Source organism: Phalacrocorax carbo, chromosome 4, assembly GCF_963921805.1.
Source record: "Phalacrocorax carbo chromosome 4, bPhaCar2.1, whole genome shotgun sequence".
Taxonomy (NCBI): Eukaryota; Metazoa; Chordata; class Aves; order Suliformes; family Phalacrocoracidae; genus Phalacrocorax; species Phalacrocorax carbo.
In genome coordinates, this window is record NC_087516.1 from 57,712,184 (window position 1) to 57,784,272 (window position 72,089).

Sequence of the window (72,089 nt, forward strand, 5' to 3'; positions counted from 1 at the left end):
TATGGGTGGCAAGTGTTGGTTTCCTTTAGATCTCATTATATTTCATATAACATAATGAGCTTCTGTATTACAAAGCTTATTTTGACTTATTTCCTTTTCCTGAGTTGGTAGATGAATGGCTTTTAATAACCACAAAAAATTGGCCTGGCGCGCAGGGCACCAAATGCATGTCCTGGCATTGGTCAACAGGGCTGAATGTGCCCAGCCTCCTGGGCTCATGCAGAATCACACCCATGTGGGTCTGTCAGTGTCAGAGTTGTCTCTGTCTGAGCAGGCAGACACACGTCCATAACCTCCTCTAAAGGTGGCAGGTGCTAGTTCTTCTGCCCCCAGGAGATATGACCTGCTCTGCTGGACTGCACCACTTAGCTTATCCATCATGTCTCCCTGAGGGCTGCCTTGTGTCGGCTATGAACGAAATCACTCTGCCTTTTCACCTGGGATGTACTGTGCTCCTGGGGGCCTGGTCAGGGTTTTTTATAAAACCACAGGTGTGTATAGCCTCTCTTCCTTTCCTGAGGAGACCCCTCCTCATGGGCCGTGCAGTGGCCAGGCTCTGTCACCTTGCTCAGCATGGTGCACCTCAAGTTGATGTCTATGACCCAACTCATGTGGCCACGCCAGTGTGCAAGCAGGTCCTCAGAGAGGCACCTGTCAGGAGGAAAGAAAGAATGTGCCTCTCCAGCTTATTTCCACCTTGGGCCTCATTGTAACAAAATAAGGATTGCCAGTTGGACCAAAGTTGATCTGAGCTGGGAACTACTTCTCCGGGAATAGGTCCAAGACCACCAACCATGTCTGCAGAGTATTTTACCATCACATCATCAGGACAAGCTGAAGTCCCCTTGGTCATGGCTGGACTTGGACCAGGGTGCTTCAGGTGAAAGGTCATGGGTTTTAAAACTGGCTTCACAAAGTGCCCTGTTCTTCCCCCCTTCCTAATTAATGGTCCTGTCTAGACCCTTCTCACAATCAACTCCTCCACCTCCTCAGCTGGCCAAAGCCTGCACCTGTCCTCACTCCCCCTAGCAGGCTGTTTTTAATTCACAGCCCCAAAGTCTCCCTTCCATCAGTCCGGGGTTAGGTTGCTGCATTTTCCAGGCAATAGATAAAAAAATAAGATTGACAAATGAGTTTAGCATATGACTGTCACGCATCATTTATTAAAAAAAAAAAACCAACCCTAACTGGAAGGTCCATCTACTGCTTGTTTGCCTTGCCCGTCTGGGAAATGGAATTTAAATTACCGCATTGCTTTAGGAGTTGTTTGTAATCCCAGTACAGCAAAGTCATACGTTTCTCATGGGATGGGAACAGCAGATAATAAGAGTTTCTGCAGTTAGAATATCAAATGTGATGGCAAGATACACTTTAAAGTATTGTTGCTGTAGATGGAAATGTACAGCCACAGAAACTCTTCTACCACAAAAGCAGTTCTACCTGCCATCAGCTTGCTTGCATTTGCAAGGTATCTTCCCAGAAACGCGCAGCTTGATTCACATTCTCGCTGAAAAGATGGAATAACTTCCCAGAGCCTGTAACAGGCTCATTTTTATGCAGAGTATGATGTTTTTCACTCTTGGTTTAGAACATTCTTTTTCTAGCCTCTTTTTGATACGCAAACTCCTAATTTTTTTTCCAACTTACTGACAACAGGCATGCTATCTAGCTTAAACTCCCTGAACATGGGGTTTTTGTGGACCATAAGCTGAAAACTGTTCTAGCGTGAGGCAGGACGGTGCTGTGTTTTCATTTTGCTTTAGGAATCATTAACAGAATAATCCCATCTGATGTTTGTGTTTCCAGTTACATACGTAGTAAAAATAATAAAGGTAACAGACGTTTAGCTGTGACCTAGGACGCTCTTGTGCTAAGTGCTGTACAAATACAGAACAAAATATCAGTCCCAGCACCAAAGAGTTTAGACTTCAAGTACAGAGAGATGGCTGCAGACCTAGTGGGGGGGAATGGGTAAAACAAAACAATAGCGCCATGCTGGTGTTTCAGCTGCTGTCAAAGATGCTTGTGGGTGTCCTGGTTGTTTACAGGGAGTCTCATCCAGAAACAAAGGGTTAACGAAAGTGAAAACTCTGGTTGAAAATTTAATGAGCAGTCAATGAGGGGGGCATCATCAGGCAAGGCACCAGAGCCAGAGGGAGGAAGGGTGCTCAGGAGGGCCTGAGAGGTGTCACTCGAGGGCCAAGGCAGCTCTGTACTCTGTTAGAGACATGAAGATCAGAGAACAGGAGTCAGATGCAATGAGAGGCAGTTTGTGAAGTGCTGATTTAGAGGGGTACAAAAACTGCACCATGCTAGGGTTAACTATGGGAAGCTTAAATTATAGGTAGTGACAGATCTTCAAATATTGATCTTAGGTAGTATTTGACCCACTCTTCTCTTCCTACTGTCCGTACGCTACTTAAACTCCTCCATTCTGTGTACCAAGGGTACAATTATCTTTTCTGTCCTTACCCATCTGAAAACCATAGGTCTAGTATGAACTCAGTGCCAAAGACCTACCTTTACTCAGTGGAGAAACAGAGACAAGCAGCAGACAGTCATCTACAGGAGCAGGCTCTAACATCAGGCAGGCGAATTATTTTGTCAGCATCTCGTCTCTGTATGACTAATCTTGTCATGACACCTATGCTTCAGACAGTTAAAACTACCTGAAAGGAATCCTGTGCCAGATCTCCTCTTTGACTAAATCCATTATTAAGTACCTATACGTTTTTGGAGTATTAAAAAATAGCAACTTTAAAAATGTAGTAAATTTCAGGTTCTCAGAGATACTCAAAACTACTGTTTCTAGAGATAAAGTATTTTCTGACCCTTGTACCGAACAGAAGAATGAAAGTTACAATCGATTTCCCATTGCCAATATTACCCTCTTAAGAACTGAAAACCATTCCTGTGATGGGAGCTTAGATAGGGAGGCTGCAGTGTACAGTTCTTGCTATGACCTGAGGAAATTTTCTAAATATTGATGTTGCAGTATTACTTTTGGCAAAAAAAAAAAAAAAAAGCAGCACCAATAATAAACACTTTGTTGTATAAAATGTATTTTTATCTAGAGATGACCAAACACAAAAATCCATGTTCAAAAATGTTTTCTACCCCCAAATGGCAGCAGTGAAAGAAAACAATAAAAATATCTTTTCCATAGGTTTTCCCACCAGCTCTAGTTCTGATGAGCTTTAAAATACAGCGTTTATTTGAGTGTCTCCACAGGTACTAATTTAAATGTCAACAAAGCTGATATGAGCATTTAACTGCTGATCACTTTAGCAGTTACCATGCGTGTCCTAAAATCCCAGACAGTCTCACCAACTTCCCTTGATGCAAAAGCCTCAGATATCCCCAGTACAGCTGTCAAAAACCTCCTGCTACCACTCTTTGGCTATTCTATAATGCTAACACGTGCTTTCAGCAAAAAGGACCGTGATATAAAGGCTGATAAGGAGAGTGAAATGTAAGTGGCTTTCAGTGTAGAAGTAGTTTGATGAGGAGAAATTAGTAAATACTAGATGTCTCTTTCATCTGGCAGAAAAAAAATCCAGATAAAAACACATGGGGATAAGCCAGATGTACTTAAATATGGAACAAGCCACCTCCTCTCTTGGTGACTTCACATTGTGATTACTTTGAGGGAAATCTTATTTGACACCATGTGTAAATTGTGCTTTAGGAAAGTGTTCACGACTTTTAAAAAGGGCTACGTGGGTAAACTACAGTAGCTTACTATGTACAGGAGTATTATGATGACCTACTGCCTTTTTCTGACATGAAGAATTTTAAATTCTTGCATCAGGTTACCTTCTCTCACAGAATGATAGGGGTTGGAAAGGACCTCTGGAGATCTTGTCCAACCCACCTCCTTGAGCAGGTACACCTACAGCAGGGAGCACAGGATCGCGTCCAGGCAGGTTTTGATTGTTTCCAAAGGGAAGATGACTCCACAACCACCCTGGGCAGCCTGTTCCACTGCTCTGTCACCCTCAAAGTAAAGAATTTTTTTCTCATTTTTAGGTGGAACTTCCTGTGTTCCAGCTTGTGCCCATTGTCCCTTGTCCTGTTGTTGGGCACCACTGAAAAGAGTCTGGCCCCATCCTGTTGACACACACACTTTAGATATTTATAAGCATTGATAAGATGCCCCCTCAGTCTTCTCTTCTCCAGAATGAACAAACCAAGGTGTCTCAGCCTTTTCTTGTAAGAGAGATGCTCCAGTCCCCTGAACATCTTTGTAGCTCTCCACTGGACTTGCTTGAGCAGTTCCCTGTCTTTCTTGAACTGGGGGCCCCAGAACTGGACACAGTACTCCATGTGTGGCCTCACTAGAGTGGAGCAGAGGGGGAGGATAACCTCCCTCAACCTGTTGGCCACACTCCTTTTAAAACAGCCCAGGGTACTGTTGGCATTCTTGGTCACAAGGCCACATTTCTGGCTCATGGTCAGCTTGCCCACCAGCACTCCCAGGTCCTTCTCAACAGAGCTGTTTTCCGGCAGGTCAGCCCCCAGCCTGTACTGGTGCATGGGCTTGTTCCTCCCCAGGTGCAGGACCTTGCACTTGCCCTTGTTGAATTTCATTAGGTTCCCCTTGGCCCCGCTCTCCAGCCCATCCTGGTCTCATTGGACGGCAGCACAGCCTTCTGGCATATCAGCCACTCCTCCCAGCTTGGTGTCATCAGTGAACTCGCTGAGGGTACACTCTGTCCCCTCACCCAGATCACGAATATATTGAACAGGACTGGACCCAGCACAGAGCACAGACCCCTGGGGAACACCGCTAGTTATGGGCCTCCAACCAGACTCTGTGCTGTCGATCATGACCCTCTGAGCTCTGCCGTTTAGCCAGTTCTCTATCTACCTCGCTGTCCACTCCTGTAACCCACGCCTCCTAAGCTTACCTACGAGGATGTTAGGAGAGACAGTGTCAAAAGCTTTGCTGAAGTCAAGGTAAACAACATGTACTGCTCTCCCTTCTTCTAGCCAGCCAGTCATGCCATCATAGAATGCTGTCAGGTTGGTCAAGCATGACCTCCCTTTGGTGGATGTTGAGCACTTCTGATAACCTTCTTTTCCTCTACGCGCCTGGAGATGACCTCTCAACCTATAATTACTTTACAGCCCTTCATCATCATCTTCACAGTAATTTTCTTTCTAAAATATTCAATAAACCCTCAACCCCTGAACCAATCCTCCTTATTCTTCTCCATTAATCTTTTTCTACAACTGTTTTCCATTCCTGTGATGTTGTTGCTGCTGATCTCTGAAGTCTCTTCAGTTCTGCGTTGAGTGTTTTCTAGTTTTGCTTTCATTCTCCAGGAAGGTGACCTGTGCCATGTGGTGACACAAGGATATTTGATAACATTACTGAAGTGCTGCACCTCAGCTGCTGCAGATGACTTTAATAGGACTTTCTGCCTATTGGATCATTGGTAAGTCAGCCTTTATATACTCAAAGTGTTTGTGTTTGAGACATGTTTAAGGAAATACTTAGACTATACCGAAAGAAACAGGAATTTTAACATTTATTTCAAGCTGTTGCAAAGTCCATCTCAAGTTTCCTTGACAGTTTGTCTACTCAATTTGTTAGTGCTCAGTAGATGTTAGAAACAACTATTCAGTTCTGCTTTCTTCTACGTTGCATGCAATTAATTTGATTTAAATTTTGCAATTGGGCAGTTAGAGGTGGAATATTCCTGAAAGAGTCTATAGCCGTCTATTTTTTTTAAAAGGCAGAAATCTGAATTAATAACCAAAATTAGAATTAAATTTGAACTCTTGGCTGAAAACTGATTTCCTGTGTTGTTTCTAGGACACATTAATTTACTCTGATAACAGAGCTGAGGAGCTCATTAAATACATGTTTGATCATGTACAAATTAACCTCTTTGTTCAGATGAGGAAGACAACACTAGCAAAGTTGATGCTTATTAAAGGTAAGATCCGTCTTTTGCTAAAATGCATGCAAAGCAAGATTTCTTCATATGAGTGCCTCCCTGTTTGCTTATTCAGAGAGGCTGTGAATTCAGGTGAGGTGTACTAGAGCACTAATGTATTTTTAGTTTGAATTATTAAGATAGTCCCTGTACCATACAAGATGAGTGCTAAATGATTGTACTCTGTTGTGGGTGACTTTTAGTTTTCAGCATTAAACTTCAGAGGGAAAATTTCTTCATCTGATTTCTTCTGCTTTTTGAAGATGTACTTATTCCGTGCATTGCACAATATGGCATGTAATTGCAATTGTATAACCATATATTTCTACAATAGCTTTTAATAAGCAAATCTCAAGATGTTTGAAAATTGGTGCTTGAATAAACATGAAGCATTCTGGATTCTTCTTCAAAGCCTCTGAACCTTTTGAATATATGTTTTGAGCTGAAAATCTTGCTAAAACAGGCTCTGCAATGGGAATTATTATTCTACTTGTTGTCAGGCTGGAGATACTTTGAGAATTGCATTTTGGCCTTTCCACATCTGATTATGCCAGAACTAAAAATCCAGAGATGCAGAGAAATGAAAATTAATCTGATAAATTCATAGTTTTTAATATATTTTGAGGTCTCACTGGATGCTGTGGTAGCAGAGGGAAGGCTTTTTCTTCACAATTATTTAGTCATCCTGATGAATTTCTAATGGAGATTGTTTATGACTTGTAGACTGTTCCTCCCATAAACATTGATCTCCATACAGGTTAGAAGGAAGTTCCAGGATAAAGAGCTCGATCTCTCAAGTAATTAAAAAGTTTTAATAACTTAAGCCAGTAGTTATCCAAACTTAACACAATATTGCCAGTTAATAGTGTGCTGCGTTGGGAAAGGCAGTATCGCCCTCTTCTGAACTTAATTCAATAGAAGAGTTAGATGTTATTTGAAACAGAAGAGTTAACTGTTCTTTGACAGCACATCCATGAGGATTTTCTTTTATTGTCCATTGTTCTAAAGAAGCATTGCTACGATACCCATAATTGTTCAGATAGTGACACAAGGACATTGCCCAAATAATTTTGAGGTGTTTTTTTCTAAATCTTTTGGCTGATCACTGGATTCATTAATGAGATGCATTCCAAAATTCCTGGCAGATTTCTTCCAGAACGATGTTATTCATTACTCTGTATATATCTATATACTTCAATAGTTCCATTAGAAATTATTGCCATTAAAGAAAGAACCCGTATCTGTGAGCCCTATGCTTACTTTTGTACTGAATTATTGAATGGTTGAGTAAGAGTTGATTTTAAAAGAAGCTTGCAAGCCTATTGAGTGAATATTTATGAATAACATACTTTCAGAAAAAAAGAATAGCTTATAAGGCATAGAAAACAGGACTATACATGCCATAGCAGCCATACAGGTATACATTTCTGATTTGTTACTACTCTTTGGCCAACTTTGATAATAGCAGTGGAGAATTTCAGTATGAGTTTTTCCAAGGACTCAAAAACTACAATTTGTGTCAGGAAATCTTTTTGTGTTAACTATGTATTTTTCCTCCTCTTTTTCTAAATAGTTTTCTCTTAAAAAGAAAAAGAAAATAAAGCCTGTGCTTCTTAAAATATTAGTTCCTCTAAAAGATTATTTCCTCTGCTTCAGGAAGTTGGCATGCTGCAAACCACTTCTAAATCAAGCTGCAAACCAGTACTGTAAAAAACAAAAAGTTTATTGGTACCAGACATTTGTAAATAAGTAATTGACACTCATGCTATAACAATAAGCAATTCCAAAATAAACAGGGAGCTGCCAGAATAAACAAGTTTGCAATGAGCTCAATCCAATGCTGTATATCCATCAGGGTCAGGCCCATCAGTGGTGGTCAAAATAATAGCTCTGGGACCAGCTGGAGTTCTGCAACGCAGCAGCCGTCTCCTGCTTTTGTCTCTTCCTTCCTTCTCTGCAGACTTCCAGTAGGATCTCTAGTCATGGGCAGGCTGAGAGCTATAGCAGTGTTGTCTTAACAATGGGTCTGAGGGTTAGTGACAAATCCAAAGCCTTTGGAATTACTGGGAGTTGGATACACAGTGGACCAAGGTGAGAGGCATGCTGCTGCCAGAGGGACATAGGCTCAACGATTCAGCTTTTGAGGGACTAGAATCACTCAATCATCAGGCCTCCCCCCACTATGGGTCAGTTCACCCTTCCTCCATTCTTGGTAATCAGGTGGGATACATTATTGGGATGCAATAGCATCTAATGAAATTCTGAGGTAGATTCCCTCTTCTCCCCACCATTTCAAGCGTTTGGCTGGCTTGCTCCAGTCCACCCTCCCCATTTTCTGTGCTTTCTCCTCCTGCATTGCTCCCTTAAGCAGGTTTGTAAAAAGCTGGCAAAGCAGTAAGGTTAGAGGGGGCAGTAGCAGATATATCTGCCACATTTCAGCAACTGACAAGTCATATAAAGTTGAAGGAAAAACATAAGGTAAGAATGGGTGTAGGGTCTCTGTTGAATGGTAAGCAGTCTTTGATAGTGGTAGGCATGTTAAAAACTGTTAGATAGTAAGGCACTTGAGCAGAAAGTTTCTGTTCATCTCAGTGAAATATTATGATTTAAATGAGGGCGCGCAGCCCTCTAGACAGGAGTGAAGAAACAGAGTTAGTCTAATGCATCATCAGAAAGATGCCAGACATCAGACTGGTGAGCTAGGCAAGAAAGCATATTAGTGTGATTTAAAAGCAAGATTAATGATGGCTTTGGGTGGAGTGGAACTGCCTAGTGGGAAAAAAACAAACAACCAAAACAAAAAAACCAACCACCAACCAACCAAACACAAAACAAACCTGCGTTCCCTCGGTCAGAGACCACTGCCGGGGGGGGGGGGTGGGGTGGGGTGTGTGTGTGCGACTTTGGGTCTTTTTTTTAACCGTCACTGGGGACAGTGATTTTTCAGAACACTTGACTGACAATCCAAAGAGCTAGTGTTCTTTTTTTTTTTTTTGTAAGTAAGTGTAGTCTTATTGTCTACATAATTCTCTTAGCAGGTAAGTAAGTTTCTTGAACGGTAGAGAAGAGATTGCAAGACTCGTAAAAGCCTTGCCTTGGAGTATCTGCTATATGAGTTACTGCTGGCTTTGGCCTTCAGGATAGGAAAGTAAATGGGAGGAAAACCACAGACTTTCTTTGCTAGCATTTACGTTTCTTTTGGGGGTGAAGATGCTGGGCTCTGAAGTGAAAGCAGAGAGGGCTGGTGGGTTGGTGACTAGTATAGAAATGTTTCTTCTCAGCCACTGCCCAAGAGAGTTCATGGTGTCTGGTGATGTGGGGTTTTTTTTTGGTTTGTTTGTTTGGTTTTTTTTTTTTGGCTGCTGTTGAGACAAGTATGAAAGTCAGAATATGCCGATGATGGCTCGACTTTTTGGTGAATCGTGTTTTAGGTGTCAGGTGCTGGATGTATGCTGGTTAAAGTGTTGTTGTACAAGTAAGTGCATAAATCTACGTCAGTTATTTTCATTAAAAACGTTTAAAAGCATAAATACTATAGGTCAGAAACAACATAAAGCAACTAATATGGTAACAGATACACACCCACATTTTTTTGTACTTTAAGTCAAAGACCTGCTGTTATAGAGTAGCAATCCATTACTTATAGAAACGTTGTTAATAAGTGTTTCCAAAGAGATGCTGCGTTGCTGATGCTATTCTTGGCTAGTACAAAGAGTATTTGAATTGTTCAGCAATAATCTTTTTAGTACTTGTGTCATGGCAGCATATTTCTGAAATGTTACTGAGCCAAAGTCACTCTTGATTCCCTTGATGAGTGTCACAGTGAGTGAGAGCAATTATCCCCAAATTTAGCTGCTCTTTTAGTCTCAAACTGATGTATATTCCCCAATCTATTAACTTAATGGCTTCTAAACAATCAAAGTCAGTCTTGCGAAACTGCTTGCGTTCTATTCAGTTCAGCTATGTTGCTCGGTATTTGTGCCTATTGTTTCCGTTCCCAGATTTAAATCTCTGAAGACTTTGGCAGTCTCAGGCTCTGTTGACGTCATTGGGCTCTGAAGATGCTCATAACTTTATTAAGTTGTTGTTAAAAGTGTGAGAATTTTCAAAGGCCTACCCACCAAATAACAGTAGCAAAACCTTTTCATTTTGTACCGACACTAGTGTGACTTGGAGAGGAGTCCATCCGCTAAATATACATCTGTTTGAGCAAAGGATTACCAGAAACAAGTAACAAGGATATTGAGACCATTGCTTAATAACCACAGCCATTATTTTGCAATATTTATTGAGCTCGGCAGGGGTTTTCTGGGATCAGAACTTGGTTGGGTTTAGTAGCAATGTTTTCAGTTATGTCATATGGCTTGTGTCATGTTATTAGAGCTGAATGTTGTTATTTGCCATTTCAGAATTGCTACTATAGGTCTTGCAGCAATGCATTTGTATGTTGCAGCCTATAGCAAAATATTGTGTAATTTAAATACCAGCTTTACCCACTGTGAGGCTCTCAGGTATGTATCACTATCCAGGGACTGTGTCTGGGCACCTTTCCTATTCAACCTGGCTGACTGACCATTGTGCATCCAGGTGCATTATTTTCAAAATTTATTCTTGAATGTTTAGGTGTAAACTGTCCCAAAAGAAGCACAGATTGTTCCCACTTAAACCAGTTTTGTAGGAATGACACGTGGGGATTTTAAGATGACCTTCATGTGTTCTACTAAAACTCAGGCTACATAGTGCTTTGAGACACAAGTACAATCAGATACTTTGTCTTGTACAGCTAAAATATATGTATTTTTTAATAGATTTGTATATTTTTCCAGAAAGAACTACTCTTCTTAAGCAGCAGGTAAGGAAAGGAATATGGGTAAAATATTTGGGGAGGAAAGGACATTTAATATATTTAATCTTATTATACATTTTTCTACATTAGAGTCAACAGGCTGCAAATATATTCTGCTACAAAGCTTTGTGTAAGAAATATCTCTCTATGAAAATACATCTCATTAAACATTTCCTGTAAATAAATTATCCCAAATAACTATGTCTTGCAAGAGGAAAAGGGAGGGGTAGGCCAATGTTAAGAAGAGCTAAAAATTGCTGAAAGCCGATTTCTGCAACCCCCCTGCTCATGCTGGCTATCATCTTTTTTTCATATGTAGTCACAAGAGCAATAGAGTTCTTCTGCTGTGTATGTGCTGTGTCAGTGTAAATAACAAACACTTGCAATACTGGTTCCTGTACTTTTTTAATATCTTGAAATTATGCTATTTCTGAGCCTTATTCCTGTTTCAGCTATTCTGGAAAAACTCTGAAATAAGCAGAGTTGCAATGGTAGGCCTGCAAGATAAAAATCTGACTGAGACTATTAAAAAAACAGAAGACCCTGTCTCCAAGCAGTCCTTCTAGGTCAATAAAAACTAACTCCAGTGGGGAAAGAGGGGTGTGAAATACTCTTCGTATTTAGACTCTTATGAAAGACAACGGCAATGCAGCTGAAGTCTGTGTTCTAAATAGGAAGTCTGAGTCAGGTGGTGTAGCTAAGCTCAAGCTTTAAAACAACTGCTGGTGGAGACGTGTCAGTGGAAAAAGGTGTCAGGTACGGGTGACAGGGTCTTCGAAGCTAAACTACATACTGGTGTACCCGCATTGTTCAGAACTGATTAAACAGAAAAGTCCCTTCTATTACAAAACATGAAAATGGGTAATTATAAATGGGTAATTACAACTTAGCAGTAGGTCAATTATAGAATCAGACGTCTTTAAAGAAGTATCAGTCTCTTTACCAATGTCTATACAAAGGAATACTTGCAAATAAGTAAAATGAAAAAAATTTTAAAAGACCTGGGCGACAAGTCATGGGATAGAGACTGTCCTTTTTTTAAACTAGTACACAAACAAGGTAGAGCTGTCAGCTGTTTCCACAGTACATGTAATTCCATCATTCCTGGCAGAACAGTCCAGGCTGAGAGGACATGAAGTTCCGGCTGAATACACGCTGGAGGCTGGTATGCTGTGGCACCGCACGATGTTTAACAAGCCATTTGTGGACGTACACTCTTCTTACATCCTTTTCTGCAGGAATGGAGGTGCTCACAGGAGCCAACGTTTTCTTTGCTGCCTCTAAGAAACAAATCCATTATACTTCTGCAGAGTGCCATCAGTAGGCCATCACTACTAATAAAAGGTAAAAGTTTGAGTTTGCAGCAGCGTGCTCTAAACACCTCATCAAATATCCGCATCATCTGTTATAACAGCAACGGTGACACAGCTTCATAGTTCTTTGTGTTAGGCACTTCAACACTCTTTTGGAAATGTCTATAATGCAAGTGTGCTTAGGCAAAAAAAGAATATTTAGGACTAATGAGCAACTGCCTGTGTATAGATTCTGGCTTCAGCATGCGCATATTTGCTTCATCTGTTCAATCCAATGTATACTAGCAGTAAACCGAGGCAAATATAAGTGATTAAGAGCCATACTGTGACACTGAACTACATAAAGCATTTCAGTTTACTTATTTATAGGAAACAAAACCCTGTTTATATGCCTCCTCTTAGGGAAACTGCTGCTTTCTTGAAACTGCGAGATGATGGTAAGTTTTCACCTCTTTCGTGAGGACCTGCAAAACATAGCACTCTTGTCCTGCAGGAGTGCTTTCTTTGCTGAAGTGTCAGCCCTGAATGACAAGGGTGTGTGGACAGCCACAGTAACTATTTCCATTTCTCACACCTGCAATGTGACCAATAATGACAGATGAGTCTTCCTGGCACGTTCTGCTTCCTATAGGAGTACAATGTATACAATGTATTTAGCAGTCATTACCACACTAGAAACCCACTGTGGCCCTAACACTGAACCCCTAGAACATCATGGGACACCACAGCAAAGTAAGGGACATTAATTTCCACTGTACTTGTTTGCGTATTAGCATTTCCCACAAACTGTAGATTATATACAGAAGAGCTGCACAGTAGGAGAACTCCAGATGCACTTGGGTTTACTACCAGCTCAAAAAGAAATGTATTTGGTGTGACATCTACTCCTACCCTAACTTTAGCCATTCTGCTTCCATTTGCAGTCCTCATTTCCCGCCATGCCGTAATGCATTAAATACATAAAGCCACAGTCACTTAATACTATCTTCCCAATCTCATTCAGATTTTCTGGCACACGTGAAGTCTTGATTTAGAAGAGGAGGTCGCATCTTTCCATACTTTGCAAGACAGCCCCTTGGCACAGTCACATCGTTGGAAAATCTCCAGTCCATGGGAGCCTTTCTTGCGCTGTTTGGTGCACACCTCCCCCTGATGCAACACAGGCTTGCAAATTTTGGTCCAGAAATGGCGAGCACAGCAATGTCCCTCAATACAGTCTGATGACCGTAGGCAGGGATCACCTTCGTGTCCTAAAAAGAGCAACCAAACTATTTTACCTCATGGAAAAACACAGAAGTACAGATTCAGTGCAGACTGATGCAAATGAAGCTCAGAAAAAGGAGAGATGGTATTTCCATCTGTGGCTAGCTGAACGATGTAAACACAAGGGAAGATATGAATTAGGAGCATTCTAGGGGTTAATTACTGAGGCCTGCCGTAAGACTTAGTAAGGAGAAATTCAGCTACATGATTGTAAGTAGAATTACAAGTGCTTAATTACATGACTATTACAAGAGGAGGATCTTGCAGTCTTGCACAGTTGAAAAATGGACTGCCAGTCCACCTCTGATACAAAGTAGAAAGCGGATGCTATTCCAATCACAGAAACTGTTGGTTGATGTTACACCACTCTCTGAGACTTGCTGTGAATTCTCACAACAGACATTCACTCCCTGTGAAATTACTGCCTATTTCTGATTTATTGCTGTATCTTAACAGCAATATCATGATTCATGAAGAAACAAAGCAGCGTAATACAAAAGTGATCTTACCTTTTATGTGTGACAGCTTGGAGCGTGACCGCCCTAGGTTTTGCCATCCCAAATCCTTGCTAGCATAATGACCATTCTTCTTGTTGCGTGGCCCTTCTAGAGCAGGGATGTGAGGTGTAAGGATGCTTTCAGTTACTGGTATGCAAATACCTGTGAGGAAAAAAGACAGTCAGGCAGAGATTTGAACAAAAGGGAAAGCAGCCAAGAGACATACACATACCAGGATCAGGACCAGGACCATGAAAGTGCTGGGCTTGGCCTCAGTGCTGTTCAGCTCTAATCACACCACTGTCCCTGATCCCCAGCGCCTAACTTCACCACAGCTCTACTCCACTCACTGTCACACAGTCTTGCTGTCACTGTGGCTTTGTGGTCTGACTACCTGGAGACTGCCTCGAAGATGTTTGTCTCCAGTCTCCAGAGGAGAGTAGGGGAATGCAAGCAGTACAGTTATAACCCCCCCCAACCCCTCCCCCCACCCCGGCTCCCCACCTCTCCCCACCCCTGGGCGAATATAGCTCAATGGTTCATTAAGCCTCTTTTTCTTCCTTAAAAATATGGGTTCTGTGCAGTCTTCCAGTGAATTAAACCACATTGAATGTAGTGCTGTGATTTCAGTCAGCAGCAGCAACATTTTTGGGTTTCCCCACCCCAAAATGGGAAAAAGCCTTAAACATAGAAATACTATTAAAGAAAATGGAGTGCAACAAAGTAGAAAATGAAGTCATCTTGGTTTAGAAGAAAGCACTGTCACCCAGAAAAAAAATACTGATGCTGGGAAGACTCAGAGAACTAGATGTTATCAAAATGCTGATTTTATGGAGGAAAACCAAGAAATGACTAATGTACCATTGTTGCAGCGGTTCCCGGGGCAGCACATGCCATCTCTGTGGCAACGCTTCTTCTTCCTCCGGCACATCATGCATGCAGACGTTGCTTGATGAGGACTGTGGCAGTACCGCCCAACTTCGCATTCCTTATCATTGGTACAAGGATAGGCCTGGTGGATCAAAGAAAGGTTTACAGTGACACACTGCTTTGTACAAGGCACATATGCAGCCCATCATTAAAAAAAAACCAAAACCACAAAACCCCAGACAAACAAACCGACAGGTGAGGTACCATTCACTGGGGCCAGGAGACGCAGGCAGGGATGCTTCACTGCAGCCATATAGCAATCTTTAAGCTCACACTGCTGGTGAAGATGTATGTCTTAAAGAATCAGGGGGACACAACAAGCTCCCTAGTGGTTTCATCTTTTCTTGCCTCAAACGTATATTGGCACAGGATATGTCATATTTTTGTGGGTTCAGGCCTCTGATTCATAGGCAAGAGCTTAAAACTCCATAGTGAAGAATAAACAGAGCCATAAAACTCCTCTCTGCCTCCTTGGAGTTTAAATTGTTACCTATTGCAGGGTGTGTTTCAGGATTTTTACTGGCTTTTTCCTTTGACAGTTGTCAAACACACTGATGGATAACAAGTTCGCTGTTCTGACAGTGAACATCTACACCACATTGGTACAAGCTCCTTTGCAATTGCACCACTCCCCACTGACCCACACCAGTTGGACTTCTTGGAAGTGAACAAACATCACTGGTCAGCATTTCACTTTGATAACCTTTATTTCACTTATGGACTTAGTATACTCCTTAACCTCGCCACCTGCTAAACAACACCCTATGGTATGCAGCATGGAATATATTATAGAGCACAAAACTGTCTTGCACATATAATTCCCTGGAAGTGGAGACACACATATACAATTCTCCTATATTCATTAAAACAAGCATTATTTTACAGGAAAACTGACTTCTAAAAGAAGGCTGTGAAAGCACTGTATTGTCCCATAAAGAGAGAGAAAGAATTGTTTATTCCTACAGGAGGAAAAGACATGACGCTTGAAGGAGACATAACAATGCACACTGCCACATTCCAGGATCCTTTCTGCTGACTCTCACACAGCTACAACTATGCTGTCTGCATCTAATTTTGCTGCCTATTAAATTAATCATAGATTTTTTTTTAAATTCCTCAAAATTATACTTGAGTAAATTGTTTAGATAAAAAGATGAGAATAAATTTTGGAATTTCTGGAAAATTATGTTTACACTTCCTCAACCAATTTTCTCCAGTATAAGAAATAAATCAAAGTATTGCTTTTACTGTTTTGAAAATTACTCTTGCAATTAATTGTTCACCACAAACAAAAAGCTCAACTGACTAATTTTCAATGTAGGCAGATTACTTTTCTAATAATATTTTAAATCAAGGCCTGATTATATTTTTCTCAGAAAATAAAACCTTGGAGGCTACTAAGAATTTGCTCTGAAAATTGTTCTTTTAGATGGAGAACTTGTTGCTTCTCTTTGTGCCTTGCTGTTGGGAACTGCAGAAGAAACAAGAGAGCTGATAATAAAACCAAGCAAACTTCTGTCATGCCATTCGTGGGAGGGGGAACCGTGCCATTTCCCATGTGATTTCATTAGCTGTTCCCTTTGTCAAAATTCACTTTACAGTACCAAAAGTGCTGGCTGGCTATTTCCCAAGTGCTGCTGCCCCATTACTTCTGCCCCCTGAATATGTGTCTTTGAAGAATGATTCCAGAGTGCAGCTGTTTGGAGTAATCTGATGTACGTGCAAGTCTTCCACCTTAAGAATAAACATTTCCTCTTGAGTTTATCCTCAAGAGGATGAACATCAAAGAAGGTCATATCTTTTAGCTTGGAGTAGCACTAAGAGACAAATGCAAGCACTCACCTGTTTGGTACTCTTAAGGCATAAACGGATTCTACCTATTCTAGCAAAGCAGAACTACAGGGCTCTCCCCTCAATCTCATCACTCCTTTCCCTCATTCTTTCCAGCAAGAAATCATTAACACTGACTTACAATTTATTATGTAGTTACCATAAAAGTAAGGCTTCCCTGACTAAAATGAGACCCTACTAAACCAAGGTTCTTGCAATGCAGAAAAGAGATTTTATATAGACCTGTGCATGGTTATACTGAGTTTGGAAAATACTAACACTACTAGCTGGCGGAAATGCAAATAAAAAACAGGTGAACTAGCTAAAACCTGGAGATGAAGGCATTTTAGACCCTTGTCTGTCATCAAGACCTTCATAACCGCATCTTTTTTCCAATATGGGCATGTGGTATACACCTGCAACCTGTCAGCAAGAAGCCTACTTGCAGTTTTCTTTTGGTTCCTCAAATGGCTTTAAAAAAAAAGGTTCCCTGATCCTGAATGGTGCTAATGAATGCTCTCACATACCATATCTAGCGTCTGTTTTACTTTTGGCTTTTAGGCTGAGTGACATGTAAAAGATATTTTAAGATGTGCATCTAATTGCTAACTCTCAGAGCTGTCTTTAAGAATGGTAAAAGTGAAACAAAAGATTATTTTGACATTAAAAATTGCCAAGGAAAGTAAAATAACTCAGCCTTTAGTCCCACTCTAGAGCCCCTTCCTAAATAAAGATTACACTTTTGAAATGAAAAAGTAAGCCAAAACAGTCACCTACCTAAGGCAAATAACTGCAGCACATCAAAAAATAGTTCTGTGTTACATGTAGCTTAGACAACAACTGGCAAGTCCTTTCAGAACCCCAAAAGACCAGCTGCCAGCTGGTTATACAAAAAAAACCCTCTTTCAAACGCCTGATGCCATCAATTGCCTTGATCTTTCTACCAAAACCACCATCCATTTGATATCCTAACTATCAATCACATGGAGCTTGAAACAAAAATGCCTACATAACCTTGTGTCTGCCTCCTAGTCGCTAGACATTCACTGGGATAACTCCTGTTCCCAGCAAAATAATTTCCAACACTGCATAGTATTTGGTATTAAAACACAAATATAAATCAAAATAATACAGTGTGTACACAGCCTTGGCTAACGGGGGAAAATGTGTTCATAATTGTCCCATTGTTAGCAGTAACTGAGCCAATGTATGTATAAATATGTATATATTTTTAAAAATACAGGCTCAGGAAAACATAATTGTAAAAATGTACATGCTAACAATTGTCTATGCATGAATCAAGGTTTTCAAACGCTCCTACACCACGGTGCCTGAAACACAGCCCTTACGTTTAGAGAAATGCAGAGAACATTTCCTATATACAACTCAAAGACACAAATCAGTCCCAGATGGAGAGGGAAAAAGCAAGCTGTAAACCAGCTCTACTTCCCCAGCAATGATAACTAATTCTACAAGGCACACCATCCTTTCACATTCTTCAGCTATACATATCATTTTCTGGTCGTAAATCTCTATCCACTAAACACAGCTTTGATATTGTGGGAAACCAGATGAAACCGAGATAAAATACGTAGCACTCCCTGAAGCTGCATTTAAACAATCTTATTTAATTTTTTTTAGCCCAGATTACAGGCGATCAAGTCACCCGTAGCATGACATAAACTAGATTTGCCTGTGATGATGAGTTGCATTTTCAGAATGTGTTGCCTGATTAAGAGCACTGCTTGCTGAAATGTTTTTTTCTCAGTCATTCCAATTACTTCTGTAATCCTTGTATAAAAGACACTGTTGAATGCATGTCCAAAACCATACAGCAAAGACGTACTGGATTTTTTGCTCTGTTGGAGGATTCAGGCTAGGTATTTAAGTGAGTGCTGCTCATGCTGTGCCAGGATGTCCCCTGCATCAGTCCACCAACACTAACCTTTGCCAGTCAGGCCATAGCAACACATAGATGTTACACATTTCTTTTTGAGAGAGAATATGAATCTCTGTTCCTGCCCTTCCCAAATTTATATTCAAAATGCCAAGGGCACATGATTGATAGAAATACTCAAAAAAATTATGCAGATGATAGAGGGGAAAAGCTGGGGTGGGGTTTATAGCTGAACAAGCCCTTCCAGGAGTACTACTGAGGCTCTTCCTTTTGTATTAACTTCACAGTGAGGCTGAGGAAGGGTCTGGCTATCTAACTTCTGTGATTAAGTAGCTAATGCCATTCCCTTGATTTGAGGAGCGTGCAGAAGTAAGGTTTATCTCTACCTTTGCCTTCCCCTTTTGGCAGAGGAGATCTTAACTTAGCAACTTTTCTTAGTGCAATGTTTTCTTGACATGCTATCCTGCATATTTTATATGGTCATCCTGAACCACAGAATTTCACCGCAAGCTGGAGCAATACTAAGTGGTGGGACTGTTGTGCTATGGAGTCAGTCAGTCCGAGTCTCCCTGTCTGGCACTATAAAACATAATGGAGAAGCACTCCAGGGGGAGAGTAAGACAGACACTGTGATGTGCTGAAGGGTGAGTGAGTAGACGGATGGCAGACACACTTTATTGAGCTTTGGGAGATAAGGGTTTGAATTTCAGCATGGCCTCCAGCAAATACTTGAAGACAATATTCCCAGCCAGTGTCTCAGTCACCAGGCTCTCAATTGCTCGTATTCTGATGTCTCATTTGTTTTTATGCTAAAGCTACTCCACACTGTACTAGCTAACTATGTCAGAGAAAGGCAGGAAGAGCCACTGGCATTTTTACCTAGGCTGTGTCATCACTTATCCAGCACAAGCAGGCCTAGACACTGCTGGCTTCAGTGGCTGGCTTCAGACCCACCCTCAACACTGAGAGGAGCTGTGCCTCAGTAAGTGATTTGGTAGAACAGATATCAGTAGTGACTCCCTCAGGGGCAGTTAACTTTTTTTTTTAAACACATCATAAAGTCCAAGTGCAGAGTCGGTCCTGGCAGGAGATCATGGCTCCTACCACTCCTAGAAGAAAAAAATACGTGGAGGTTATTTGTTACCCTCTTAGTGGGGGCGCTGAGCAGCACTCAAGAAGAGAACTAAAGTTTCATATACCACATAAATGACAATATCACTGTGGTTACTGTGCTGGACACTTGGCCAGCTTCTGTCTCATACAGTCATCCTGCGATAGTACTGGGGACTGAGCTGAAGAACAGGATAAAAGCCACAGCTAGCTGTACAGCTGGAAAGTAAAAGCACTGTAGGGCTACCAGGTCAATCCTTCATCACTCTCTCTCACCTGGCAAAGAGGCATAGTGATTGCAAAGGTGAGACAAGTGGCTCAAGAAAATGGATGCATACAGGAATGGTCTTGATTCCTAGGTACCAGTGTGTTAGATAACAAATTTAGGCTACTACTCGCAGTCTTGTACATACAGAATCCTTTGTTATTAATACCCTATGCAAATACCTGTGCCACTAGATTATGCTATCACATCCAGTAGAAATGTCTTTTTGCACTATCAAAAGACTTCTCTCTTATATCACACCTATATAATCTTTTATATTCACACCATGCCTGTGAGCCAGCTTACCACAAATGAATTGGTACTGCAACTCAGTCTATTACTCACTTGTTACTTAGGGAAAAAAGGTTATTTTCTCTATTTCAATTCATTATACTTTAAGAAATGTAAAAAAAAAAAGACTGTAAAGGAGGTGGAAGCTGACCTCTCTACAGCCAGTGTGCTAACTAGATGATCAAAACTGGCCTGAACTATAGGCAAGAGGACAGAGTTTCCACCCTCCACACAAGAGATGAACAATAGAGCTTGTTTGCCCTTTAGTCTTGGGACTGCACCTATTGCTTAATATTCCACAGCCATCAGGCACGATGAAGCAACCAACTGGCTCAATCATGGTGAAAGCCTCTCCTTCCCATCCTGCTTTCTGAGCAAGGACTCGGTCCCCATAGAGCAAACATATGAAATAGCCACAGGGGTGCCAGGTCTGCTTTTGCTTTTCTCTCTCTCTGAAGAATTAGTTAATCCAAAGTAAAAGCATGCCAATAAATTAGGAAATGCAAACATATGCTTTAACCAAATAGCCTGCTGTCAAGACTAATTACAAAGAATGCAAGTCATTGTTTGGTTCCTTGGTTGGGCCTGATTCTGAGTTGGGATCTCAAATTTGTTTTGGCTTTTAGCAGATCTACATTGGTGGGACAGTTGCACACAACGTGTGACCTGTAGAGTTAGATGAATACATCACACGTGGGATTTGTTCCACTTGTGTCTTTGGAGAAAGAATAAAGATCCTTTCTGTGAAAGCCAAGGAGAAGACCTAATGTTCTCACAAGACAAAAACCTATGTAACAATGGAAATAAGAGCTCTTCATTCAGAACCACATAATTTCAATAAAGCAAAATGAAGGGGGGAAGCCAATGTTTTTTTAACAAATGAACAAACAAGCCAAGCAAACTCCCAGCTCTTCGTAGGTTGCTTTTTTCCCTGCAAGGCAATTAAACTACTTTCCAATAGCTTCTCAAGTGTATTCAGACAAGTCCACATCTAACTGACTAACTTCAGCCTAGCTTCCTCCTAGCTTGCTAAGCAAACATGTACATTAAGATGTGGATGGGAAATGACCATCATTTACTACTATTTTGTTTTTAATCCCAAATGAGAAAAGAGTTTATCAGCAGCCATCTGGAGCAATGCAGTTTTCCCACAGCACTGCTGAAGTTGCTTTTTTCTATTCTTAGCTCAACACAAGCATAGATGATAGCGAGGGATCTCACTGTGCACAAGCAGAAAGCCATGGTTAATTTATCCCACAGAGGAAATCATGCTGTGCTCTCAGACAGTTCCAGACATGGATCCTGTCTCAGACTGATCTCACCAGAAACTCTCAACTCTCAGTGACTGCTGTGGCACAGACCATTCCTGAAAGCAAAACTCACAGTAGTTGCAATGAAACAGATTTACTCCGCTCAGTTGCCATGACAAGTTTAACGATTCAATTTTTCTCACCAAGCCTCTTTCTTGTTAAAATAATACATCTCTGCCCTACTTCTCTGCCAGACCCAGAGAGAAAACACCATCTTCCACCTCTAGGTTAAGTGCAGGCACTTTCTTCTGCAATAACTTATTTTTAACTCTTCAACTTAAAACAATGCTGTTCATGCGGTCTGATTCACAGAGTGCTACATCATGGATACATATACTGCAACCTCCAAAGATCATTCCTTCAAACCATGTGGCTCAGGGCCCCAGAAGCCTGCATTATTAAGACAATAAGTATTCATGTTTCAAAGTAATCCTCAATCCACTGCTAGACCACCAGGGGAAGAAAGTTTTTAAAATGTGCAGCGCTCATAATTTGCTAGAGCCAAAGAAAACTCAGATCTTAACAACCAAGAAACAAACCTCACTGAGGTCCCTCTGAACCGACAAGGCTGCAGGACTCACAAGGGTCCCGACTCAGGCTTTCCTTGACCCAGCAAAAGTGTCACGGAAAACAACTTCCCGTTCTGAAAGCAGTAGGCAGTTGTGTGGGGAGCTGTGCTTCGGGGGAGCGTGTAGCTGCACCTGGCGGAGAGTCACTCACCTTAAAATAAACATGGAAGCTGTGTTGCCCTGTTGCAAGCAGAGCTAGACAGCCTGAGTGGTGGCTCTTCTAATGCAGACAGAAAACCTCCAAAGACTTTTCCTGTATGAAATCTCACTCATACCGTGCCTCTATGTGATCTTCTGGCCCATGTGGTGGATTTGAACAGGCATTTTAGGTCTACAGCAGAACCTCTTATTCAACAGCTTACAATTCAACACCTTTTCTTACAGAACTACTTACATTTTGTGTCCTACTGGGAGGAGGTAGTGTCTGTTTAACAGAGAAGGTAAAGGTTACTTCAGAGAAGGTAATCTGAAAGACTGTAAATGGATCAATTAAATCCCTGGGTAGATACTGTTATCTGAATTAAATTTGCCTTAATTTAGTGCATTTTATGTACATTATGAAAGTATAAACTCAAAGGTTTAAGGTACTTAAAGTAAGCCACTTTACAAGTTTATTCAACTCGATCACCTTCAATTGTCCTCTAGGTAAGACTTGGAATGAATTATATTGCAAAATCACTTAAAGGGCAGCACACTATGCCCAAAATATGCAGAGACATATGTTGTTTATACCACACAATGGCATAAAACTATCACCAGGACACAGCATATACATTGTAGTTCCCAAGGCAGCACAGCTATGGGTCTTCCTGTTCTATCACACCATTAAGACAAATTATCGACCTTAGATCCATGTTGGTGTCACTGTCTTGAATCATTCCATTTCAAAGGAAGAATACCGTGTTTCCTGCCCTACACACACACTGTGCATACACAGGTGCTCAAGTTTTCCCTCCCCACCTTGTATTGTGACCATGGGATTATATAGCAGTGCTTCTTTCTTAACGTTTGGAGAGACCATGAGCCTCCTACACTGCTTGACTTTGAAGCAAGGTTCCTGCTCCACAGAACTGGTATCTTACAGAGGACATGATCAAAGCAGGTTCAAAAGTTTGGGGAACCATCAGTTTGACCCCAAATTTTATGGACTTTGTCTCAATGCATATGATTCATATTGTCTGGTGAACTACCAGCAGCAGCATTACAACAGAGATCATCAAAACAATGTTAGGTAATCTTTGAACTCAACAATGTAGTACTAAATCAATGTGACAGGAAGCCTCTAGGTCTTGATTTCATGTCATTTTCGAATGCATCACCAAAGACTGCTCAAAGAATAAAGGTTTGTTAATACCCACTTTGTTCTATGTCCAGCCTTTTCAGCAGGCTGTTCTTGCCCTTTTATCTCTGTCTTTTCCCCACCCCTTTTCTGATGGTTTAGCTTTTTAGCTTTGTCTCTAATTGGCTATTTATCATCTGTTCCAGAGTAAGATTCTTCTGGCTTTTTGATCAACATGTTTACTGTGATGGATGAACAGTGGGTTGCCAAAAACAGTTTTCCCTCTGGATCTATTAACTCTAGAAGTATGGAGTTATTTATTAATCTAAGAATACTATTCAGATGGAAACAGCTAGCAGATCCTATGGCTCACAAAGCATCAAGCATTAAACCACAGGTAGATACTCAGATATTGTGGTCGGGAGTAGAATAACACTGTTGGGAGCTGGCAGTAAGTTACTGTTCTAACACCTGGGTCTGAACATCCCCAAATCATGATGCACTTTCAAGGTGGAGCTTTTATTGGGAATGATCTCTGCAAGCATGCATTCAGGGCAAGAAAAATGAGATGACAGTTTTACCTTCTTTAGTATAGCTGTTAAGGAAGTAAACTTCCTTTGCTTTTAAACATTCACAAAATCTGGAAAAAGCAAGAGGGAAACCCTGTCTTATTAAAGTCAGTGCAAAAACTCCCTTTGTCTGCTATAGTGCCTGAAGACAGAATGCTTCCAGGTTATAAACATTTGTGCAGCATCTGCAGTCCTCACCCTGGAAATGACTCTTAGGTATTCCTTGCAGAATATGCTTTGCACTGCAGAATACAAAGCATTTAAGACACTGATTTTCAAAATGCAGTTTCTCTGGCCCTCATGTTTAAAAGGACAGCCCTGAAAACATGAGTTCGTGTCAGCTGGAGAGACAGCCAGATGCCGTATGTCTGAGAAGGATGAACCGCAGTCTCCACCTCAGCAGACTGCTGACTGCAATCTAACATTGTTACTGAATGTCAGCATTATTGTTTTTCTCCCTGATGGTCATTTATGTGAAAACACCTGGCTCATATGCTTCTTTCAATCCCCAGTTCTTTCTCTATGCATCAGAAACCACCACTGTCATCTGATATTCAAAACACCTTCCCCCTTTTCCTGCTCTACATGAGCCCCTCTGTGACTGATACATTGTGAGGGGAACTGAGAGGGACCAAGTCCTTTGAACTCCAAAACACCTACAGAGAATTGAAATCAGACATCAAAAATCAGTCAGCCAAGCTTTAATATCAGAACAAACAAACAACACTGGGGCACCTGCACCAGCTCCCACTCTCCAGTCTCATGCACCACAGAGAATTGAGAGACGTGGCCACAGAAGTTCATGAGTTTTAGGGACAGGAAAGGGGTGGAAGGGTGCTATTTCTTCAATTCTTTTTGCATTTGGTCTGCATGAGTGAGACTGAGAGATAGGACAAGTCAATATTGCAACTTGGGGCTTTCCCCTTCATAACAACAGGAAGAATTACAATACGAGAGCATGGCTCCTCGTCCTGACTTATTCCAGGAGCAGTTATGTTTGTACGAGGAGCCAGCAGTGTGCATGCGGTGGGACTACCTGAGAAAGAGCAGCTGTCCTGGGAAAGGGCTTGGTCACAGCCCCCTGAGAGCACAGGCAACCTCTGTGAAGTGGTTAGATTCATACTGCTGTTCAGCTGACTCCTCAGTAAGAGTAAAAGGAAAATTTATAATACTAGGCTATTAAGGCAAATTATCACACTTTATTCAAAGGAGACCAAAGATGGCAGAAAAGGAAAGGACCCCTAACAGCCTCATTAAAAATATCATTGTACTCTTATTATATGATTAATTTAGGGCTGCCTACCGAACTTCAGCCTGTGGTAAATAACATAGCAATCAAGGTTTCAACACTATTTACCCTTTTTTCCTTTTCCTTTTAAAATGCTCCTGGTTAATTTTGCACAAACAAAAAAAAAACCAGGAACAACGCAGCAAGGCAAGAATAACTTATGAGTAAAACCAGATGAACACTAACATATTTACATAGTGTAATGACTTCACTATTAATTCAAACAAACCCAGGCCCCAATTCTCAGAAGAGAGCGCGGAGCACATGTAGTCCAGGAGCCAAGAACAGGGTGGCTTCAGACTACATTTATGTCTGCAGCCCCTGAGTTAGTAGGGACTGCTCTTAGTTTCAGTCTGCGATAGCCACTGAGGGACCATCTTTCATTCCAGGCATTGTACTCTGACTACACCCTCTTCTCAATCTTACGGGCCCCTTTCCATTTTCAAGCAAGACTTCCTTCAGTGCTACGCACCAGAACACAGAAGAGAGAGGACAATACCATTTCCAAAAATATCTAACTCATAGAAAGAACACCTAATGACATAGAAATGGGAGAAAAAAAGAGAGGGGCAAAAAAAAAAAATCCAGACTCGAGCCGACTGCCTCCAGGGGACAGTAATTTCTTGATAAAGGTACAAAAAAAAAAAAAAAAAGTCCAAAGAAACAGGAATAACCCTATGCAATTTCTGAATCAAGCCAAAAGGGACATTGCCCTAGTCTAGTCATTGTCAGCCTACAATTACCTAGGATTCCGCCATTTAACACTGAATTAACTATAAATCTGTTCTCCACCCTTAAAATAAGCTGTTCTGCAGCTGAGACTTGTATCTATCCTCTTCCCTGCTACGTTTTACTGTATCTTCTGAACTTACATTTTCAAGCACTCTCTTCTTATCTGAAAATAATATTCTTTATGTGGAGTTACAGAATATCTTCTTTGTTCCTAGATGTCTTGGATGTTGATCAACAAAAAGTCGTTAAAAAGTTTAATCCTCTATACTTGGCACTACATCAGTCTGAGAGCAGTTTCTTTGTAACCGCCTTTGGAATAAATTTCCATTAAAGATTTTTTTTCCCTTATACGGGTCACCCACACTTTATAGTGGGTGGCCCTTTCATATCCCGTTACTGTATTTCCACTTCTAAAGCTAAGCCAGGTGCAGCAACCTGACACTACTTTTTAGTTCACACAACTTTATTGTAATGAAAACTTCCGTGTATATCTGATATTTGTTAGGAAAGCCAAAGAAACAGGAACCATGGTAATATTGCACCACCTTCTTGACAACTTCTATTCTGCATGGGTTGGATTCTCCTGGGTACTGCATGCTTCGTTAGCAAGCATTTTTTGCATAGTCAACCCGTATTTGAACTCCTCTTGTTGGTATTATTTGCATTATAACCATGCCCAGAGGCAATATCTAGGTGCTATACTTTCTAATAACTCTGTATGGTCAGTTCTTTAACTGCTAGATAGTCTATATAAGCAAGACCAAACAAGGGCAGAAAAGATTTTAAGGGGTTTGTTTTTGGGGGAGTGGGGGGTGGGGTGTTGGTTTTGGGTTGGGTTTTTTTCTTCTTTCTTTTAAACAGATGGATCCAAGGTAGTGGAGAATAAATGGCTTGGCTATGGCAACACCACATAACAAATCCACAGTACACAAGTAATTTTCTTCAACTCTCATCCATTTAATTGTACGACTTTTACCTTTTTCTGAACTTGTACCCTTCCTTTCAGATGTGCTAAATATAAGTGACTGTCTTTAACAATTATCTCCTCTAAACAGGGATACCAACACAAATGAAGGTGGCCACATTTACCAGACAGGTATGAAAAAATGTAGATCTACTTTCTAGTCATACCCATGGAAGCATATTTTACATAAATTGATTGCTTTTAAGCATATTTTACAGATTAATTTACCCAGCCTATTTAACAACTGCAAACAGTTCTTAGAACGTGGATATGTGCAGAGCTCTCCTTAGTAAAATGAATCTCCACAGTGAAATGAATCATTGGCCACGGCTACGGGATTATGGGAAAGGAAGATTTCCTTCCTTGTTGCTAGAGTGTTTGCTGGAAGATGTAAAAGATACGTGATTTATTGTTTTTCCTGCACTTCACATGCCAATTCCAGAAAAGAAGAAAAAAAAACCACAAAAGTTGTTTTAATTAGGCAGATAAAAAAGTTTATCTTGGGTAGTTCAACTAGCAGCAGTGGGATTCTTCAAATGCTTGATGTTATTTATACGTTTATGCTTGTGAGAATATAAGCATATTTGTAATAGTTTGTTGTACGCAAAGCATGATTCACCTCTTGGGCAACAGATTATTTTCCTAGTTAGATCGCAAGGAGGCAGAAAAGCAGACTAGACTGACAAGAATGAAAAGTACTTCACCTCAGAAAAGTAATGAAGTAACGCTAGATGGCTTTCCTCAGTCATGAGAAGGGTATTTCCCAAGTCAACCAATTCCTTTTCATTTTCCCGCTCTTCAGATTTCCAGGAGACAGAACCACACAGAGTACTTTGCACTCAAAACAAGAGAGACAGCACATTTCCCTAGCAAGGTGCTCTTTGTACCAAGGGTCTTCAGCACTGTGCTCTGAAGAGCACTCAGGCTTGAGGATTTCTCTGCACCTGCCCCGAACCAACAGTTAGGTCAGTGGCGGTTACACAGCTACTCCGCTGAAAGAGCTACAAAAGCCACTACGCAGATCTTTGCGTAACCAAGTGCCTAAATTCACCTGAGTGTTTGCATGTTTTGTGAAAACATGCAGAAAAAAAAAAGGCAGGAAATGTGCCCTTTCCCACAGACCACTCAGTCCCAAAACAGGCACAATTCCCAACATGGTCACCAGAATACAGTGGAGACATGCTAAACATCAGGTTTTGCCATCATTTCCTAAGCCAGTCTCTTGCCAGACTTCCTACAGGCGTAGGAAGGGAAGAGAGCACAAAAACCTCTGTAGCGCTTTGCATGTTGATCCCTGTCCAGACAAGTATGAGTAAAAACGTCCCTCCCTGGAAATGCTGTTTTCATCACTTTCGTTTTCCCTGATATCAGTGGCACAGAAGCTATCAGCTTCTACTGTTCAGCTTCTACTTTACAGGTATAATGATCCACCTTGAATGAGTGCAGAAGGAGGAATGACTCCCTCCACCCCCGATGCTTGCAGGGAAAGGAAGAGCTGGTACAGAGTCCCAGTTCCCCGCTGCAGGAAGCTGCTGCTCTAAACACTCCTGTAAAGCCCACTCCAGAGCCTGGACTCTCTGAGGCCACCCTAGAGTTACGCCATTACAGATTAGATATTTTTTTATATATATTTAGGCATGGTGTACAGCGAACATTAGTATTACTCCTGAAAACCCATATTTGGTCCCTTTGGTGCACTGTTCTCATTTTAATCAGCAGAACCTCATTTAGACATGACACTTCAGACCTTGGCCCAAAGGCAAGACATTGCTCTACCTTAAAGGGTTAACAATTATGATATATACTGTAGAAAGGTAAGCTTTGTCACTAACAGAAAAACATACATTTTCATCAGTATAATTAAAATGATCAGTCAAAATTCTTGATTTGAGCTTGTCAGACTATCTTGGGCTGCAACAAAAGGGCATATGAATTACTTAATACTTCACGTAAGTATGGATAACACATAGTGTAGTCACAAAGATTTCATCTAGTTTAAGAACCTTTATCCAGGTTTATATAATAGAAGATTATTTTTTTGCTCAATTCAACCAATACAATCATGCTGAAGCCTACAGGCTGAATGCATAAAAGAGCATTGGGAACACTGATATCAGTGTAGATACCGAGAGAAGTCCCTCAGTAAGCCATATCATGTCAGTACTGCTCATCAGTTAGGCCTCTGTATACTTTAGAATATTACTTGAACATGCAAATACAACTACGTTGCTATTTTGACATTTTTCTAGTACATTCTGAGAGAACATAAACACTCTGCTCCAAAACATCCCTCTCCAAATCCTTTTGCATTTTTCCTCATCTTGTATTAACAAGATTTACCATGCTTGATCATGACACCTGGGGAAATAAAAGCAGCAGCACATGCTAATGCACCTAGCCCATTTTTCTTTAAACAGAACACAAAGTCTGTCTGCACACACCTATGCAATCATTGACTACACTATTTCTCTCCTGTATTTTTAAGCCCTCATTACAAATCTCCATGAAAGGAAATCAAAGGCACTGACAAATATCAGCATTAACAGCCGTGCAACAATCTGTCACACCAAGAAAACCCAGCTGTTTGTAGAGTGATGGCCAGCAGGGACTGCAGGCTAGGAGCAAAATACAAATGCCTGGATCCTCCCCAGTACCTCTTCCAGCTATTTATACAAAACTTTGCTGACCTTCTTCCCTTGTTTCTTTTCAGTGTCAGCTTCTTTTTACTCATGGCTATGCCACAGTTGGTTAGTATATACCAAAAATTTCAAGTTAATTATCTTAAAGTCTTCAAGTCAAAGTACATCTGGTTTGGAAATGAGAGTCTCTCTTAGGCCTGCCTTTCATGTAAATAAACACAAACACACATCTGGGTAGAAAACTGCCTGGGTGTTACAGAGTTGCTGAGGAACGTGCAGTAGTACCCTTATCATTCCTATCAAGTGTAACTGAAGAAAGACTTTTGAAAAGTTCAAAAGAAAAGCAGCAAACTGTTGTTTTAATGAGGCTCCATTAGGCAGAACTCTGTTCACGACTCTCCCGGATCATTGTTTTCATTAGCAAGCTACATGAATAACAGCAAAGCTATTTGTAGAGCGCTCAGTTGCTCGGGTGTAGGCTCCCTCTCTGCCATAGTACTGTCTTTTAGATGTTCAATCCAGCGGTGCTGTTATCTGCTCTGTGAGAAACAAAAAACCTGATGCAAATGAATGGAAATTTGTGGCTGGCCAACAAAGGGGCTTTCTCAGCCAAAATCAGACCAAAGGTTTAAATTTACTTAGGAAATCAAAAGGCTGAAAAGGCATGATCTAGCAATCTCCCCCTAATGTGAGTAGTCCTCGCTGTGATATATAATCCTATGTTTTCGCTGGGCTTCACAATGGATTTACTCATTAAAGACTTAGCACACGAGTAAAGATTTGAAGAGCAGGTCATCCATACATGACAGCATAAGAATATTATGCAATGTAAATTACATGTTAGTTGGAGGCATTCACTTTAAGTTATTTTAAAGCAACTTGGACAAACTCTTGAAACGAGGCATACAAGTGGTCTGGTTTATTCACAGAAAAGCTAAGACTGTGTGTGTCAATTTTTCTGAAACACCACATCCACTCACCTATGCAGAGAGTAATGTCATGGTCTGACTATGTCCTCAAAAATCCATTTTGTGCATCTGAAATGAAACTCTTTCAAAGCTTAAATAATCCGCTTCTGTAGACTAGCCAAGACTATAAATATTTAAGTCATTAAACACATTTGCAAATCTAAAAATACTTTAAAAACCCTTACTGCATTCAGAAAAAGGAGTTGTAAAGCAGTCCGTAAATCTACTTTTTCTGCTTCTTCTGAGCAAAACTTGTTCCAATTTCAGAGTTAAGACTCCAGTTCAATATTACAGAACAAACACATCTGAGAGAATAAAACAGATTACCTTTTGATCCTAAGACTTTCTCCATTTGTAATTATGGCTAGGCAGTGCTTACATTTAGGCTGCTCCATTCAGCCACGAAACTTACTCTAGAAAAAGAGCTAAGTACCTACAAAGTGTCCAGTACATGCATGAACCATCCATTCTGATGGGATTACCGATTGAAGGTTATGCGCTAAATAAGGGGATACAGGAGGTCCCTCGTTTGAATATCAGGCTGCTTGTGGTGGAATAGAAGAGCCAAGCATGTTTGCAGTCAAGTGCCAGCTGAGAAGGGTGGTGGATCTCTACCATCTACTGTCAGTTAGCCGACAGTGCATGGTGTTGCTCCCACGGATCACACAGGAAGTCTGGACTACAAACCTTTTAGTTTTCCAGATTCTAGCTAAGTTTTGTCCAAAAAAACAGGGTCTAAAGAGACTGGTAGAACTTTTGCCATAGTTTGGAAGGAGTTAGACCTACCCTTGTCCCCCAGCAGGGTGCTGCCCCTAAGGGAGCTCTGGAGCTGCTGCAGAGCAGGGTGCCAGGGCGGAGGGCCACAGGCATGGGGCTTGCACTGGCAGGTGATACTTCCTGAGCATGCATGCAGCAAACACTGCTAGTAACACCTCATTTCCCCAGAAGTGCACAGCTATGGGTGAAGTACAGACACTCTTCCTTTGCTGCCTTTCAATTCACTGCTGAATCTTATTTTCAAAATTCAGGAACAAACACACTTCAGAAAACAAACACCATTTAAAAAAAAAAACCCACCACTTTTTACCAAAGAGTTTGCAAGAACCAGTACTACTAAAAGGCTACCAACAGTCTGATGTGGACCCTCGGAGGAGAATCACGAAGCAGCACAAGCAGGAAAAATTTTTTTTAAACAAAAACCACGTACTTTTTTATAGTAGCCTTGGAAATAACATATCGGCAAGGGAAAAAAACTCAACAAAAAGTGCGAAGAAGCAGGTGTGGGTACCATTTACAGACTGGTCTGCATCCACCACCACGTCTAGGGACTACCATGAGCCAGGCTATCACGGACTTTATATGGAATCTACTGTGTTCAGGATTTCAAGAGGAGACATACGTACGCTTTCATGCTTGAGAAATGTATCACTTACCTACACCACACAGACATGCTTAAACATACATAGAGATGCATTGATTATTTCATCTTTAAAATTCCTTCACTTACCTAGATGTATGTCACATGACTGTATAGCAGAGATACAACATGCGGCCATGCTGGCATATGGCAAATGATAACAGAATATAACAAGCAACCACATCATTTGCAAGTATTGCTCTAACAATGTTATATATATTTTTTTTTTCTACTGAGAGGCAGCAGAGGAACCTCAGTTACTGACAAGACCTGCATTGTTCTAAGCAAAATAGAAATAGGAATTCCAGTGTAAATGCCAGAAGGGTTCAAATCTAGCTCTGTAGTGGATTTACAAAGAACTGAACGAGGTCCAAAGTCTTTTAGGATATGTCAACAAATCAAATTGAAAACACAGCTATTCCAACAAGGGATCTGTATGTACTTACATCCTGCATATTCGTATAGCTGCCATGTAACAATTGGGTTTAGTTAACGTAGTTAGGAAACTCTTCATTTAAGTTTTATTTGCTTCTCCCTTTTGAAAACAGCTTACTATTTTCTCTTTTTCTTTTATGGGCCACCAAATTACATGTGACCAAATGTACCTATTTAGTGAAAATGGGTTCCATTAGTATGTAATCTTATCCTTGCATTGTTTTCTTCTGAAGAAAAATAATGGAGAACAGGTGGTGATGCTTAGCATCAGGCTCCTGTTTCTAGAATTACAATCTACTGGGAGCCACCAGCAATCTCTGAAAGCTGTCATAAGCGCTCAGGAACTAGTATGATCCAGAGCACACTCAATACATTAAAGCGTCTTTCTGAAAATTTAAGTAGGTGTGACAGGAGAAAACTGGCTGAATGGTGCAGGGATTCTAACGTGTCCCTGCAAAGGGTCATGATTTCCTTCTGCATCCCACAATAAATAACTCAAGCTGGCTTCCATTTCCACAGCAGAAATTAGACATTTAAAAAATGCAAATAGGTACCATATGCACTATAAACCTTTCTGGTTTAGCGTTCAAATGTAGCCGCATTGACATTGTTGGAAAAGATGGGATTTAAATTCTCCTAGAAGAACACTAAAAAGCAGTTCCTTTACACTTACTTATTCTTTTCTCAGCACCGCTAAAGAACAGCAGTGTTGATGACTATCTCCTTGATGTAGTTTGAAAATCTACTAATGTCACACCACACAAATAGTTTTACCCCGTCAGTAACACTGCATGTCGAATGGACATTTCCTTGCTTTATCATCCCATCCTTACCTTACCAAGCAGGAAGTTGTTTAGAAAGAATTCTAAATAACCGACAACTGTATTTCCCAATGCATTCTCATGATGAATGTGAAACAGAAACACCACCAGCTAACAGTCCTATACAAGAAAACAAGCATCATTGCCGTGTTTTAAAACTTCGCTCCAAAGCCAAGGAGTAGGACAAAGATAACAGGCATATGCGTGCCAATTTCAACTGACACAAAATTTTACAAAACCAGACATCGAAGGCTGGCTGATATCCCTAACTACTGTTCTGTGTCAGATATGCCAAGATGCGCACTTACGCAAGAAAACAGTTAATTCAGTTTGTTTTGTGGCATTCTAGTTCAAGAAGGATAGGAATTAAAAGAAGATAAAGTTATTTGCAGGGCCAGATTTCTGTTGGTAGAAACCGACAATCTCCCACTGATTTCCACAGGAATACGTCAGGTTGCACCAAGTAGGTAGATACTACTTCACACTCCAGGTTGCTTGCATAGCTATATGAGGGCGATGTTACATTTATTATTACTGTGGTTATTTCTTTTGGGAGACCTTAGTCAAAGTCAAAGTGATCCCTGCAAGTTCAAATCAGTTAACACTAGGCTAACTTCAACAGGCTTTGGGGCAGACTGTATATATTATAGCCATCTTCAGTCTCACCTGTATTAGCTTCCCTCTAAAACAGGAGGAGCTGCAATTCTACAGAAATCATATTCTGATTCCACAGTTCTCAGAAAATTCTTTTACTGCTTACAGTTTTCCTCAAAGTCTTAAAGCACAGAGAATGCCGTGTTCTCCAACAGGTCCCATGTAAGTGTCCCTACACTTGAAGCCCTACGGCTACGACAAAAGAAAATTGAAAGGTGCCCACTGCTTTGAAGATAGTCCAGAAGGAACTCCACCTTACAGAAGCAAGCCCAGCCCACAAAACTGAGAGAGATGGCAAGCCAAAAGTATTAGGGGAAAGAGAATGGCAAATATTGTTCTTTCTTCTTGGCATCATACTAACAACAAAATTTTTCCAAGATGAAAACCACAACTGTTGCCACAGATTTTTTTAAAATGAGGAACACTGGCTTTTGTACTACAAAACCTCTTAGTCTTAACTAGTCTTTCCACCTGAAATCAGGTTAGCTGATTAACTCCTATTAATCCAGCTAAAGTAACTGAAATCTCTTCTAGCATGTGCATCACCAGCAAAATTCTTGACCAAAAGAATTTTGTTGAGTGAACCAGAAAAAGTGCACAGCCTGATCCCAGGAAAGGTTTCATCTCCAACAGATAAAATCATCCTTATCCTGTTTGTGAATTGACCAGATTTAAACACTGGAAAATAATACATGTGTAAGTGCATTACGCCATTTTCAAAGAAACCGCTTTCACAATAATTTTACTTTAATTCCAAACTTCAAACTTATCTTCAAAAGATATTTAGAAAAGGAAATTTGCTATGTTTTGAGCACTGAATAAGACTGAATAATGAAAATTAGAATAGTGAACAATTTAGTTTTGAAGAGACCTAATTTCTAGGTTTTTCCCCTAACAAGGACTGAAGGCTCTGGATCTTTACCGAAATTTCTTAAGGAAAAGTTCTTTTATGATATTTTCCTTCTCCTGGTACTAGAGATTGCAAAAGCAGTTCTAATAACATCAGAGTATTAGCAAAAAACAGAAAATAAATTATAACTTTCCTGCTTAATCTATATACCATAGTCTTAGTGCATATATATATGCATATTTGTGCAGATATAAGTCAGATATAGTGTAAAAACTAATATACAGGTCCAAATTAGAATACACTATGTATTGGTTTCGCGTGGCCAGGTTTTGGTAGCTGGGAGGCTACAGGGGTGGCTTCTGAGGGAAGCTGCTAGAAGCTTCCCCTATGTCCAACAGAGCCAGTGCCAGCCGGCTCCAAGACAGACCCACCGCTGTCCAAGGCCAAAGCCATCAGGAGCGGTGGGAGTGCCTCTGGGATAACATTTAAGAAGGGAAAAAAAACCCTGTGCAATGGCCACTGCAGCTGGAGAGAGGAGTGAGAATATGTGAGAGAGACAACTCTGCAGACACCAAGGTCAGTAAAAGGGGAAAGAGATGCTCCAGACATCAGAGCAGAGATTGCCCTGCAGCCTGTCGTAAAGACTATGGTGAGGCAGGCTGTCCCGCTGCAGTCTGTAGAGGTTAACAGCGGAGCAGATATCCACCTGCAGCCCGTGGAGGATCCCACGCCAGAGCAGGTGGATGTGCCCAAAGAAGGCTGTGACCCCATGGGAAGCCCATGCTGGTGCAGGATCCTGGCAGGACCTGTGGACCCGTGGGGACCACACTGGAGCAGGTTTGCTGGCAGGAGTTGTGACCGTGCAGGGGACCCACACTGGAGCAGCCTGTTCCTGAAGGACTGAGCCCTGGGGAAGGGACCCACACTGGAGCAGTTCGTGAAGAACTGCAGCCTGTGGGAAAGACTCATGTTGGAGAAGTTTGTGGAGGACTGTCTCCTTGGGATGGACCCCACACTGGAGCAGGGGAAGAGTGTGAGGAGTTCTCCCCCTGAGGAGGAAGGAGTTGCAGAGACAATGTGTGATGAACTGACTGCAACCCCCACTCCCTGTCCCCCTGCACTGCCTGGAGGGAGGAGGTAGAAAAAATTGGGAGCAAAGTTGAGCCTGAGAAGAAGGGAGGGGTGGGGGGAAGGTGTTTTGAGATTTGGTTTTATTTCTCATTACCCTACTCTGATTTTGACTGGTAATAAAATTAAGCTAATTTCCCCAAGTCGAATCTGTTTTGCCCGTGATGGTAATTGCTGAGTGATCTCCCTGTCCTTATCTCTACCCATGAGCCTTTCATTATATTTTCCCTCCCCTGCCCAGCTGAGGAGGGGAGTGATAGAGTGGCTTTGGTGGGCACCTGGTGTCCAGCCATGGTCAACCCGCCACATGCTATTACAGTGAGAAAGCCAGCGACATTCTCCTTATGATACCACCCCTAAAATTATGTCCGTGACTAAAATCCTGAAAAGATTTTAAAGGTAGGAATGTTTTAGTTACCTTCTGAAAATCTTTTTCTACAACCTGACTGATCACTTGGTACAATGATAGCAGCACAAATTCACCTTAGCCTGAAGCACAAAGATTTTGGATTTAGCTCTTACAAATCTCACAAACTTACAAGTATTTTATTGCTGAAATTTCCTTTCAATTCAGAGGACTCACAGAAGTGGAACAAAATCAGTGCAATTGGGGAAGAATGAGGTTTTCAATTATAATAGCTTAGAGTGATTTTTCTTTTCAGAAAAAGCCCTTTGATTTCAAATATGCCTGGCTGCTTGAAGAGGCAGCAGAGTTATAACACTGCATTTTAATAGGATAACTGGCCATTAAGTCCCTACACTACTTTCTTTTCCTCCGTGCTTGGATAATATATTACTACTACTACTAAACTTAGCTCCATAGGAGAAGCAAATTCTTTCCCTTGTGAAAGGAGAATATAAAAGCAACAATGATTAATTTAACCAAGGAATAGCCATGTTAGAACAAAAGATAAACAGGGAAATGAACGCCTGATTTTCCCGAAAGTCTCATTTTATGCTCTATTTTTGTTGCCTTCCAGACATAATGATTTTACCATCTTTCTTCAAAGAACAGAAAGGTTCATTTTAAATTTATGTGTTGCCAGATGAATCTGTCCTGAATTGTATCATTCTGAACTAGCTGGGAGATGGCACATATATATGAATTTGGTATATTCCACAAGGGATAGCTCGTGGTGCCGTGACTTCAACAGTTTGCTGATAAACAGACGGTTTACTTTTTGCCCAGACTGCACTTCTCCATAAGCAGCACATTAGTACCTTGTGGCAACACACTTTGTAGACAAACCGCACGGCCCTGCAATTGACGTGGTTGCTCACCCTTCTCAGTTTGTAAAATCTGGATCCAATTTTCAAATGAAAGATCACTTTGCTGAACATTTATTTTTTCTGTGGAATTACTTTACCAATGTTTGGTGAATAGGCTCTTTTCAACCTTGGGATTTATTTATTTATATTTTTATTATCTTCAAAATGTTGGTGGAAAATGTTTGTCTGCTGGAGGGGCACTACATGCTTCTGATCTGAAGGTTGACTGACTTCTACTGCCTAAAAAGCGACGAGTCAGCAAGTACAAGTACAGACGGGAGGTTAAATGATCGTTAGGTATCTAAATGAACTGGGAATTACAGCCCCAGTTTGAAAAGTCTGTTAGATGAATTGAGTTCCAGTCTAATTCAGAGTCCTGGGAACTTAGATTTCTTTACACTCAAGAGTTTACTAAACTGAACAATATAATATCACAAAGAGATGGATGAGTGAGCATGAAAGCTGAGGAGAATGGAAAATGAATACTGATTCAAGAGCAAATGCAGGTTCCCAAAGCAAATACTTTTTCTATCGGCAATAAATTGTGATACTCTTCTGCTCAGAATCTGTACAAATTGTGAATACAGCACATTTTTTTTCATTGAAGGATTAAAAAGAAAAAAGCAACCTTTTATTCCAAGAATTTTTATGGGAAAATAGAGCAGTCCCAGTGAAATCTTGCAGTTTCCATTACATTTTTTTTCTGTTTCCTCTTAAGGGCTAAAAGCACTCACTAAGTTCTGATGTTTCCAGGAATCCTGGAACCTGAATATGTTGTCAAAATATGGAGTTCCAAAAGTAGAAAATATGTTAGGTATGCACTTTTAAAAACAAATATTTCTAAGGCAGGTTTAGAAAAACTACCATTTAAGGGAATATTGATTTACACGGTATCATTTTCAACCTGTGTACTTCTTATTAAACTTCATGAGGTGTATTAATTTCATCTATGCCTTTCTTCTCTGAAAATACTCTACTACTCACTGTGCAAATGTTTGGATTTGAGTTATCATCTTCCAAGTGTTTTGAGTTCCTTAAAATATCATACAGTTGTTTCAGAGAGGAGCATTTCCACATAACGGGGAAATCCAGATGGCATAAAATGACAAATTTTTTGAATCAATGCTATAAAAGTTTAGTATAACTGATGACTAAGTAGACCAAACATTAGGCTAAAAATGATAGGCTTCCACTTACCAGTGAATCAAAGGAGGGTTTTAAAATATTTTTTTAATACTAACAATATTCACTAAATCAGAGTTGGTAACTGAGACTGCAGCTAGGGGGAGCAGCAGAGGGAGCACCATATTTTTAGGCTGTGCAAATTCCCACTTCTACCTGATGCGGAGGGAGATCTGGTGAAAGTGGGGAAGGTCAGCCCCCCAGCACTTGTAACACCATGACTTTTATAGAGGATCCCTAAAATCTCTGGTTGAATAGAGAGACTGTAATCCTGAGTTGCTCTTTCACCTCAGCAGTCTGTATCTATTTGTAGATGGAGCCAACCAACCCTGCACTTCCCTGGTGTGACAGCAGTTTCCATCAAAACTGTAGCAACTTTGGAATTGTTAGACTTTTCAGAAAGCTGTAAGGTCGTTCTAACAGCCGACGTGATAAATATAATTTGCACGTCACTGAAATACAGAGTATATTCTGAGTTGCATATTTTCCTTGTTTTAGAAAACACTTTACCAAGAGGCAGGAGGAACTATTTGCTGCTTCTGCCATGAGCTCGTGAGGAAGTGACGCTTCTCTGCTGCTGGGTCTAAGTTTGCTGACCTTGTCTATGGTGAACTCTGCCTTCAAAGATAACTGTGTATACAGGAGGGCTGAGAGATCGGAGCAGGAAAAAAAAAAGGTGGATCCTGAAGGCAAATTTAAGTCAATTCACTGACTTATACAGAATTTACCATAGAAGCTCACTAAAAAGATTACATGATGTATTTATGAAGTTTCTATAAAGTATGAAGATATTCAGCCCTATGTATAATGATAATTTGGGAGGGAAGAATTTACTCGTGAGCACAAAAGAACTTGAGGAAGTAACACAAGAAAGCAAAAAGAGCCCCCAAAACCAAACCCCTCCATTCTGAGTGATGAATGACTTTAAAATCTGACCCTTTTGTGGAAGTATTTACTTCTGTAGCAGACTAAATGGTAGCAAAATTCTTTGAAATGTCTCCCCCGACTTGTGCGTGCTACATACTTTGTAAATCTGTCCTAAGCCTCTTTGTCTATGTCTCCATTTTTCCATTTCCTTTTCATTATAGTCATGTTTTCCATTTGCCACAGCAATCTCTTTGGAATATTTAACACGTAGTCCAGAAGCCTCTCTGGATAACAAACCCACGCTGAAGTTTGTGGTAGTGTTCACACTGATTTTGAAGGGCACTGGAGAGGATATGAAAATCAGTGCCCTCTATCACAGACCCAAAGATTGAGTCCAGCAAAGTATTTAAATATTTGCCTGAATAATATTTATATATTCACATCCTAACTGAGGTAAACAAGACAACACAAATGTTTACCTTGAACCACATGCTCAAGCTTCCTGATACATTGAGGTAACAAGCTGGATTATTTATGATACTGATAAAATATAAACTGATATCGATTTATTATGTTGATAAAATAATAAATTATTGATAAACTACATAAGTACATAAAATTTGCTATAATGTATCAGAGCAAAATGGTCAGGCCAGTGTCCTACTAGTTGCAAATACTCCAAGGAGTAAGAAAATAGGCAAGTAGAGAAGGATTTCTCCCAGATACATTCTCCCAGCTTCAGCCAATGGCAGCTTAGACACATCTGAAGCTGGAAGCTTTACCACTGTGTTTAGTACCTAGCACTGCAAAATGAAAAAACAGTTCCTGGCTGTCTGATAATTTCATACTGTCTGCTCCTGGCTCTTCTTCTACAGCAAATACTGAGTGATCGCTCCCCACTCACCTTTTTCTCACCCTTCATTATTTTATATCTCTCTGTCCTGTTCTTCCATGGGCATCTCTCTTCCAAACCAGTGCATTGTGTCCTATTTAATTTCTTCTTTGTTAAAGCAGTCTTACTACTCTGATCATCCCTGCTGTCCTCCTCTCCCATCTAATCCTGATTGCTTCTATATCTTTTTAATAGTTATTCAGCACCATGAACTTAGTAGTAGTGTAAAAATGCCCTGTTTTCTTCCCAGGTCCTGATATTCTGCTTGGCTTTTTTTTTTTTTTTTTTTTAATATTTAGCTTTTTTCTCTGCTGCTGCTTCACGATTAACTGATAGTTTAAGTGACTCTCATTTAGAGGTTATCACTCTATGTGCCTAACTGCCATCACATTATGCGATGTACATTGCTTTATACCTATAGAAATGGAATTTTACCTGTGGGTTTTCTTTCTCAGATGCTCAGTATGCTGACATTTACTGCAACTCTTTGTGGTCCGTTTGTTTTTACTGTTCTGAATAAATTTCATTACAAATTTCTGTGCCTCACTAATCCTCTGTTTTCCAGACAATTTACCATAAGGTGAAAAACTTCAGTCTCTAAAACATTTGTATGAAACTTTGTTTACAGCCTCCCTGCGTTATGAAAGCTGGCAGTTTAGTCCTGATTATTTTTTCCTGTCTACGGATCAGCTATTATTTATTAGAATAAGTTATGAAATGGTTATCCCTTGGCAATTCAGTTTCTTTAAAGTCTTTGTGCTTGAGCTATAGCTCCACTTGTACAAGTACTTGAAAAGCAGTGGTAAATTACTTGCCAGAAATGCTGTCGTTTGATTTTGACCTGTCATTAGTCTTGTAAGAGAGTGCTGTTTTGAAACATTAACCTTAATATTATCTTTACAAATACAATTAAGGCTAAGTATTAAGTGAGCATTTTGTGAGCCAGGCTGGAAGGAAGAAGGAAGCCTCAGCCTCGCACATGTTATCAGGACAGGAGAGCATCTGAGGTTTTTTGTTCTGGAAAATATTCAGGTGAAACATACTGTGAAAATAAACTTTAGCAGAAGCAAGTGTTCACAAAATGTCTTCTAGTAGCTACTGTTTAAGTTAATTTCCTGCCAATAGGGTCATTTAGGACAGAGGGGGATCAAAAATAAAAGCAGTGTGAAATTTTACTATTAAGTGGTCAAAGCATACAAGCACAAAGGCTTCCAGTGAACTCAACAGCACCAAGAGCAGCAGATCTCCTCATCCTGTGGTAACAGACACATGTTGTACTACTGAAAGCGCACGAACCATGCTCATGGCGGGTCTTGTCTGCTCCTGCTATTTCAGCAGCATGGATCACTCTGGCTGAAATTCAGCCCTGTGCTACCAATGCAGGCCTTCAAGCCCTCCAACTGGTATCCCACAGAAACTGGCCTGCCCTTCAGTCAATGGGTAAAACTCAAATTTAAAGTGCTACACTGCAAAAATCTTGCATTTAAAAAAAAAAAAAAACCAACACAAAAAACACAACCCCCCCAAAACCCAAAAAAACCACACACACCCCAACCTCCACAACTTGAGACCTGAATACTGACCAACAGCCAGAAGGAGCACTGGAGGTCAAACCAGAGAAAGAGAGGAAATCAAATCCAGAAACTGAGTGTCAGTCTCTGTTGTGCAATCTGTTTTCACAGAATCAGCTAAATCTGAATTAGTGAATTCCACTTCAGCTTTTGCTCCTACCACCACTATATCCACGGTATCTGCGAAATGACTTAGACACATCTCTGGAGAACAGCATGGGTCTGGTGCTTCCAAAAGGCCGAAGTCAATATGTTCATGTGTCAGATACATGTGCCAGGGTAGCCGTCGCAGCTGCACAACACATGATGTGTCAACTGCTTTACATAGGGTGGGTCAGGAAGAAGCTCATTAAAGAGAAACGTTACAGCTCTGCTTGCAACATCTCTGCATCCCTGTCCAGTTTTACACCGATAAGAAATTACACTGCTTTAAGAAAAGGGTTCCTCTGATGGAGACAAAAATCATACAGAAGGACCAGAGGAACTGTGTCGGGTACATTAGATACAGATCCATCAGCTATCTTTCACATAATTATTTCATCGTTGAGGGGACAATGTGAATTATTCTGATTTATATTTTTCTGTAATAATAATTGTAAAAAAATATTCTGATGGCCATATTCTGACTGTCTTACAGAGGTGGTAAAAGACAAGAGAGCTCCTTCTCGCTGAGTACGTTTGCAGCAAAGAAGCCTCAGCCAGATACTTTCCTCTAAGCTGAATTTCTCTCCTGCGTGGAAAAGGCCACGACCCCGCTCCCTAAAGGCATGCAGAACCTAATTCCTACAGAAGACATTCGGGGGTTAGGTACATAAATGCCTTTCACATTTGTCCTATCTATAAACAGGACCTAACCTTTGAGGTGGTTTTCTGCACAGAAGCATGTTGCACCTCTTGGATAAGACGGGCAATGAGATACCATGTTTTGCAGAGGAAGGAGCCAAAGTGTGGCATTTCTGGGCAGTGTGAGCTTGTGTCTGTGGCCACATTCTTTTTGTGCTTCTGCTGGGAAACAGTGCTGGAGGGGAGTGAGTTACATCACTTCTTTGGTACTGAACTGTCACCACCATTACGGACATTCCCCTTGGTGGACCTGAGAGCTGTTCCTGAGCAAGTGAAGATATCATCACGTGACTGTTACAGAAAACAACAGGTTTTGCCTCATTTTCCCCATCCTTGACTCTTCCATTCTGACCCTTTAGCTATAAAATAGGCTTCAGTCCCATCAAATTCAGGAGTGACAACTGCACCCCAAACCTGGAACTCATACGCTGCTATCATACCTGTTTGTACAACATATACACTGGCTTCTGCTCATCTAAAACCTTTAAAGCAGAGTTAAGACAGTGTTATCCTGCTCTCCATCTGTTTTTTCCTATTGGAGGGGGACTTTTTGTGGGTAACTCACTGAGACAAGAGCCTGAAGGTGGATACTCCCTCCAGTGTCAAATGGTATCTCAGCTAGCCAGGCCTGTCTGTGGTACATGCCCATTCAGAAAAATGAAAGATTTTTGCAGTGCTAATCCCTGTTACACAGACAATCTGCAGTCCATTTGCTATTCCTTTTTGGCTTTATTTTTAACAGGGCCTTAAAACATATTTTTCCTTAAAATGACAACATTCTTTTCTGCCCTCTTTGTTCGTGGGGCTTTGTGTGCTCATAAACAGTTTAAGAGTTCCCTTCACACCTGCGGTGCACATGTGTGCCTGTAATAAAGGCTCTCTTATCTATCCTTCACTGATAACTTAAGAGGACAGAGTTTAAGAAAATGAACCATCCTTGTGACTGGGATGAACAAAACCAAATCCAAATTCCAAACCTACAGCAGTGACAGTAAGATCAGCATGCCAGGGGAAGGCTCATTAGAAAAATGCTTTCCCAGGGATGGAGAGGTATCTCTAGTTTTGTTCTCTCATATTTGAACCCTCCATAACCTCAGTTCTTTGAAGGGCACCAATAACAGAAATCCCCACTTGCATTTTAAATGAACGTCGTCTGCTTATCAGGCATCTCCACGTGTGAAGGGGCTTAAATATTTTACAAATGTTTTTTAATGAAGCCATCCAAAATCCCTGTCAAGCACAGGGCCATGTATGTGCTACCCAGTTTGGCAAATCAGGAAAGCAAGCAAGGAAAAGCTATACATGAACCTTTTACTTTTAAACTCATTCTTCCAACCACCTGACAACTCTCTCCCCCTTTCAGCAGTCAAGCCGGTTGTTTCTTCTACACTTCCAGTGAAATCCAAAGAGGAAAAAAAATCTCTTGCATCTTTAATAATAACAATAATAATACTTATGAATTTATATTTTAACTTTGCCTGCCACTTTTCTTTAGATAATAAACCAAGGTTTTCTTATGCATATAGACAAACACATAAGCTAGGAAAGACTGAGTTCCTACATCTGAAATCCTTAGAAAATTTTGCACTACCCAGCGCATTTTATGTATTTGTGCAATACAAAAACTTAGAACCTCCGATTTCCCATGTAATAAAAGATGCATCTTCTTTCCCTTTCTAGTCACTTCTCCAGAGAAATGAAGGGACAGAGTCTTCCTTATCCTCCCTACTGGCCTCAAAGTGGAAGCAGAAAGGCTGAGAGGAAAGCAAGCAGACCTGCGACACCTTTCCAGCTGGCAAACCCTGCTCAAAGACATAAGGAAGCAGCCTGTACCATCCCAAGATTTTGCTCCATCCTTCCTGGACCTCCCTGGACTCCGCGTTGCTTATTTGGAAAATCATGCCAAAAATGCTTCTCAATTAGCGTAATCTGAGCGATGCTAAAGCTATGCTGTACTCAAAAACAACTTGCTCAGAAAATGTCCCCCAGAGTCTTGTTTACAAAGCAGGGAGCGGATCAGCACGCATTAGACTGCAGTGCCATGACTTCTCTTTTCGGCTGCCTCGTGTGGCTTATGCTCTGCTTGCGCTGACATCACTGGCCGGGCCCGGGCCCTGGCCCTGGCGCCGAGGTCTCAGTGGAAGGAAAACCCTAAGTCGGCCTAACCACAGGACAGTTTGGGATCAGAAAGACTTTCCCAGCCCGTTTCAGCTTAAGCACTAGTACAAAGTCTGAGAGAAATTTTCCTGCACAGAAAAACCCTTAATCTTCTGGTTAGACAACACCACACTCTACAATTTGATAGTTAATAAATTGTCGCAAAGATATAATAAAAGTATTCACTTGGTCATTTATCCTTTTAGCAATAAAAACAATAGGGACTGAAGTGCAGTTGCAATTTGTTGCAGCTGCTGTGGCAAAGACCCCCTCAGAAAGTAATTTCCAGAGGATTCTTCTTGTTAAAAAGCCATTTCCTTGGCGAGGAGTGGGATGTCTGGAAGATAGCAACAGGGACAAAACGAAGCACAGAAGTTTACAAGCATTCCAGAAGAGCATTTTAAAAACCCTGTATTTATTCAAACAATTACAAAAACATTTTATGCAGCTTACAGTTTAGCCCCTCCACCAAAATATAAAGAAGAATTTTAAGCCTAACTTTTGATAGGCAGTTTTCCTCATTACCCCTAAGACAACATATGAGGCAGCATCAACACTTGCCTCCACCCTGGAGAAGGTGTGGAGGGAGAATGGCAACCTCCTGGGTTCCTGTTTTTCCCACAGCTGCCAGGATTTCCATTCTTCAGTTCTGACCCACACCCATTCTCTCTCCCCACCACAGGAGCTGGTTGAAGTACTTGGTTACGAATAATATACATTGCAAATTTAACGTTGTTGGTAGTTACAGGAACGGAAAGGGTCAGGAAGAACAACTTCCAGTCTCTCTGGGCAGCTCCGCAGCGTTCAGCTCACACATGGCATATGGTTGGTTACATGGGTCAGATGGTATCCTTATTACTACCTGAGTGGACAACAAACTGAAATTTAAGAATAACAAGTCTGGTAAAATTTTCAGGCTGTGCTAAATACGTGAAACAGTCTTCACATTTACTCAGAGGTTCCCATCATCCCATGGAGTTAATGAGATAATCCTCTTACAGAGGGAAGACTAATGGTGCAAGGCTCTTTATCTCCGTAAACACACATTAATTTATCATCAGATAACACACCAGCCATGTCACCTTCTCTAGCCTACCAAATGGTCACCCTGTCCCCTGATGCAAACACAGACCTAGGGGCCAGCTTTTTCTTCCCATCCACTTCTTCCACTATTATTATCCCTTCCTGCTACTTACCATATGGTCTCTCTCTCTGTGAAAGCTATATGTTAACTATCTAATCACAATTCATAACTCTTTCTTTGGTAAGGAATGCCATCGGCCTGCTATCTCTAAGAGAGGAAATGGCCATTTGACATCTGCTCTCTCCTTCCCTCCCACCTGAAGAATGACAGGGGAGATGCTGTTTAAAAAAGGAACTAGGTATCCACCCAGTTCTCCTCCTACCAAAGAGGAGACGTAGGAGACACAGCTCAGTCTCTGTGTCCTGACAACCTAATGCCCCGCCAGATAGACAGAAACACACACTTTTCTTTTTTAAGATAGAAAATAGGATCCTGAGTCTCCCAGGAAATTCACAGTGAATTGGATGGGCGGCAAAATCTACTCCCTCATTTTCAAGCCAAAAGAAGAAGCAAAGAAATACAGCCAGCTCTGCAGTCTGTACTAGCCCTTCCAGGTCAGGCCAACAGAAGCTTTATTTGGCCATTTTTCACTCAGCTGCTACTGAAGACACACTGTGAAGACAAATTGTCTGCCAAGCCCAAGGTTCCCTAACACCATTGCCTGCTTGCAGCTCTATATCCTGTTGGACAGAGGTTTTTCTCCTTTCAAACCCATGCTCTGTAAAAACTCACCTTGAACAGAGGCCATATAAGCCAAAGCACCTCTGTGTAATTCTCCACATGAACACACCCACAGTAAGAAAATCAGGGAAAGCACTCAGGCACCCCTGTAAACCTAGCCATATGAACAGGTGGCAGGTGGATTCTTCCTTAGAATCTACAGCATTGGGAAGCCCAAAATCGATTTTCGATAGTGACTTCAGAAAACAACCAAAGTTTATTTGAAATGGGACGCAAGCCCCAGTTAAACACAGGACCTAGGTTTCTATGGCTTCTTTTGAGTTGATGTGAACACTTGACACTGGCCATCCAGAGTACTGTGGCTGTGCTTCATGTAACATTAGAGTTTTGCTGTTAAAAAAGAAAAAACCAAAATACTATAAGGAGAGGAGAAAGTCATATGAAGGCAAAAAGGTTGAATATAAGATGGTAACACATCTGTCAGTACCTTGTTGGGTTTTTTTTGACACAGTCCAAATCTTTCTGATACTTCTGAAAATGAATTGAACTAAGTTAATTCCAAGTAGATTAATTAGGCTTAGCATTTTGCTTAGTGGTTTTACATACAGTTCTCTCCCCTGCTTTCAGAGACCTTGTTTTATAACAAAACGTCCAGCTTTAGGGTATTTTCAGGCTGTCAAGAAGAGGTGCACCATTTTCTGTAGGAACACATAGCACAAGACACAATTCTGGAAACTGCCCTGCTCTGTGCAAAAGAAAAGAAAAGAGCTTCTCCCCCATCAGATGCATTACTTTCCATGATGCTGTTCTAGTTAAGAATGAGATTCCAAGAATAAAAGTTTCCTGCTGCAACATAAACATATTCTGTTTGCAATTCCTTTTAAGAGTTCTCTGCTTTAGGCATTTCAGACTTGCAGGAAAGGGATCACGCTGACAGCAAGTCACTGCTTCACTCGATGCAAGCTGCCAAAACGCATAGAACTGAACCCTGTCCCCTCATTCACTGGACCGATAAATATGCTTTTAAAAGCGTGCACAGCCTGGTTCACACTTACATGATGCATAGAGAATGAGACAGAGGGCTTGCAGAGTGAAGCAACACCTCGTTCCCGAGCATGTGCAGAACAGTCCACCTTCGCTTGCTGCTAAAAATGCTAAACCAGTGCCATTTGCACTACATATGTGCAACATGCATGTCTCCAAGATTCATTACTGTGCATATGAAAATTCAATCATATCAAAGCTTAGCTTTAAGAAAGTCCCAAGGGGCTAAACTGTGTGCTTATGCGCTTTGAGGGAGATAAAAAAACCAACTACTCTTAAACTTTTTTTTCTTTTTTGTAGCATTGTCCTTTGGTAAGAACAAAATAGCTGCTAAATGAGTGAGCCCCGTTCATTTTCATAACTGCAGTTCTGTTTGTGTGTACACAAATGTATAAATCATAGATGGACTTAGGGCCGATCCCAGGAAAACTGCAACTAAGATGAACAAAACTCATAATTTTTTTTGAAAACTGCTGTGCTTTGGTTATTTAGTATGACGATATGCATCCTTTTATGCATCTCTCTCTCTAACGCTACTTTCTGTAGCTCATTCTAGAGGAAATGATTCTGCAAGGAGCTTGGAAGTACCACAAATTCACCTTTTTTCACATTTCACTGCAATTCGAAAATAGCTTTGTGTTAGTGAAGTTTTCCATGAAAATAAATCTGTCCTTCAATGAAAAAGGAAAAAATTATACTGAAGAAAAGTGACGGTTTGGGGACACATATGGTCATTGCACATCCTATACTTGATCAAAAAAGAAGAGATGAACGTTCATGTTCTCTAATGAAAATAAAGATTTTTGCTTGCAAAATTAATTTTTAAGTAACACAGCCTAGAACATAGTGCTGAAAGACAAGGATTTCCAAAGAATTATCCTCAATTCTCTAAAAAATACACTTGGAGTTTTACCAATGCAGGAGAAGCAGAGAGGCGGCTTCTGGTTTTCCTCCCCAATTCTGTAGTGTCATACAAACTTCATCTCCTCAAATCTATCATAAGTGTCTAATGACTGCAGTGCCAATAAGGCCACAAATCTTCCCAGCCCGTGGCGGGACACGGTGTCAAGCCACATGCCAGCGATGGGCCAAGCGGGGGCTGCCAGCTCCAAGTCTGGCCCGTCGCACCCTGACTCTTGCCAGCCACATGTCTGCGTGTGTGGGTAGCATGAGCTTGGCAGGGAATTCTGCAGGCCCAAGCAGGAAGGGAAGGTCTCTGCTTTGAAGATGTCCTCCAAATCAACATTTTTATGTATCTATAAAACTTTTTTGTATATACTTTAAAAAATTCTCAGATACACAAAACCTGAAGAGCAAAGCAATACTCAAAAACCAAACAGAAGTAGGAGCTTCATGGGACTCCTCCTCTGCAGAGTTAAATTCCTCCTAAATGACATTTCCAGGGTGAGGCGTTTGTAAGTACAACTGTAAAAGGACCAAAGGCTCAACTGACAAACAATGAGATATGAAGTGCTTGCAAGATACATCCGGCGTTGAGATAATTAAAATAAAAATTAAGCTTGTGCTATATTTGCATCTGCAAAGCATCAGTTAATCAAACATAATGAGTTAATCAGACTCATTTTTCTGAGGGCAAAAATGTAATCATCCTTCATCATCTTTTCTGTTGTCCTTAGACTCTGACAGACTTTCCAGACAGCAACTAACTCTTCCTAAGTATTTGCACACTTGATAACACATCAGAGTCCTGGAAGTTTTCTAGGCATTGTTGCAAAATTAATAGGAAATAGTTGTAGTGAAGTCACTCTGTAGGAGCTTTTGCTCCTTATTAAGAAGTCAAATTATAAAAACAAATTGAAGGGGACACCAAGCATGACCAAGGAAGGAGATAATACTCTGCATCCCATTTTTGCAATCAAGAGACAAGCCACTCGGCTATTTAGCAAGACTGCTGCCAGTAAATCAGTATGTCTCCCAGATTCCTAAGAGCAAACAGCAAAAGCAAAGAATACATTTCTCTGGTGACCTCTGCAGATTTAGCAACTCTGTTTTGGTTTTTTTGTTTGGGTTTTTTTTTTTTAGATTAAAAAAAAAGAAGAAGAAGAAGCTGTTGCTGGATGTAATTTCTAGGTATTGTAATTAATTTATTTTTAATCCCATGCAGAAATAATTTATACTGTCTTGGTTGCTAGCTATTCAAGATATTGTGGTTACATTTTTGGTGTCTTTGGTACATTTTTTTGTAACATTCTCAGGGCACTGCAGTCAATTACTACATCTCATGCTGTTTTACTTGCTACAAAGCATTATCCAAGCATTTTCTATCAAGTCCTTGTGGGTAACTATGTCCTGTTCAAGAAACACATGTATGTCCATGCGCTGATAGGTATGAGATCAGTGTCAACTTAGTCATTTGGATTAATGCCTTTTTGTTTTGGCTTCTGTGGTCTCAAGCCTCTTAGCTCAAGCTGTGATGGAGTTTAAAAAAAATATATAAATTTTTTAAATTAAACCAAGTGCATTTGGAATAAAAAGACTTAACTGATATTGGTCTATTGTGCCTCTGAAGTGTTAAAACTTTTCCCAGCCTTTCACTGACTCCTCTCTCCCTTTTTCCAGACTTCATTATCTCTTATTCAGCCCCACAGTTGTGCCGGTCCCCCCTCTTGGCCATCCTAGTTCTTCCCTTCGCTGCTGCTGCTCCTGTCATGCACGTGGGAGAAGCGGGAGGGATAGTCCCAGTGGGAAGCACAAACCCAACCAGCTACGCAGCAGCAAAGGGAATGAGAGACACGACTTGCTGGTGAAAAGAGCTGAAAGAATGGCTTTTGGCCAGGACTTGGAAAGGGCAGAAGATAATAGAGCTGTATAAAGAAGGAAAACAGCTGGAAATAAAGTTTGGTAGGTCTCAGCCTACCAGATCAATAAAGGCAGTTGAGTGCAAAGGACTGGAAGCCCCAGCACTGACAGAAGGGACAAACCTGTGAGGAGACAGGGTACTATAACCTAGAGGCAAGAAGTCAAAAAGATGGTGAAGTGAATTAAAAAGGCTACAGAGCCATCATCCAGGAATCTATAGAACAGCTACACCTTTCAATCACAGCTATAATACATGGGATTTTCCCTTTCAAGTTGCATCCCTATAGCTGAGCGAGAGTGCTCGCACAGTGGAAGCGGTATCTAACGTGCAGAAAAATTCTACCATGCAAAAAACTACTATCATTGCTAGTCTGGCCTTTTTAATTTATGGCTCTATTCACTGTATTGTATTTATTTAGAGAATTGTCTAGAACATAGAGAGGCTACGGCACTGAGGTGTTAGCTGTTCCTAGAAGCCATTTCTCTAAATGAAGTTTTGAAAGGAAATTGATGGCAGACCGTATATAGTACTGACTCCACAAAAAGTAACATAGTCTAACGTGCACTGTATGGTCCTATTTCTGAGCGTATTTTTCCCTTGTGCAAATGCTGTAGATACTTTCCGATTCTCTGTGAAATTGGGAAAACATTAACAGTTTGCAGAAAGGGGAAAACAGGAGCGACAGTGAGGAGCAGTGAAGACAGTGAAATCTCACCAATTTAGCACGTCAGTGCTTCTCATTCTCTCCTGATCCAAGGCAGTAAAGGGAATAAGAACAGAAAATAAATAATATTCCTCAGAAAGACATAAAAATGTAAGTCTTACTAAAATCTACATTTGCCCCGCCAGTCCCTCCAGCAAGCCGGATCAGCTTGCTTTGCTCATGTGAGTATTTTCATTAATTTGAATTGGAACTTTGCCTGACAAAGGAGTGCGGGATCTTCCCTTTCTGGGCAGAAGCACTGTAACTACCAGCTGAAATACATCAACACTCCAGATAAGCCATGAACTATTGTATCCGTTGATTTATTGCTGATTAAAGGCTCCCAAGTTGCTCCTAGCACTGAGAATTAACATAACTGAAAATGTTACATTAACATAGCAAAGAAACATTCTGAAAGTGCATTAGTCTACCAAGCTGAATAAGTAAATAGGTTGCTGGCTGATGGTCCTTTCATCAGTTTTGGGAAGAGTTCTCCGATTTCCACTATGTGTATCTGCAGAGAGTTGAATGCACAGCTCGGACCTGTCACAACCGCAACAGTAAAGTTTTATTAGTTTTCTTTAAGCTGCACTTCCTTTAAAACTATTTCCTAGTTTTAAGCAAGACACTCAACTCAGCATTTAATGTTACCAAGACATAAAAGGTACTGCTACTTTTGACACATTATAAATTCCACAAATTGTTTTTGAAAGAAGAGCATAGGCCTGTTCTGTCAGCAAATGACATGCAAATTTTCAGCACAAAGTCCCATAATCTAAACAAATCAAGTACTAACCTAGTAAGAGTACTTTAAAAAAAATTATGAAAATGTCATCTCTCAATTGGTTGAGATGTATGACACCACTGCTCAAACACGCAGCGGCTTACCAACCCTGCAACTGGAAGTATCAGCAAAGATAAAGCTTTATTACAAAAAGTAACTACTTTTTTTTTTTCTTTTCTTCTTTTTACTGCAATTGTGTGTTAATTGTTTTCCTTCGGGCAGATGGCTGAAAGTAACATCTACAATTATTGATAGAAAATCTGAGTCATTTTCACGGACTACATTGGCGTGAGACCACGCAGGAGCCAGGGACAGAGTCCCAGAGAGACAGGGTGAAATCAGCACGGACAGCCCGTGACGGGAGGTCAGACTTTGCTCCCTGGCAGCCAAAGCCACTGATTCTCCTGGGTTCTTTGCTTGTGCTACAAAGAGGACATCTTAACGTGCATGCCACCTCTTCTACCATTGCAGACACTTAAAGTGTTGTCTCTGACTTGAAGTGTACCTTGTGAGTTCGTGCCAGTAACTAGAAGTCCCCAGCAACCAATCCAGGTTGGCAAGTAAGGGGCAAATCTTGCAAATGCAAGCAGTGGGCAGTGCAACTTTTTCTCCAGGAATTGGGTGCATTATAATCAATCATTCTCAGCACTGCGCTGAATACACATTGAAGTGCTAAGGATGTTGTACACAGGGAAAGGTGGCAAGAATTGCCAAAAAGGCAAAAATTATATATCATGTTTGGGGCTGTAGAACGCAGCCCCACAAATACCCACGCTAAAACTCATGAGACTGAGATAACACTCAGTGGGAAAATATGTCCTATATAATGACCTTTTGTGAATACACCAAAAACAAAAGAAAACCTAAGGAGAACATATAAGAAAGTGTATCACACTCCTGTATTTCCTCAAGGTGATTTAACATAATAATTATTACAATGTGCGCTAGGAAAGAGCACAGTACTTTAGTAATATGAAACTTCAGCACAGCATCTGTTACCAAACTTTGCTCAGAGGTAAGGAGAGGCGACCAAATTCTGGGTAAATTATAAAACAATTGAGTGGCTAGGGAAATAAATCTTGGAGGAGTTTAAAAACAAATTTCTCACACGCAAAAACCAAACCTACCACCACTGTTGTTATGCCTGCACACAAAACCAAATGATAACATTCAATTATTAGGAAACTGATGTGAAACACTTTAGCAAATTGGGTGGATTGCTTGAATTTGCAGCTTCTTTGCTGCTTTAAGGAAAATGTAGGCAAGATACAGACCCTTCAGGCATTGAGTATTTTGCCTTTTTAGTGCTGAATGTTGGCAGCTCCCTTGCTGCTACACTGTTGCTTATGAAAAGCAGCTGTATTTGGAGGTACTAGTAATACCCAATAGTATGAAATCTATATTTTCTGAAGAAGTCTACCTCCTTCAACACCACAATGCGCAACATTCATACCATCCAAGCTGAGACTTGACAGGGAAGCAGAGGACTGATGGCTTAAAATGCCGCTTTATAGTTTACCACAAAGACAGTTGAATGAAGATAATTTTCTATCAGACTTCCCAGTTTCCAAGCAGGGTAGAGAGGAAAGAAGACTGCATAAGCAAGTTGAGGACTCTTTTTCATAAATTTTTTAACCTTTTCTTTCTTCCTTACACTCAAACTTCATATTCAGGGCTGTTACTCCCTGCATATCTCAACTGGACATAACCAAACAAAACTTCCACAACCACTGTAGCGTGTTCCGGACAAGATACCTAAAATATATTTTCTGTCATATTAAGCAAATAAATGTGCCTTAAACTATACCACTGTGACAACATGCTCTTTTATTCTCACCATGGAGGAAGACATCAGAGATCAATTTGCTAGGTGTGATTTTTAAAACCAAGTTTGTTTCACTGCTGTAAACACAGTTTTGACTTCATTTAGTTCATTTAGTGTCTCAGACTTAACAAGAAATTTCTTCCTTTACTCCTAGCAGCTTTTTGAAGGAGTCAAACTAAGAAATGCTGGAGATGATATTTTTTAGATTACTCTTTCTTCCATCAGTTATTAATCCTACCGAGAAAAACGAAAGGTTTAAAACCTTCCAACTCCCACTTGCACAGTTCTTAACGCAAATTATAAGATGAAATTGTCCCAGACAACCCAGATGAAGTAAATTAATTCATTCAACACAGTAAAGCTTTGAAAACAATGCAAGGGGAGGACTAGCAGTTTTCTGCATATAGCACACAGACAGACAGACACTCGAGCAATGAAGCAATGTCCTACCTCTCCTTGCCGGTGATAGTGCTTGGGAGGTTTTCCCATCTGCTCTAGCATTTTGCCCTTCTTACTGCTAGCAAGCGTCAGTCCCTGGTGGATGCCTGCAGATCTGTTGGTTGCCTGAGTTGGAGCCTCCCCCATCAGGGTGGACTTGATGGAGTTCACCTTGGAGCTGGAGCTGTCTAGCTGGGAGCTCTCCACGATCAGGACCGCGGCTAGTAAGAGGAGACAGCAGGAGCACTTATTCCACATCAGCACGATCATCTCCCCTCCCCCCAAAAGAACTATCTTTTTTGTTTCTTTTTTTTTTTTTTTTTAAGGCAATGAAAACAAAAGAGAGGAAAAAAAGTTTTTAAAATATCTCCCAAAGTTGTTAAAAAAGCAATGGATTTCAATGCCACACACTCAAGGAACTGCTGTTCTGAGACAGGGGAGAAAAATAATGAAAAAAAAGAATCCTCCCCTAGGTAAAAAATGTATCAAGTCTATAGGCACTGAGCAACTATCGGGTCTGTGAAGTGATGGCTTTTTCCTCCAGGTCCTCAAGAAGTCCAGGCAATTCTTTAACAACTGAGAGCAATAAGCTGCGAGGCAACTGCACCCAGGGCAGCTCCCCACCAGTGCAGTCACCAGCACATTTGCTTAAGCTTCAGAGGAAGAGTGAGTTACTTCCCCCACTCCTCCTCTCCTGCTGCACAAGCCAGCAGAGAGGAAACTCAAACCAGATCCAATCCAAGCAGCACCGGCAAAAGCTGGGCTTAGTTTTCTTTCACTCTCTCTCTCCCCCCCTCTCTTAGCTTTTTATTCCCCTCCTCCTTTTTCTGTCTTTCGCCTCAGCCTCTGCAGCCAGCAGGAGTGAAAGCACTCGGTCTCCTCCTCCTCCTCCTCCTCCTCCTCCTCTAGCCTGGCTGGTGCGGGGTGAGGGGCTCTGGGCTAGCACCGACCCGCAGCAGGAGCACTGGACGTGGGCAGAGGGTCAGACCTCCTGGTGGCCTTCCTCCACTGCTCCACCTCACAGTCGGGGGTCTCCAGCAGCCTCTCGCTGTCCCACCTGATTTTTACAGCTGCTGGCAGCGGGTGTCCCTTCCCCTGTCTCCAGCCCAGTGGAGGGACATGCCATGCCACGACTCTCACCGCCTCCATCCTCACCCAAGCTCCCACCTATCCAGAAGCTGCTCTCTCCCCAGCCTGGTGGGGAGCCCCTCTCTCCAGCCAGGATCGGCTGGGGGCATGTGGCCACGCACAGCCCCAGCCACACATGCCGCACTCTCGGCTGCACCTCACTGCCCCTCCGGTGTCATGCCCGGAGGTGGAGATTAGGTCTCGCCAAAGGGGTCGGGTGCTGGCAGGCTTTCCACACAGGCTCCCTGAAGCCCACTGCTGAGCTGAAGCATGTGCTGAGGTGCTCCAGCTCCCTGAAATGCTCAGAAGCACAAAGCATATTAGTCCTGCAGTGCTGTGGAAGTACGGGGCTGCTGAATTTCATGCCTGAGCCTCCAAAGCCCACTGCCTAGGTAAAGAGCATGTTCAGCCAGTAATGGTGTGCTGCACCATTCCTAAAAGTGACATTTCTCTGTGCCACTGACAACCTGAGAGACTTATTTTGTATTCGCCTTCTCAATTTCCTCAGCATGAGAACACATCCAATTGCTGCGAGACATCCAGTTGCTACTAACTACACCCACATGGTCCAATGCACTTGCATCTCCCTGCCACAGAACCAAATCCACTGGATTTCAGAAAAAGGAAGGTAAACAGGGACACAGAGCACAAAATTAGCAGAACTGAGATAAACCTCACTCTTCTCTTTTCCCGGTACCTACAAAAGCTTTAGTACAGAGAACATCACCATGGGGCACTGCAGTGGAGCAGCTACAAGCTCTTGTTTTCCCCCTGGACATGTGAAAGTGCGGTGGAGGGAACAAAAGAGGGTGAGAGGAGCAGCCCTCTTGCTGTCCCATATGTTCATATACAAACACCACCACGTCTGGGAACGGTACACAGAATTTCATGTTTTCCCCTCTCCTGAGGGGTCCCTCCTCTAACCTATAAATCCTTTCCAGTTACTCTACCTCTTTACACAGCAGAAGGGGGGAAGAAGAAACGAGCACCTGAAATTTCATTTTTTCTAACTTACCAGCTGTGCTAAAGGAAGTTGCTACGGCAAGAAATACCAGGCAGGAGTGGACCACTCTTTTGGCCTCCAGTGCTCCTGCTCCCGGGGAGCAGAAGCCCTCCTGGGTCATAGGAGTCTTCTGCAGGTAATACTCCATGAACCACACCACCTTGGGTAAGTGGGTTTTTTTTTTAAATATAGTCTATCTATCAACACTTGACTGCTAGCAATGTGTCCTAACGCTAGGGCTCATATTGTATTAAACAGAGCATCTTGTAAAGAGTAGATTAACTTAAATCTTTTTCCACAGCCCAGACCTTAAAATTGTTTAGGAGGACTTAACCCCACCTCACAGGAAAGCTTTGGGTTTTTTTTAAGTGACAACTGAAATGACATATCAACCCTCAAGGCCAGCTTTTAAACTGTTCTACACAGCATGGCATTTGCTCTGACTTGGGCTTCAGATGAGCTCATGTTTATTGTGTTTGAAGTTGGAAGCAGTTCTATTAGCACTCGATTTCAGAAAATTAGGTTCAGAAAAAAAAAAAAACAAAACAAAACAAAAAACCCACAATGTTTGCCTTCTTCACAGCATTTCTTTTTTTCCATCTTTATGTAGCCTTAAATAAGTTTAAATTACATTCCTGTCTCCATCCCTGATAATTTCTGAAGGCTTTGGTAAGGAAATGTTTCTGAAATATCAGAAAGGATCTGCAATTTCACAAGAAACTGATAAAATCCAATCCTTTTTGATTGTTTTGGACACCCAGCCCTCTTGGTGTTTCACCCCTCCCAAACCCAAAAGCAAACAGCTATCAGGGCCGCAGGAAAAGCTCTAACAGATAATTTCATAGAAAGTTGGCAGTGAGCCATATAAACACCACACACACACAAAATGGGTAAAAATCACAGCCACAGAGAAACACGCAATCTGCTCATACCCATGCAGTATATCTACACACATGCACAGACAGCCTCACACACAAACACAGGAGTGCTGATGTCCACCCACCCGTTCACACAGGATCAAGCTGAGATGGAGAAACACAAACTGGTAACAGCTCCCTGATTTGTAATAACGAGTCAATCCTGCATTTCCTCTTCCTATTACCCCAGACTGCCCTAGTCACAGTTTGTTTTCTTGCTGGGGATAAATACACTGCAGAGAACACTAAAGTTAAAATTCACATCTCTCTTCCTGGAGTTCTCCCTATACGCCACCATGGAGCCTTAGCCCTAATCTCTCCTGCTTTGTGAATGGTACCATATTTGTAGAAATATCAAGTCAGCAGGTTTTACAAGATTACCATAAAAATTGGACAAGCAGAATGTCATGTTCTCATCCCTAAGATATTTGATAAAATTATAAGTGGGTCTGGACTACTGATCAAAATATTTGGGAGGCTGTATTAATTCACACTTCAAACAGCCCCTTCTCCAAATGCTTTACACAACTCAGAATTTATCATATATTTAACTGGGCTCTGATTCTACTGACTGACTTGTTTGTGAACTTTGGTGACAGCAATAGCAGCCCCCCTCAAATGATAACTTTTTTGGATGTTACCTCTTGTGTGCACTCAAGAAATACTTCTACGCACTTGTCTTTTCCTTGACTGAGGGCTCTGAGATGGCTTATTGTGTCAGTGTTTGGCTGTGACAGATATTCTCTTTAAAAAAAAAAAAAAGCGCACAAAACAATCCACCTCTGTTTCTCTTACACAGGAAAGAACAGAAGTTTATAAGGGATTGGTGGAGTATTCTCCACCAGAGTTGCTTTGAATAATGGAGGGTTACAAAGAGAACAAAATAAACTGATGAGACGCAAAGAGAATTCATGACAGTAAAAAACGCAGTATGATGACCTCAACCAAATATCATTCAGCTCTTCGTGAAATAAATGGACATGTGTGGTAGTAGAGAGCACCTAAAGGACCAGACTGTAAGTAGACTTTGTCCAAATTAATTAAATGGATATCTATTAATATCTTATTAAAATTATTACTTAATAAATGTAAAAAGCAAGCCACATTCCAAGTCCTTTGAAGAAAACAGTAAAGTCCCCATAACTTCTAGAAGTTTAAAGAAAACTAGGTAGGAATGCACAAAGCTTTTCAGATCTTTAAGAACAGATGCCCAAACCCAGTTTTTCAAATCAGTCCAGATTCAGCTTAGTATGAAGGCAATCAATCAGCTGGATTCAACTAAGTATCCAGATATTAATTTAAATTTAGTGGGAATGGAAGCACGAATCTTTCCAACAGGGCAAGGCTTATCTTGCAACTCACTGATCTGAAGGTAAGACAGCCTGCAGCATCTCTGAGGAAATGGAAACTGGTTTTGCTTTGCTACCCTGACAGATGGTTCCCTCCAGAGGATGCAACAACCCACTTCACTGCAGGGCAACTGCTGTTCAAGACCAAAGAAATCAGAAGTAGATGGACAGGACATTAAACCTCTGTTGGGAGAGAGCAATTTTTTCCTCTTCTTCTTAACAGAAGCATGAAGGTAACTACAAGACCTTGATTTGTTACAACAGTTCTTGTGCAAAGGATAGAGCAAACTTGCAAAGAAATGAGCGATTTGGGGGTTTTTGTTGTTGATTTTTTTCTTCCCCCACTTTTAACCAGCATTCAGCCCACACCTTTGGGGGCTGGTCAAATACAGACTTGCAAACCTAGTCATGGATATCCTACATTCCTCATAGGCAGCAGCTCTTACATCCTTTGAAGACACAGATTTATTTCACAGTATCTACTCAAATAAGATGGTATGGAGGCAAACATGCCAAGAAGCATCTCCATTTTTCAAATTTAGGACTGTGCCACTACAGCCTAGGTTTTGAGAGACATCAAGAACTTCTAAAACTCTTAAATGCCATAAGGTGTCTACCAGAGGAGCCAGTTACAAAAAACAGTGGTTGTTAAGCACATGAAGTGCACTGAGCAGAGGCTGTCATGCTTCTGAAGATGAGGCAGAAAGAGAGTTTACCATTAAGTTCACATGCCTAGTTGGAAGAAGCTAAGGCCCCAGTACTTTGTGCGTGTGCGTGGTTAGTCAAATATTTCAAAGCAATACAGCCTTTTGCTCAAAACAACATTTTACAGCTAACTGTGCAGAATAATGGAAGAAGCATTGCCCCAAAAATTGCCCCCAAAATCACAGCAAATGCTACATAATACATGGGACAGTCTCTAGAAATCTCTTAAGTACCGTATTGCAGAGACTGAAGCTGCTCCTCGACCACTGCATATATAACCATGAAACTTCCTGGGATCCTCCTGAGGTGGCACTTAATGCCCTAACTCAGGAGTCAGACTGTTTGAAACCCCCGTGCTCAGCTTTAACAGCTAATTTCTCCTGCAGATTTCCAGGAGGCAGAAGGAGAGTCTGTGCTGGTTACAACCCATGCACGTGCAGGGCGCCAGTCAAGAGGGCAAACATTCATTAAATACCAGTGAGACCTCCAGCTGCAAACACTGAGAACTACATCAGTGAGCCACAAGTACTCGGTTTTCATTTAATGTTTAAAAAATTATATATTTCAATACAGAAATATGCATTTTTATCTTTTTGGGTCTAAAGCAGTGTGCTTTGTGTAAGGAAAGTAGGTTTTCCTTTTGTCTTATTTGCACCCATAAAAAGTAAAGTTTGTATTTATTTCTAAATCAAGTGTTCACACCCTGAATAAATGTTGGAGGTTGAAATGCTCCATCCATATATTTCCATTTTACAAATGCTTTGGTGTTTCTTTTAATTTACACTTGTTTATAAATTTAATGAAAAAATTGAGTGGCCTTAAATAAACAAAAGTTTTTGTAGAATTTTTTTCCAGTTTCACTACTTACCCTTGACAAAATAAAAAATGGCAAAAAAAAAAAATTCAATTTGTATTTTCACTGAAAAATATCGACATAATAATTGCTTTTCTGCTTTTTATTTTTCTGTATGAATTCCCCCCTTGTATTCTTTCTCAGGGAGTTCCATTAGATTCATTGTAGCTCTTTTTTAATTTTTCTTGGAGGAGGGACGACTTTATAGGGGCAGCATGAAAGAATAACCTTTTTTCCTTTTTTTTTCCCTTGCCTTTTTTTCCCCTTTTGTCTCTGAAACATTTTTAAAGAGGAAATCTTTGAAAAAGCCAGAGTCTAGCAGAAATCAAGACAAAGGCAAAGAATAAAGGAACACAAAAAATTAATATGTTCAGTTTAAGAACAGAAAGGAAATACAATGAAAATGGGCAGATCCTTTACCTGCCCTCCTCCAAAGAGCCAAAATTACACACTATGAATGCAAAATGTTATAGGCCAGATTATAATCCTGTGTATTTTACAGCATCTATACTTTAAGCTGCTTGACTTTATTTGAACCATTTTTGATTTATACCGGCTTTAGTTCAGTCTAATGTCCTATGTTTTTTCTTTCCCTTAAATAAACAAAATTACCTGTTCTTCAAATTAAATCTGTTTTTAATTCTGTATAAAGCATTTTGGGATACTTGCTATATGAAAGACGTTCTATAACACAGAGGTGTATTGTTTTTTGTTATTATTTTTTAAGTTGACCAGCTGCACTGAATTTCCATTGCCCCTTACAGCAACTCTCACAACTTGGATATGGCCAAACCTCCCTTAGCACTGCCCCTGGGGCCTATTCTGTCTTTTATTTAATTTCTGACTAAAAAATTCAATCAGGACCATCATGCAATACCTAATTTTGCTAAGGCTGCAGCTCAACAATACAACATTTTCTTTTAAAAAAGCACATTCAAGGAGTTCCTTCCTCCCCTTTGTCCTCCAGCTCTCTCTGGGGACACATTTTGGGTTCATTTCTTTCCTTTTTCACCACTTTTGTATTCAGCTCACAACAGAACCCCCTCAACCAAATTCTCCACACACGCAGAGAAGGTTTTGCGTGGCAGTACAAGGGCAAGATTGAGCAGGCGCTGGTTGTAGGATAGGGACAAAAAGCAAGGAGATCCCCTCACTCCAGCATTTCCACGAAATGCTTCAGTTCCTTGGACTGTGGCCCCAGCAAAGCACCCAGAGGACACGTCGGGGCACGTGATGCCCAAAAGCGTGACAGGTGGTGTCAGCTCCAGAAATCCACGCTAACGCAGTCTGTGGCAACCAGAAAACTCTTATGCACAAGTAATATTTCAATATTAGCATCAGGGGAACCACTCTTTAGAGCTTATACCATGTTTCTATCAGTACTGAAGTCCTTAGGTGTGACCAGTGCCTGAAGATCTGGCCCACTCCTCCTTCTCTTTCCCTCTTGACAGACGACTTGTGAAAGCCGCAGCCCTGCGACCCAAAAGCGCCAGGGACCTCCTTCTGCAGCGGCGGGGACAGGTTGCCAGGCAGGTGAAGATACCCCTCCTTCTCAGCCTTCATCCCTGACCTCTCTGTGCCGCAGGACACGCTGCCAGCAGAGCGTGGGGACAGCATAGCGAGGTGCCGGCAGCAGCAGTGCTGCATCGCTGCTTGGGGCTGCTGGCATAACCCAGCAATTAGAGGAAGCCAGCGCAGCACTCGCTGAGCTGCCGCCACAAACAACCCCTGGCAGGGGTTTGACGCTGGCTGCAGAGCATCCACGTGCTGACATTGTGCCTGCCTAGCCAGGCCACATCAAGAGGTCCCAGCTCACCTCTCCCTCTAAAGGTTACCCTCTCCCCAAAACTGTCAGCAAGCGCAGCTGCTGGTGTAATTGTTGCCTGGCCCGGCTGAGCCGCAATGGGCGGCCCCGGCTGCAGCGGAGCAGGAGGCACGACCGCAGCCCAGACAGAGGCAGGCTCACAGCGTGCAACCCCGGTCACGGAAACAGGAGAAGAAATATCACATCCTTTGATTTCTGTATTTTTGGGTCTAATTCTTAATGCCATGCTCCTCATGAGCAGGAAGGCAAATGATGCAATAAAACTGTTTTGAAATCCATATTTATGATTTTTCTCCTGCTGATTTTTTTTTTCTTTTGCAAAAAGATGAGTACTGAATGTTACTGTTATTCCTCATAAATAACTCCTTTTCCTGATTAAAACAGTCCAGGATGGTGTCACAGTTAATTAATGACACAGTATGCTGCAACTAGCTTGGCTGCTCACAGTTCAGGATTTGAATCAACCCGTCTGTCAACAATTAACCCTTTGGAGTGAGAATCACCGATTTCTTGGGAGGACGACGAAAGCAAAGGGAAAAACTCTCAGCCCACCAAAACTAATAACTGCTGATAAACATTGCTTCAAAAGCCAAATGTAATAACCAGTCAATTTAAATTATTTGAAGTCGCTTCATTATTTTCTCCAAAACATCTTCACTGTTGCACCAACTGGGCTCAGCCTGACCACGCTGCCATAGCGGTATACATTTCAGCATTAATCAGAGAAATAAATACTTTCCAAAAGGAAATGTTTCAGCAAAATGCAGCAAGGGTGCAGGTCTAATGCCCGGGAGGCCATAAGTTAAACCCCTGGTCTTCTTGACGGGAACAGATGGGAGCAAGCCACACGTGCAGACCAAGAGGAGCAGCAATGGTCAGGTGGTATTTTGTCCTCCTCCTCCCGTGTCCACATGCGGGACTGCTGCTGACCCCACCAGAGCACTCCCCAGCACGAAGTGCCACAAGGAAGATGTATGCAAGCTATGCTGTGTGTGCACAGCACGTGGTTTTCCAGAGGATCATAATGCGCTAACCAAAACACGAATTCGTGGTAGCCCAGAAAGACGGCTGGCTTGATATGGAAATAGCTGAAATTTCAGCCTCCCTCCCCAGCTGCATATGTTGAAGAGTTGTTAAAACAATAAAAACACTTATAATTAGCAAGTCTACATACACCCATTTTCTTTGCAATATTCTTGGCAATATTGGAGCCAAGTTACTCAAACTTTCCAAAGAAAAATGACCGTAAGGAAAATTCCCTTCTCAGGAATGAAAGCAGCAGAAAATTATGAGGCTGAAAAAGGAGTTAGAATGGAAACCATTGTGCAACCTTAGCTATAATAAGTACTGAAAAAGCTGATTGCTGTTTATTACATTTATCTCGTGTTTTCTGATAAATGCAGTCACGTTTGAAGACTGTATAAAACAGCAAACATAAAAATATTTTCAATCCTTTAGTTTGCAAACCTACCTTAAACAAACATTTTTGGAGCTAGAATAGTGTATGTACAGGATGTAATAAATAGCCCACTCTCAAACAAGAGAGTGGAGCCTCTGCTTTGCAAAAAAGGGAGTTAGGGATGTTGCTTCCTTCACTATGCAATTTCTTAAATAAAGATAGGGAGTAAAATTGAGCAAACAACTAAAAAAGTCTTTTAGAACATAAACCCCCATGCAGTTTTTTTTTAGCACAAGTATATTGCTGTAGAATCAAGAGAGAATATGACATGGCAGAAATTCCTTATCCACAATATAAGAATTTATGCTGAATAGTTAGTTCATTAAATAGAGTCAAAATCTATCCAACAGGCTAATACGACTGCGACTGATAAAATAAGAATCTGGTATCGATCACTTACAAGCTGCGTCTCCAACTGGGTTGTGTTCTAAAAAGAAAAGGAGACTTTATAAATAACTGTCCAAAAGAAGGGATATCTCACTTCTCTTCTTGATGAAATAATGTTTGAAATGTCATTCCTAGTGAAGTTAGTTCTTTCATTCCAATACGCTTGCAAAAATTGGCAATATATAAATAAACATCCAAATAAAAAGTAATTTTGGAAAAAAATGGGAACATTTTATTCTGCAAATGGATCTAATTTCTGGGATTTCTTAAAATTCTGATTTGTTTCAATTGAAAGGTTTTCCATTGAAAAGTCAACTTAATAACTGCTTTCTGACCACCTACAAAGGTGTGCTTTGCAGGGGACATGATGTTCGTTGTGAAAGAAGAAAAATAACATTCTGTATGCAATTTCCACAGAAGTGGGAATAAAACAAACTAGTATCCCACTCTTGCGAAGCAGAGAAAAAGAACTTCAAGCTAACACTGAAGATACCCCATCTCTTTGCTCTATCTGTTGTTGAAAGTGGACAGAAAGAAAGCGGTTCAATCCATATTGTTTTAAAGACACTGCCTATATGGTTGCGAAATAAAGTATGGGACTTCCCATACTCAGAAGGGGAAGGGAAGCCTCTTCTCTTTGGTGTGCAGCCAGTGTGATAGAGAAAAGGGAGCTTGCTTCACTGCTCAAAACACAAATACCCCAGGGAGCATCTAAATTTACTCCCATTCTGGCATTTGGTAACTCGGTCCCACTCTGGCCTTTAGTAATTCAAAGACAATAACTATGTAAACCTCAGCCTAATCTTCCTTCCCAAAGCTTGGCTCTTCCTAGCACTGTGCTCTGGGCCTTGCTCAGTCCCAGATTTTTCCAGCTGAAAGAGTTAATCGGACCTTTTTGCCAGCCCTACTCAGCATAGCTTTTCTGGGAAGAAGTTAGCACTTGAACCTAAAGTGGTAACTCAAAGACCCCTGCCAAATGAGTTCCTGGTTTAAGTCCATTGACACCGGTGGAGTTACAAGCGGAACAGAACTAGTCCTTTGCCTTTTTTGCTATTATCCACAATAGGCAGCTCTATTTTTCTGCATAACAAGTACCAGAATACTGAATGTACTGGCTGCCAAGAAATGCAGAACAAACAGACTTACATGTTTTTCCCTTTATTTCCATCATCTGACCTTTGCTTTTTATGTCTTAGGAGCAAGCTGCAACTTTATTTACATGTGTAATCTAGATGAAATGCTAGTTTGTGTGTAGAAAGCTATGTGCACTTTGATCTTTGAATTTGATTTTCCATTTTTTTTCAAAGCAAAACATAATGAATTAATGGAAACATGGAAATGTTAGGTTTTAGAATGATTCTCATTTCATGTTTCTGATTCTTTCAGCCCAGGCTAGATCTTTTAGGCTTCCCTAGGGGCTCAAAGCATTAGTTCATAGTCCAAAATACTAACTTGTATCCTGACATAGTAGGTACTGACATCACTTATATTGCCCAGTTGATGGATTTTGAATCGTCATGGAGTACTTGACTGCAACAAAAGGTGCTACTAGCCACCTCAAAGTTGTATAAAGTACCAGTAGTGAGAGAATGAATGATTAAATCATTAAAACAGTGGAATTCAAATTGTGAGGAAGAGAGCAAAAAATGATAGGGAAAGAGAACAGGTACTAAGAGAGTCTTCAGGAAGAAGTAAATCAGATAATCCAAGACTGTTTTATTGTTATTTTTTCATTAGGTTTTAACCCAAGATTTCAAACCTGCAGCTTACTATGTTGACTCTTTTTTGATTCACTTCTCTGATCAATTTTGGACATTTACTTTATATTTTAAGACCTCAAATTTTTTACTTCTATGTATCTGCTTAGACTTGGCTCTGATTGTCATTGTGAAAGAATACCTCACTTCTACCCCATACTTTATGTCTGGGCCACTCAATCTTTCTAATTTTACAGACCAAATGAAAATAAGTTGTTACTGATACATGCTAAATCTTAATCTTTCTTGGTTAAAAATTTTTCACAAAATACAGTAAATAGTCTGCAATATTGAAATGAGGGGAATGAAGAAGGAAAAATAAAGTGCAGCTTCTATGTATGGCTTCTCATTAAAGCAAAGTATCACTTCTGATATTAATTTTTAAATCCTGTATAAATTTACTGAAAAAAATCTTTTATATCCATGTTTCCAAGCATCACAAGCATATTACTGTGATAAAACCATAATACTTTATCTAAAACTCTGAGTGAGAGAAGATTCTTCACAGTAATCAAAGGGAAATCAATATGGGTTTACCCTTACAATATCTGATTTATTAATTTTTTTAACGTAAGTATTCTCTGACTACATGTCTTTTTTGTTATCTCTATCCCCACTGGTTTACAGAAGATCATCAACAGCATCACTGGGGCAGGAGCAGGGGTTATCTATGTGGAAATAACTCCCTCCCAAATTGCATGGTACTATTTTGCGACCCAATTAAAGGCTAAGAGACTATTCTTTTTTTTATTTGCTGCCACACACAACCCACGTTGTCAATAAGAATCCATCAAAGCAATCCAGATGGTTGCTATCAGAGCTAGGTATTCTTCAGAATGAAAAAGAAAGGAGAAAAAAAAAAAGGAGCGAGAATCTAGGGCACTTTTCAGAGGACACCAACTACAACTCAAAAGTTTCTCACTGGAGCAATGGTGACATTAACTGTAAGGCAAGTGCCCAACTCAAAGTGGCTGGTGGAGCTCCGCTGCTTCAGTGAAAGCCACTGTCTGTTACCATGCATTCATTACAAGAGAGAGAAAATTCCCTCCTGAAATAAATGATCAAGATGATTAGAAGCTTACTTGCACAAACACACTCTCCATCTCACCCTGACTTTAATATTATAAAATTACTGCTCAGTGACTAAACACTGAATTTACTGACGACCAGCCAATTACAGCAGCATTTGATAGCTTTTTCATTCTGCAGCAACACGGATGCCATGCCTGGTTTCGACTTGGAGGCTGTATTAATTTTGATTGCATTGATTAAACTGAGAATATACCTACTCTACTCCAGTTCTCATTTTTCATATGATCTTTGGAAATAGGACTACTTTATAAACACTATGTTTCAAGTTAGCTCTAGAGGACATATATTCCTATAGGTCCGTTGCTCTTTTCAAGGTGGGGAAGATGATTAATGCTTTCAGAAAACAAGTGCAGTAGCTGGGGATGTTGTACAGCAAATTCAGTTAAACTGAGTTAAACTCAGTAGTTCAGAAATTAACTTGTTTCTCAAAACGCTCCTGGGATGAGGAGAGCAGTCTCAAAAAGCAGTTCTTTCTCAAAACTGAAGGAGAGGAGCTCACGTCCCTGCATCTTTTAAAACCTCCCAGAATTGTTAAAAAGACCTCCTGTCAGTCTATCAGATACCGACCTTCCCAAGACAAAAGAAATTGTCTCAGTTTCATGGGACTTGTAAAGCAAGAACGTATGTAACCCACTTTCTCAAAACACACGTGCTGCAAATAAAGATATCAAGTGTAGTGACATTTCTGCATTACAGCTTAAAATAACATCCTGTGTGATGCCTATATGCTGTGCTGTTAGCTCAGCTTTGGATTTTCTAAACACTGGGTTTGCTTTCAAAGAATAGCACTCCGGTTCCTGTACAATACACAAGTACATTGGCTCTTCAGCTGGGAAAAAAAGTTAAGAATGTGTGGGCTTTGGCTTCAAAATTAACCATGCTTTAGTAATCTAGTATACTAAACTGTTTCTTATTAATGTATCATGCAAATACTCCCCAGTCCTCCCGCAAGTCTGACACTTTCCCAACATATCAATAGCAAATGTTCTGTGAAATGCAACTTTTCTGATGTAGGCCACCCTGACTTTCAGTGTGATCTTAACCCACCATCCAAATCTTCATGGCAGATGCAGAATGGGGTTCTTCTTTAATAAGGAAAACAATATAGGAAAAAAAAATGTTTCTTGCCAGTTTGATTCAAGTTTGTTTTTCTTCAGCAGAGCACCAGCTGTCTGGGTTTTTTTACCTTCTTTTTTTTCTTCTAATTATGGCTGAACAGAGTTACATTTGTTGTGTTCACCAAGTCAGAATGTAAGGTAATTTAGGGGGATGGTTGGTATCCATCCCTCATTAATGTAACCATTTGACTTAAAATACAATTTTGAAGTGCGTCAGCCTAACCCCAGCTGTTTTCTGTCTTAATGCAGATGAGATGGAGAATGTACCCAGGGACTTTTGTTACATGACAAATGAGCTTTGCAGAGGCTCTGCGACAACTGTCCCCATCTCCTAGAGTAGCTTTTTATTTAGTGTTGCTGTTGCCATGTCACCTGGCAGCACCAGCCAGGTTCATGTCCCTTCTCCGGATGGTGGATGTGACTAAGCAAACACACAATTACATCGTATCAAGCTACAAGAGCTATTTTTAAGCAAGTTGGCTGGGTGCTGGCTGCAGACGGCAGCAGGTTAACCTGCCCTGCTACTGAAGTGGTTTTGTGGTTTGCCCTGGGCTGACAGCTGCCCCACCTAGATTGCAACCAGCACCAGGCTGATGCTCCCGCTCGCTGTTCCAAAGCCACCTCTGCACACTAGACTGCAGCCTGCGGCCCAGACGTCGCCATAGGTTTTGCCCGAAACAGGAGATAATTTAAAACTACATATGAAGGGTAAAGGAGGAGTATATAGCCATTTATGTTTAGTTTTCGTATACTTATGTTTTACATCTTTTGCACTTCATTAAAGCCATAGTGTTATCTAGTCTCCTCTGTGCCTCAGCCATATCATCTTTCAGAGGCTTTTTATAGGCACAGTTGCAAAAGACAACCTCGAGGAATGATTAAGGAGGATAACATTTGAAATTTTAGCTATTAGATGTCCAAAGTGCAGCTTTTCAACTCTCCTCTGTTTTTAACGTTATCTGCACAGATACAGTATAGGTTTTCCCCCATAAAATGTACAGATATCAGTTCACAAAGGGAATATGAACAGAGAGAGAAAAGCCATGTGAGCTGTGCGAGGGCAGATCCAGGGTGACTCTATGGCTGAGCAGAAGAGCAAGCTCCGAGAAATAAAAGTGCACTCGTCAGGGGTGGGAGGCAAAGTGAAGAGCTTTGGAAGCTCAGGTGGGGCCGGATGCTGACCAGACACTGGTACCCGGATCACACAAAGGAAAAACTGAGAGAGCAAGGCAATTTAACAGATGTGTTTTAACTGAATTGCATGCCAGAGAGGAGCTGGCAGGTTTCAGTGGCCACTCATGGACCACACAAACATTTCACCTCTTGCCCCTTTATACGTGGATGGTAGATGCAACAAAACACCCCAGCAAACAATGAAGTTACAGAGTCCCTCTGCAGGGGTCTTCACTGCCAAGTCCAAGAGAATTGCTGGACTTTTGTTGTTGTTATTGTTCACCCTCTCTTAGATGTAGCTGTTGGGGCTAGGAGATGATGAAGAATGATGCTTCGGAAAAACACAGGCTACTGCTCAACCAAGTTCTGTTCATGCCAGTAAAAGTTTGAACTAAAACAAAACCTGAGTAAAGACAACCGGAATTTGTCCCAGGACTCCCAAAGCAATGTCTTCGGCCATATTTAATTCGTCTATTCTTAACTAATCAGTACCATACCTATGTCCTCTCACTTCAGCAAATACTAAGTTGTTACAGTTGTAAATGACATAAATAGCTTTGCACTTAGGCATAATATGAGACATGGCAGAAAAATGAGGGGGAAACTGTTTTTGCTAGACTTATTTGGATTATGCCTTTTTTTTAAACCCCAAAATTGAAAGCAACTGGAAATACTTGGGAAATTCAGGAGATTTAGGGGTTGTTTATACAGCAAATGAAAACAACTGACCTGAATGCCTCTATATTTTAAAGCTCCAAGGTAGGGGAATAGTTTATATATTAAAAATAACCAGGTCCTCTAGGTTCTATTGCCTCAGAAAACTTAAATCTAAAATAATTGTTTTTAAAAACTGATTTCCTTTAACATGTGTACAAGATTAAGAGGTTACAAATAAAAATGCTAGATATTCTGAAATATTTATAGTGAATATCCGAGTTGCTTATTCTGGCAACTTCCATAAGAAGGGATCAGTATGGTATCTACATTTTTTTTTCCAGAGAAACATTAAGAAAAAACAATGAGAGCAAACAAGTGGATAAAATTAATTCGGAGTAAATTGCAGAGCATACCTCTGCCTCAGTTCTCTGGAAAAGAAAAGGCACTAAGTGCATACTACAAGATTAAGCTAAACTTCCTTTCCAAACAATGTATTTGAATGAACAATTGCAATAAGTGAGCTGCAAGTCTAACATTTTCTGCTTGCAATTAGCTATATCTGATTTATAACTCTTTTTTTCCTTATAAAACAGAATTTCTTTATCTTCAGGATTATAAAGTACGGTCACATGCCCTCTAGTGAGTTACCCAGCAACTGCATCTTGCTAGGTGGAGAACCGTCATCTCATTTAAGAGATGCTTCTTTATTATGTGCTACTTTTCTCTCAAAGGTATTCAACGTGTTTTGAACTCAAGCATTTTGAGTCATGTAGTTCTCTGTAAGTCCCTATTTTGAGGAGAGGAAACAAAATGTCCTAATTAGGGAACACAAATACTTAGTCCAGCAAGTAACATTTAAAGCAAAGCTAGACTTTGGAATTACAGAAGTCCTGTTGCTCCAGGTAAGTATCAAAGGCTCAGTGTATCAGGAATGGTTTCATAAGGTTTTTTCATACTGCTTGGGGAAAAAAATTCCTAACCCGAGAAATAAATGTAAATAAATGCAATGTTACTGATTCAGAAGCTATAATAATTATACTAACACACATACTACTGTTATGGCTCGGATGTGCTTTTCTGTATTTTGGAAATAAGCGCTCTTTACCTATACTCCATGGAGCGAAGCAGACTGAGGCACATCTCTGAACATCTCCTAGGATGGAGCCCTGGGCAAGGATCTTCAGGCCATTTTGGGCTGGATCTTGTGTTCACTTTTCGGCAGCAGCCATTTGGAAAGGGAGCACTACTAATACTGAGGAAAGAGTGATTGCAACAAGTTTATAGCATGCCTATATTTGACAGGGGACATTTAGCTGTCCTCTTCAGCGGGCTCTCATTAAACACATCAAGATGTTTCATGGGCCACATGTGCCTTCTATGCCGTAGGCTAGCATCTCCCACTTTAAAGCAATTTCTGGCTAGATAATTCAGGCCTCAGTCAGAATCTTCACCATTCACTTAAGCAAAGTTTAACAAGTGCTTAAAAGTTTACAGGATTGGATTAAAACACAGGATTACCCAAAGCTCCCACAGTTCCTTTTTGCTCATTTGTGCCCCCTCAATGCATCATTACAATCACACGACCAACCACTTCAAGGGCATGTATGGCTATAGTGGGTTCTTGTGCACCACTCTGGGGAAACCTGCATGCTCAATTACTTCTCTGAAATGCCTGTACACCAACACATGCAGCATGGGGAATGAACAGGAGGAACCAGAGACTTGTGTGCAGTCACAGGACCATGATCTCCCTGCAATTACAGAGACATGGTGGGATAGCTCGCATGTCTGGGATGCTCTCATGGATGGCTACAGGATTTTTAGGAAAAACAGGCCAGCAAGGCGAGGTGGGGAGGTGCTTTTTACATGAGGGAGCAACTAGAACATATCAAGCTCTGCCTAGGGGTGGAGAAAGAATGAGGCGAGAGTTTATGAGTAAAAATCAAGGGGCAGGCAAATATGGGTGACACTGTTGTGGACATTTGCTACCAGCCACCTGATCAGGAAGAGGAGGTCAATGAGGCCTTCCACAGACAGCTGGAAGTAACCTCATAATCACAGGCCCTGCTTCTCATGGGGGACATCGACCACCCTGATATTTGCTGGAAAAGCAACATGGCAAAGCATGCACAATCCAGGAGGTTCCTGCAAAGCATCGAGGATAACTTTTTGACACAGGTGGTAGAGGAGCCAACGAGGTGAGATGTGCCTCTGGACCTTCTACTAACAAACAAAGAAGGTCTGGCTGAGGATGTGAGGGTTGGGGATAGCCTTAGCTGCAGTGACCATGAGACGGTGGAGTTCAGGATCCTGCATGGAAGGCGCAAGGCAACAAATAGGATTACAACCCTGGACTTCAGGAGAGCTACCTTTGGCCTCTTCAAAGACCTACTTGGAGGAATCCCATGGATTAGGGCTCTAGAAGTAGGGGTGTCCAAGAGAGCTGCTCAATATTCAAGTACCACTTCCTCCAAGCTCAAGATTGGTGCATCCCTGTGAGGAAGAAGTCAAGCCAAGGAGCCAGGAGACCAGCATGGATGACCAAAGAGCTTCTAGAAGAAATCAGGTGGAAGGAGATACATGGGAAAAGGCACTGGCCACTTGGGAGGAATATAGGAATGCTGTCAAGGTATGCAGAGATGTAATAAGGAAGCCAAGGCCCACTTGGAACTAAGCCTGTCAAGGCATGTCAAGG

At 41.0% G+C, this 72,089-nt stretch overlaps 1 protein-coding gene across 1 annotated transcript; it reads right to left on the reverse strand.

The window, feature by feature from the left end:
• Positions 1-7,647: 7,647 nt before the first annotated feature.
• On the reverse strand, positions 7,648-54,759 carry DKK2 (dickkopf WNT signaling pathway inhibitor 2). Its single transcript, XM_064450068.1, has 4 exons — positions 53,984-54,759; positions 14,726-14,876; positions 13,877-14,026; positions 7,648-13,354 (listed from the first exon to the last, which is right to left on the reverse strand). Exons 1-4 carry the CDS (start codon positions 54,239-54,241, stop codon positions 13,104-13,106), a joined length of 810 nt encoding a protein of 269 aa, XP_064306138.1. The 5' UTR covers positions 54,242-54,759; the 3' UTR covers positions 7,648-13,103.
• Positions 54,760-72,089: the final 17,330 nt, after the last annotated feature.

Coding starts and splice junctions, on each gene's coding strand:
- DKK2 (XM_064450068.1), bottom strand. CDS start 54,241: ATGATCGTGCTGATGTGGAATAAGTGCTCCTGCTGTCTCCTCTTACTA. Junction 14,877..53,983: donor ACTATCACCGGCAAGGAGAG/GTAGGACATTGC, acceptor TTGATCCACCAG/GCCTATCCTTGTACCAATGA. Junction 14,027..14,725: donor CGGGAACCGCTGCAACAATG/GTACATTAGTCA, acceptor TTTTCCTCACAG/GTATTTGCATACCAGTAACT.